The sequence below is a fragment of the Lolium perenne genome, chromosome 3, assembly GCF_019359855.2.
Source record: "Lolium perenne isolate Kyuss_39 chromosome 3, Kyuss_2.0, whole genome shotgun sequence".
Taxonomy (NCBI): Eukaryota; Viridiplantae; Streptophyta; class Magnoliopsida; order Poales; family Poaceae; genus Lolium; species Lolium perenne.
Window position 1 is genome coordinate 298,647,468 of NC_067246.2, and position 72,089 is coordinate 298,719,556.

The 72,089-nt window shown below is 42.3% G+C and overlaps 1 protein-coding gene and 1 long non-coding RNA gene across 2 annotated transcripts; one reads left to right on the forward strand and one right to left on the reverse strand.

The window, feature by feature from the left end:
* Positions 1–2,959: 2,959 nt before the first annotated feature.
* LOC127345024 (sister chromatid cohesion 1 protein 4) lies at positions 2,960–12,556 on the reverse strand. Its single transcript, XM_051371424.2, has 15 exons — positions 11,987–12,556; positions 9,678–9,936; positions 9,504–9,598; positions 9,368–9,417; positions 9,070–9,119; positions 7,751–8,646; positions 7,546–7,677; positions 6,544–7,467; positions 6,317–6,473; positions 5,574–5,710; positions 4,501–5,375; positions 4,299–4,332; positions 3,907–4,021; positions 3,687–3,816; positions 2,960–3,369 (listed from the first exon to the last, which is right to left on the reverse strand). Exons 1-15 carry the CDS (start codon positions 12,108–12,110, stop codon positions 3,271–3,273), a joined length of 4,077 nt encoding a protein of 1,358 aa, XP_051227384.1. The 5' UTR covers positions 12,111–12,556; the 3' UTR covers positions 2,960–3,270.
* Positions 12,557–47,300: 34,744 nt separating this feature from the next.
* Positions 47,301–50,707, forward strand: LOC139838617 (uncharacterized). Its single transcript, XR_011756173.1, has 2 exons — positions 47,301–47,839; positions 49,147–50,707. It is a non-coding gene; the product is annotated as an uncharacterized lncRNA (long non-coding RNA).
* Positions 50,708–72,089: the final 21,382 nt, after the last annotated feature.

The following is a 72,089-nucleotide window of genomic DNA, read 5'->3' on the forward strand; positions in this document are numbered from 1 at the left end:
AGCATTTGTGAAGGATCAAAGAAAATACCGTGGCACCTTGATGTAGCATCTACCCCTATTTATTATATTTGTTTACTTGTTTTATTGTTTGTTGTGTTTTAATTTGAAAACAATCCTCGCAAATATTTTTATTCATATGCTATATTTGATAAATGGTTATGTGTTAAAAAGAAGTATTTTAAATGTTTGGGGGCGGTGTTTGCGGGACGCGGCTGGGAAGTGACATCCTCCAAAGGCGGCACGAACAAAACACGTCCCCCAAACGCTCAATCCGGCGCGGTTTGGGGGACGCTTTGGGGGACGCGGCTGGAGATGCTCTAAGCTTACTGAAACTTCAACCTCAAGTTCATTGACATCAATGGGTCTCAACGTGTTATCATATAGAGCAAATTAACTGATATCAATCCTAAGTAGTACTACTTAGCATCAATGAACTTGCAGACACAAGAAACCAGGTGGAGATGCGGACAGAAAGTTTCACACGCAAAATCATCTAAAGCGTGGCCTATCAGTCAAGTTTCGACCATCCTATTCTTTTCATGATTGGTCCTACAGAATACATGAACCACATGATTAAGTTTCAATATTTTTAACTTCGTGTGTAACTTAATGGTCCTAATAGGGATGCACGAATCACAAAGTTATTTCAATGGTGAATGCTTGACCGATAGGACGTGGCACAGTTAGAACTGCATTTCCGCAAAATCATCACATAAAAGCTAACACAGCGGACAAGAGACGAGATGAGGAAGCAATTATACCGCGAGTTGATAATCAACCCGTGGTTGGATGGTTAGAAGGGCAGTGGCACCCACATGCCCACCAGAGTTGAAATAACAGATTTGGCACTTTGGTATCTCAATAAAAGGCCGAATATTCTTCAGTGGGAAGCGACATTCACGTTGACAAGGAGCCGCATGTGATGACTTCCTCAATCTCAAGACCCGCTGGAACAATTTATTGAACTCAGCCTCTCGAAAGTGCTCATTGAAAGTAGGTTGTGTGTATGTTTTTTAAGGGGTGAGTGTATGTACGTATGTATGAATGTCTACATCTACAACGTGTTTCGCAAAAAAAAAAAAAAAAAAAAAAAAAACTAGAGCAAGTAGCAGGATCTTCATCACGTCCATGTTGGTGACAGCGATCTACGACGACCTGATCTGATCTGATTGGCAAACTAAACGATCGACGTGTAGGTAACAGAAATAAGAATACAATGCGTGTGACTCGGAGAAATGGGGAAGCAAGCTATGGCACTGCTGGCCGCAGATGGATGATCCGTGGTCCACGGAGAGATTCGGACACGGAAACGCAAGCAGAGGCCCCAATAATGCAGGCAGGTGTCGCATGTCGGGGCTAGCGATCCCTGGCTTCCAACATGAAGATGAGAAAACGTCGTCTCGATCCTCCCAAGAGTCGGCTTATCCGAAACAGAAATTGGCCCTTCGATCCTCCCAAAAAACGGTCGCTACAGGTGTAGTATGTCCGTAGATCAGATGAGGATGGATGCGCCGACACGAGACGGTTGCAAAATGCCAACTGTTTCGGGGAGCCGCGCCGTGGTGTCCCCTTGATTATGCCGTGCTGTCATGAACATGGTTACATGGACGTCCTGCGACGGAACGCGCATGGCATGTACTCCGAGTCTCCGACCTGTGGATTCCGAGGCGTTTGTCGGTTACCATGGAAATGTGCATACAAGAGCTAGATGTTCTTTGTCTCAAATGGTTTCCGAACTTGGATCTCCAAAAACTTTTTGGCCCCCTGGTAGTCACATCATGTTAGATGACTTCACTCAAATGAAGGACACGCCATTTAGGTTGTGAAGTTTCTTCAAAATCTTTGCTAAAAGTGACTAAATCATTTAAATCTAGCCATACTAAATGGCCCCACCTACCATTTTTTTTACCTAGAGGATCCAAAAACATTCTTACAAGATCTAAGACCTTTACAAACTAGCCAACCTAAATGGCATAGCCTAACTGTTTTGGAACCAAAAACGACTAAATCATCTCAGTCTAGCCAGCATATCTAAACATATCATACTTTATTTAATCCATCAAGCATGGCCGTAGAAGTTTCAAAGTTTTTCAAAGGATCAGAAGTGATTTAAAGTTTGGCAAAGGGGCATTCAGATGAAAGGAATCAAAAGCGAGACGAGACGAGAGCATCTACGCTGGCAGTGGCAACTTGCACGGCCGACTCTACTACACTACACTACACATGTGGCCAATGAGATTAGTGAACCAACTACACTACTATTAGGAGCTGCTGATCGGAGACAAAAGGCACGGCAAGGCTACAGACATTCTCTAAAAGGCACTGGAACACGCCACCATGCGACTGTGAATCGGTAGCATAATCCAATTTCGATGCGCCCCGTCACTTCTTTCGATGTTGATGATTGGATCTTTGTTTATTTCCCGTGCTTCTCCGTCCACTGAGGGATTAGATGGAGCTTGTTGCCCGCACTGCACTGCACGTCGTCCTCCTGTCGATTTCCATCAGCCAATTTGGTTGTTATATTGTGTCTACATCGACCCTTTCTTTTATCCCAGGGTACAGCAAGTGAGAGCATCCACTTTTGCGTCACCGTATATATTAGCAACAAATAATATGGATCGGGAGAAGTATAACTTTTACTAATGTGAGTTATCAGTCACCAAACTTATATCACCGGAAACTTCTTTGACATGTGAATCCAATGAAATAATCTCTATGCCATATAATTCATTTTTTTGTGGTAAATTTATTGATTAAAGTTACACTGAAATATGAAGTGGCCTACTAGTATACAAAGAGTGTAGGTAGTAGAAATATTCAAGCCATATTCCATCAGGAGTGGATACATAGAATGATCAGGACACCAATTCAGTATTGAAACTTCCGGAAATTTTCAAAGCAGCTCCTCAGAGTTCAGATGTAAGCAGTTCCAAGGGACTGTTCCAAGAAACAGACAGGTAGTAACTTCCAGCTGATGCTACCACATTACACGATATTAAACTTTACATGGGCGCTACTAATCATATATGTACACTGGGTGACAAACATTGGAAAAGTACAACAACAACCAACAACAACATGGCCCTACTTTGACTCGGCTAGGCATGGATTAGTGCGGGAGGATACATACTACAGATAGGATGATAATAAATTAACAACAACAAACAAAAAATGGGGGTGTCACGCTCTGTATGTCGGCGGTGCTGTGACGCATATTGTGAGGTGTATGTATCAGTGCCACGCTACGCTAGGCAGGCGATCTTTGATCTAGAAATCTGTCTTCAGGAGCTTCGGTCCTGGCTTGACGTTGACAAAGTCGAAAGGGTTCGGTTGCTCCACTTGAATATAGTCCTTCGTTGACAGGACCTGTCAATGATGGAACAGAGCTCGTAAGTACTCATGGCCTGATGGGTATAGCTCAAACAGCGAAATTAGGCTCCGCGTATCTAATACAGCAGATGTTGTAGAACGAGATTGTTCCCAAGGCATAGTGCTAGAAGCATGTTCATGCAAGATATTGGCTGTAAATATCATATCCAGCGTAGATGTAACTCTAAAATGCAATCATGCCAACACGTGTTTAAAAAAAAAAATAGGTGAAATGCACTACAGCATCAGAAACATCAATCAAAATATAGTACGGAGTATAGATTAGGAACCATGAAGCAAAATAGGTGACATACCAAGGTCTCGAAGAACATCCTTGATGCTTCTTTCCGAGACTTTCCTCTTAATAGATGATCAATGGCAACATTCTTTCTCCCCAGACCAGAGTCTTCATCAAACAAAGTCTTGAGATATCTCGCAACACCCCTGCACAACAATAATAGCAACGCTGAGTAAAAAAAAATGAAAAGGTATGAAAGTTAACGCAAAAGGAAATAAAATTAAGTATATCTGTACCTGGTACGAGAAGACCAACCACTAAGTGCATCAAGAGACTGGAACTCATCAGGATTTGGCTCGTCATCAATTGCTGCCTCATCAAAGTCTCCATCATCATCATAATTGAGAAAATCTGAAACAATGAACAGTAGAACCATGATAAGACCTTACAAGATCTCTCACAAGGCAAGCACAACATAGTGAGCACATGATCAGAAAGAACTTGCTCTACTTAACATCAGTCAACAATATGGCTTTTAGAATTCCCATCCAGAAAATTAACGCGACCAGTGACAAGAGAAGAAGGGTGTCATAAAGGCACATGGGCATGTGCCTTTTCTAATACATCTACAAATGATCTTCAAATGTAAGGTATCTACGCCATCGTAAGGTTAAAGTTCAAGAATTACCTGTGTCGACATCATGAATTGCACTGCCAAAATCCTGTAATTTAAACAACATACCGATTATGATATGGCCTTAATGACAACAGGAAAAAAATGTGCATACAGTGGCATTGCAGGATGTGCCAGAAGTTGCCACTAGAAAACATGCTGCATTTAGCAGTTATAGAAAACAAAGCATTCGGTAAAAACTTCTACACGGACTTACACTGCATTCCTTGAGTGCAAAGTCATGGACCATGTTGTCCATGTCCACAAAGGATCCTGCGTTGTTTTCTTGCAAGCCAGAATTTTCTCCCATGGCAGACACAGCATTCTCATCCTCTGTTGGTTGAGGAAAAGCAGAGGCATTCTGAGCGAATTCCAGTCCAGTAATCTCAGAAGTGGGCATCTCCTTATCCTCAAAAACATTAATATCACTGTGAAGGATGTCCCTCTGTTCCCCGTTCAGATCGTCCACCGCTTGTGCACGAGCTGGGCTAGAACTATCCAAAACAACATCTGGAGCATCTGTTACCCTAGTTGCAGAATCATGGGTGGTGTCATCTAGCACAAAGAGAGGTGTATCAGCATTTGTATTCCTCTGCAAATCTGCTGAAATATCTTGACGACCATCCTTATCCACTATATCATCTTGAGCAGGGATGTTTGCATCAAAACTTGTTTCATTAACAAGTGGAGTTTCTTTCCCGTCACCAAACAAGGACTCGGTTACTTTTTCAATGTTGTTAACATGATCATCAGATGGCATTTGAAAAGCAAATGCAGCTGTACCATCAACTGCATCAGTTGCTTCTTGCGGTGTAGGATAAACTGCATCAGTTGCTTCTTGCGGCGTAGGATCAACTGCAGCAGTTGCTTCTTGCGGCATAGCATCTAATTGAGTTCCATCCGGTAGCACCATGTGAAGTTGGTGGTCAAGAGTTGCACTTTCCTTTGCACCAGAAATGCTAACATTATCGGTATCTACTGCAATAGTTTCAGGCATGTCTGGTTGCCCTTGTAGTTCAATGTTATGTAAGGTAGGGTGAGGAACAATGCCATAGGTCCGATACTGCAACTTGTTCAGATCCTTGCGCATACCTGATTGGGAAGCAAGACATCCATGAGCAAAGAATGAAACCATGGAATTAACACCAGTTGCACACCAACCACTAAATACTAATTCTAAGATGGTAAAATCATAGACTAACTAATTTCTACCTAATCTGCTTCCTACTTGAAATTAATCTTGACAAGAAAAGTGGATAAAGAAAATCAATGACAATTCAGATAACTTACAGGAAAATATAGGCTCGCGGAATATATCCTCCTCTAGTGAACCTTTCTCAATCATCCATATTTCAGAACGGGTACATGGAGCCTTTCTGCGGATACGCCTTATATCCTCAGTACTAATCAACTGCTGCCGTATAATACTGGACAAGGGAAGAGGGTCAATAAGTACACTCACAATAAGACATTGGACGAAATAGTCTGAGCTATTCAGTGAGTGTAAACTCTATGTACATATACAGTGGAACTATATGGAGGAACAGCGGTACAATACATAAGAGACAACAAAAGAACATTTAAAGATGCAATAGCACCGCAAGAACTAGAACATTTCTTACAAGACCCATAATCTAAAAGGCATGCCCACAAACAGCAGAATTATCACAATAATAAGCAACCTGAAAATTTTAAAGAATAGTCCATCCTATTTTCTTTAGAAGAATACAGTTACAAAATCTCTACAAACAAATTTATTGAAATGGATGTACAAGAACAAAATGCAGACAGTAAACACATTAAGAGTGGAACTGCGGACATTTTACTAGCAATGCTCTACTAGAGCTGATAAGATACGAATAAATTGAGGGATTATGATCCACAGCAAGATTAACGCATTCATTTCTGACCAGGAGGAAGTGACACGTAACAATTCAAGGACACACCGACACAGTGATGCATATTGATAGGATGAGAAATCACATGGTTCCCACAAATGTTCATTAGGGGCAGGAAACAAAGCATATACATACTCAGCATGTATGACCATGGCATCATCCATTTTCACTCTTCTCTTGGGTGTCATCCTTGGTGTCGTGGTCTTTGGTGTTAACCTTTGGCGTTTCAAAGATGATGCATTTGGCGGCAATGGTGTTGAATCAAGCCTCAATCCAGGGGTTCTTCTACCAACTAGCACAAAATAATGTAATTAGACAACACAAACAAACAATGCAAATTCTGTAGATTAAATTATCCATACCTAAAATGGATGCCAGTAAATCATCATCGTTAGGAACTGCATCAGCAGGTCTTTTACCATGTGGTGTGCTAGACAGATTTACAGTAGTCCTACTCTCTGGAGCTGGCAAGCTGTCCTCCAAGTGACGTTTTCTGCTGGTAAGGCTAGCTATTTTGTTACTTCCATCAGATTCTGTGATTCCTTTCTCTGCAGTAATCTGCCCGAACCCCAAGTCATTTGTCAGGTGGAACTGAGTATCTGGAGCTGACAACATTGTTTCACGTTCTGGGAAGAAATTTGAGGTCGACAAGGCATTTGGTCTATCACTATATGCCATGTATTGTGGTATTGTTCCAGCATTCTGTTGGAAAACCGTTCCAGCATTCTGTTGGAACATTGTTCCAGCGTTCTGTTGGCCAGCATTCTGCTGGAAAATTGTTCCAGCGTTCTGTTGGCCAGCATTCTGCTGGAAAATTGTTCCAGCATTCTGTTGGCCAGCATTCTGTTGGAAAATTGTTCCAGCGTACTGTTGGCTAGCATTCTGCTGGAAAATTGTTCCAGCGTTCTGTTGGCCAGCATTCTGCTGGAAAATTGTTCCAGTGTTCTGTTGGAAAAGTGTTCCAGTATTCTGTTGCAAAACTGTTCCAGCATTCTGTGGGAATAGTGTTCCTGCGTTCTGTGGGAATATTGTTCCAGGGCTTTGTTGGAACATTGCCGCGGGGTTCTGTTGGAACATTGTCGCAGGGTTCTGTTGGAATATTGTCCCAGCATTCTGATGGAATATCGGTCCAGCATTCTGATGGAATATTGGTCCAGCGTTCTGGTGGAATATTGGTCCATCGTTCTGTTGGAAATCTGCAACTGATATATTATTGCGTTCCATTTCTGGTGGTGCTCTTTGTGAGTTCTGTTCTATTGAATAATTAGAAGTCATCGTGTTGTATCCTGCCAAAAAAAGAAATACGAAATCAGATATTCGAAAAAAATGAGGCTCTGGAAACAAAACAGTAAAGCCAACTCTACCTTGCATGTTTACTGATCCCTCGTTAAAATGTGTTGGATTACCAGTCACGCGTGGCTCAGCAGAACCATTAGTGCATGGCTCTGAAGTATTTTGAACAAAGGGCACGCTTCCCATGGTTGGCATGTTATACCCTGCCAAAAAATGTATTACAAAATCAGATGATATCAGAACACTGAGACTTCGAAAAGAAAATAGCAACTTTACCTTGCACGTCCACTGATCCCTCATTGAAATGTGTTGGATTCCTTATCATGGATGGCTCAGTAGAACCATTAGCAAATGGCTCTGAGGTATTTTGAACAAAGGTAACGCCTTCCACGGTTGCTTTAGAAGTTAGTGTTTCACCTGATACAGCTATATCATCGGTATTTCGCACCAACTTATCCACGGTAGCCTCCAGGTTTGAGGTTTGTGGTACTGGCAGCAAATCCTTGGTTGAACAGTGTTGCCTCGGAGAATCCATCTCATGCACAGCACCAGAAGATTCAACTTGCACAGGCTTGGCCAATCCAAAATCAATCGTCTCAGCACCAACAGCATCATTAGCATTTGCTGCAGCTGACTGAAGAAATTCTGAGGGTGGAGCAGCAAAATTGACAGCCTTTGCAGCCTCTGACTGGAGAAATTCTGAGGGTGGAGCAGCCAAATTGTCAGCCTTTGCAGCCTCTGACTGGAGAAATTCTGAGGGTGGAGCAGCAAAATTGTCAGCCTTTGCAGTTTCCTCATTGCTTGAAGGTGAAGCTTTTCGTTGAGGGCTCAGTACAGGACTTTCATGCACTCTGGAAGGAACTGTTTCTTCCATTAATCCAGGTGTGGCTGGGGCTTGAGCACTTACAAACTCAGGTGACGCAGGTTCATCAAAAGGGTAGGGACTAGGTTGATAGTATGACGTTGATGGCCCTGCATCATCTTCATTATGCAATAGCATATTCAAATCAGGGGTCTGTACATTGTAACCAGTCCAGCTAGTAATATGCTTGCTGTGAGTAGAAGGTTCATCATCCATGTTGTTGCATCCTTCAGCCCCTTCATCTTTACTTGGGTTATCGTCAACATCCATATCAGTAAGATGAATTGATGACCGGCCTTGAATGATGATACTGGATGCACAAAAGGAAAGACACAAGCAATGTAAATATAGCATAATATGAGTAAAACGGCAAAATGCAAGACATTACAATTTCAAAAACGGCAAAATACCAAAGTAAGAAATGTTCTCATAGTATGAGTAGCAAATCAATGAATGCTGCAACTCAGCATGCAAACAGTCAAGATATATGCAAGGAAACCTGGACATATACCAGCAGAGGCTAGTAACTGATTCCTCCTATAGTACCAGTCAAGATTTAAAATATACAGTTAGAAATTGAAATCAAATATAAAACAGCCTGGAATGTAAAATCATTTCTACAAAATCACAAAACAAAAATGAACCCTTTGGACGAGAAAACAGATGCGGGAGACTGCAACCAGACAAGCAAATCCAATAACAAAGGGTTTGGAAGAGAAAGATGTGATTTTACCCATCATCAGACTCGAGTTGAATTGAGTGATCCTTCGTCAGCAGTAATTCCTGATATAAAAAATGGTAAAGCTGTAAAGAATAGAAGTTTAATGCTAATACTTTGTTGTTTGGACAATTCTTTTATTAAATTAAGACATAAGACGTGAGGAAACACCAAACAACAAGAATTATAGAGCATTCTTCGATCTTCGACATAAATAAACATTATCTTCAATGAATTAGCAAGTCTAACATGTAATGAACAAAAGATAGCCCAATGCAGCTGACGAATATAAGTTGAAATAAATTGTGATTACCTCCTCCAAATCTAAACCCATATGTGAAGAATTGCCATCACCAAATCTTTCTGCACATTTAGATATGCATAAATAATTATTAAGGGATGGGTTCATAATTTCAAAAGTAGAAGATGTGAACACGGAAAGGACCAACCATCTAAACCAAATTCGGATGTTGAATATGCTGTTCTCTCTGGGTTGTCTTGCAAGGTGATCTGTTCTTTTGCGCTTACATGATGATCAATGTCGCTGGAACATGATGGGAAGTCTTTAGAAGAATGAAGAGCACGTGTTTAAAAAACAAAATATCGCAAGAGTCATGGCTTACCCCTGAAATGCAGCCTCCGGTAATTCAAAATCATCAAGATGGAATGTCTCAGGGAGTGTTATAGAATGGTATGGAGCAGTTGATTCTTCAGGGGGGAGATCAACAGCAGTGGACCTAAAGGCTTGTTTTATCTTGAGCAAAGCTTCACTACAATCATGGAACAGGTAGTTGACCTTCCGAGAATAGATTCTGACCACGCCTACCATAAGATGGCTGGATAACCGCAGAGCAATTGGAACCTCGGGGAATATAATTGAATCTGCATGAATATTGATAATTAACACGCAGCTAAAAATGGAAGAGAACATGAAACAGAGAAATGAGAAATGCCAGGGTTAAATAACATTTCCATTAAGAAGTATATGAATGTCTGCCATATTGTTTCAGAGATGGGTGGTGGGTTTCCCTGTCCAACTGATTCATAGGCGTACAGCAAGAAACCAATAATAGAGCTCCATGTAGAGCTCTACATGGAACTACAAGAAATACGAATTCTGAGTGTCTAAAAATAAAGAGCTACATGTAGCTCGGTCTTCGTTTCGAGTTTCCCCCCTTCAAAACAGTACGTGCTAAGCATACAATGCTCTGGGTTTTTTTATTGCATGAGTCCATGGCTCCATGATGTGTGAAAACTTAACCCACCAAACTGTCAATTAACTAGAATTCTTAAATACATTTGAGAACTTTGTTTCCAAATATTTGAGACTCAAAATGAATGTTTTCACCAATGAAATGTCCAAGCTGATGAATTTGCTCACTGATTGCATACTAGTGCTTTTATAATCATCTGTGCCATTTCTTCCAAGGAAAAGTTAGTTAATTACAATGTCAAGGACTAAGAAAAGTAGAAGCTGCATAAGGCCGAAGGCACCTTTAAAGATGCTCTGGCACTTAACTCATGATATAGTAGAATACTTTTATTTAGAAAAAGATAAACTATCCACGCATAAATTCTTTCTTCCATCAGAGAAAACTAGACCTACCATTTTTGTTTTTAAAATACTAATCATTAACAGATAATTTTGTAATAATAATTGGCAATACACCTAGGCATAAAACTGTATGTGCACGCTAACAATCAGACTACAGCAACTCTCCAGATATATTCTGGGTTAAGAACTAGGAGAAGTACATGTGACTCGTTATTTGAAATTTTACTGCTACATGCCCCTAGAAAAATGTGTAGCGATGCTATGCATGTGAACACATGACAGACACGCAGCACACTAGGAGATGTAACGCAAATGCATGAAATGTAAAGACACCTGAAGAGCATCATCAGGTAATAATATCACATGCTACACTTAATCCAAGATTTGAGCTATGTTTATCTAAATTATTGCCACTAGAGCTATCAAAATCTTTGATAATTAAGCCAAGATTTAACATAGTATGATTACGTATAATATAAATAACAACACATCAACTTCAAAAAGTCCCCCTCTAATCCTCTGCTCATAAAGGATAATCATATACAGAAAACACTAAAACCATTCAAGGAGAAGTCTACCTAGAAAGGTGAATTATTATCCTTCATAGCACATAGACACTAGCCACAATCTAGCACCAGAGGAATCAGGAAGCTGCTAATATTCTCAGACTATAAGCTTGACCCACGATAGATTTACCAAGTCTAGCAGTATCTAGTTCTAAAAAATTCCTCCGTAACCTAGTTCTAGAAGAAAAAAAATCCAGCAGTAGCTGTAACTACAAGAAGCTAAGAACTTTTGTAACTGTTGGTGACCTAGTGGCTTATGAGGACCAAGGTGACATCTTTTCACCCCTGGAAATCAATGATCCACTAAAGGAAAGCTGTAAAGGCATGGCACTTTTATAAATACTAATTACATACATAAATGTCTTTGGACCGTTAAAGTTAACAAACAAACAACTCAAAAGGGTTGAAGAAGTTTATTCGGATAGTGCCACGAAGATAAATATCATGTTAATCCATAGTGGTGTTTTCCTTACTACAATCCTGATAATCCAGCAAATAAGCATATATAGCTTATTGGCAATACCCGATAACTGATTGCAGCTTGGCTAGAGCCGATTAGTAGCTAGCTAGCACAAATAACTCAAAAGCTAAGATTTTTACCAATCGGCTAGCAATAACTACGCAGTAAGCATGGGGTAACGCCATAAATAAGCTAAAGATAGAACCTTTTTAGTACCGACAGCTGCAGCAAGAATGAGCATTAACAAACAACAGTATCACTAAGGTCATGGCATGCGCAAAGTCAAAATTGCAAGAAAGCAAACCCTAGATCCGAAGTAGTAGTAGCTTGTAAAGCGGCAGAAGCACCCACCTACTGAGACGCCGATGTCGGTATCGGTGACCTGGTTCTTGCGCAGCTTGCGCTCCAAGTGCGCGGCGATCCATATGGTCCCGAGGGGGCCCTTCTTGGCCAAGATGAACTGCGAGTAGAACATCTCCGGCTCCCCGCCTCACGCGCGCGGCAGGAAACCCTAGCTTCAGCTCAGCTCAGCTCAGCTCCCCCACAGCGCGACCCCGAGCAAAGCTCAAGCCTTCACGGCATCCCCGCCGCCGGAAGTGCACAGCCTGGAAGGAGGAAAGGCAGGCGCAGCTTTCAAGCTCCCTCGAGGTTCTTCTCCGGCTCCAACCGCCCGGAACGCGAGGCGAACTGCAGCTCCGAGAGGCCGGAATGGAAACCCTAATCTGGAGGTGAGGGGAGGTGGTGCACGGGCGGGGAAACCCTGGAATTGGGTGGAATTGGGGGCCGGGAGCGCGGGAGGAGGTGGGGATCTGGCGATTCGGCGGGGGCGCGAGCGATTGAGGCGAGATTTCGAAGCGGGCGAGAGAAAAATGGAATCTTTGGGGAGCGAGCGAGCAGGGGGGAGAGTTGAACTTGACAGTGTGTGGACTCGCACTCGCAGAAGAGAGAGGAGGGCAGAAGCAAAAGTGCTACACGGTTCGCAGAAACGACCCTGGGAAATCTGTAAATTACGCTATGGCAGCCGTGCCGATAACCCGCGCGAGAATATCGTGAAAGGTGAAACACGCGACGCGCCAGGTGGAGAGTAGGAGGAGCACGAGTTCGCATCTAGCCTCGTCTCGTGCCGTGGAAGCAACTCAGGCTACCTGGTGTGTCAGTGACGGTCCTGCGTCAACGTCGGGCTGGCCAACTGTGCCAGCGTGGCACGTGGCAGTTTTTCTTGGGACGTTTTATGACCTCTCTGGATGGCAAGAATTTAGAATTGTGCGAATAGAATAAAAAAGGATTGGAACCACACTCATGGTGAATTCATACAGGATTTCGAAACCACTGGAATTTTTTCTGATATGTGTCTTCTTGCTGTGCATAAAAGTGGAAAATTATCTAGTGATACCACACCTCACATGATACCATGATACTATTTTACAAAATTTAGATAAAAATAATTTGAAACAAATTTGTGGGTGTTCACAAGGCATGTGTTTACATTCCCCATAATACTTATACCTAGATATGAAATACACAAAGAGAAAAAAAAGGATAAATTGCTATGTGAATAGTGTCATTTTTTACACTTGCAAATTTGAATTTTAAAGAGTGGTAACATGTTATCAAATAAGCTGTGGTATCACTAGGTATGCTCCTGCATACGAATCAAACATAGAATTTCACGGGATTGAGAAAACTCGGTAGGGAGATAATGCAAGTGCATTGAACTTCTTACTGGAAGAAAATGAAGAATAAAGAGCAGATTGTGGGCTCTCACCCCCCCCCCCCCCCCTCTCTCGCTCCAACCCCTTTGAGAGTCTCTCTGCCATCCCCAGCTCCTTCCCATATCTTCTCCGATGGCCTCGTCAGCCGGAGGGGATGGGGGAAGAATGTTGGTCCTCTATAGATAGTAGTACCTCGAGTCTAGGTCTAGGGTTTGGCTATATGTCACATCTCAACTTGGTGTAGGAGCGAGTTGTTGATGTCTCCGAGCGGCATGCAGTGGCGTTCGGTTCTATCCTGGCTTGTGGTGGCGGCGTGGAGTCGCTCGCTACCAGAGGGAACGGCGACGATAACTCCTCTTCAAATAAGCTCGACCAGGGTTCCTTGCAGATTTGCTAAATGTGCCAAGGGTTAGCCTCCTTCTTCTTCCTCGTGGTGGATGCGAGAAGGAGAAGGGCGCTCTTCCGTGCGGTTGTTGGTGGTCGGATCTGCGACATGGTAGAAGTTACGCTTCTCTTGGGAGATTCATTACGACAGCGTCTTCGTCGTATATCTGCAAAGTCAAAAGGCGACCTCGCCCACCTCGTGTTGGTGACAGTGATCTCTACCCAACGCCTTACAGACTTCTTCAGCCTACAGAGTTCATGCCGCTCGGCAGGCCCTCTAGCTTTGTTGCAGTTGGCTCCCGTCTCTCCGCTCCAAGTGATCTCGTCCCCGACGGCGTTGAGGTTGGCTGCCTCGAGCTTCACCACGGTGGAGATGGAGTTGGACCCGATTGCTTTTAAGTTTCAGGGTCTGATACAGAGTCAATTTGGACTAGAATTTTTTTGGAGCATTTTTATCGAAGGAGAAGATACCATGGGCTTGTAGAGCAGCTGAGGGAGCCATGAAGGCCAAGATGGCTCAGGTGGCGCGGTCATCATGTGGGACCATCCACCTGGTCCAACTTGGGCCTCGAGCGTCCGCAACCGTCCGTCTTCATCTTAGGATCTCCGACTTGACCTAAAATTGCCTATAAAAATACCCCCCAAGGCATTCTCGGAAGAGGAGGCGAAAACACATAAACAACCAAACATCGCCAGAACGTACGGAAACGTTGTCGGAGTCAGTCCCCGATTGCATCTCCAACCTCTCCAACATCATCATCACCGCCTCCAAGATGAGAAGGGAGTAGTCCACCCCCATACTATGGGTTGTGGAAGTACCTTGATCTATCTCTCCTGTGCTATTATTGTATTAGATCCATGTGACCTACCAAACATGATCATGAACATATTTATGCAATTTCTATGTGGTGGATCTCTATCATATGAGATGATATGTAAGATTGCATTCGTTATTGTGAGTTTGATGTATGAATAGATGTATATTACTATCTCGTTACTAATTACTTGTCTTGATCAAACTTGTATGCAAGGGTGTATGTGGGAGAACATGTGCATTACATGGAGTAACATGGTAGTGGTTATTGGCAGTGACAGAAATCTGACATCCGCTATGGTTTTTAACTTTCGTTTTGTTACCTCACTAGGGAGAAAGTAGATGCATGTGCCACAACCATCTAGTGACAACAGTAGATGATTCACGTTTGTTCGTGGTGGCATATTTGATATCTCAACATCATGTCAAAATTCTTAAATCTACACTCTTGTTTGTTGCATTAAATCTAGATAGCTTGGAGTTCTCCCTTTCTAGAGGTGTATAAGTAAAATATGTTGCGTCATCTTAATATTAGGATGTGATGCTCATGCTAATGCTAATCAAACTCTATATAAATATTAAATCACATATTTGACATTATGTAAGTTGTTTTATGTCCACCATAATTTATGAGAGAAGAGTCAAATGAAACTATGAACCCTGGTCCGCTTTTAATCATATAAGAAGCACATTTTACTTGCTTTTAAATTTTTTGCCATAATTAAATACGAAAATATAAAAACATTTATTGCTAGCAAATAATACCAAAAACCCACAAAGAACTTTCCTTTAATTGTTTTACTTTCTTAGTTTGCATTTACTTCCCTAGTTTATTTATTTATAGTTTTTATTATTAAGTTTATTTTTCTTACATGAAACCTTATGCTTGACAACCACATAGTAGAGTTGCGGACACAAGGCATTTGCTTTTGCTTTTCAAGTTGCTTGAAGACGGCGAGAAGAATAACTATAAGTGGTTCCCGAGAGTTCGATATAAAGCCCAAGTCACCCGCGTGGGAAAAGATGCTTCTACATCGCTTTGTACTAGAGTGCCAACGATTTGACACACACGTAGTTTGGTGTCATCAAGACTATTTCCTGGCGCTATTGCCGGGGAACTAAAGAAGTTCATTCACAAATCGTGCACTCTCCATCAAGCAAAGTTGATCCTACCATAAGGTTATTTTATGGTGCCATTCCTTGAAGATTGGTCAGTCACCCAAGTTTGGGTATGTTGCAAAAGAAATTGAGTTTTTCTTATCCTTAGATTTTAAAAGCATTCATTTTTGTCTTGTTCTTCATCTTTCTCGCTTTATTTGGATTTTCCTCTCGTTTTCCACTCCTCCTTGATTCTTTACTTTCAAGTATTGTTTTTAATTTTAAGTCACTTGTTCATCTCATTGCATTAGTGTCACGGTCCACTATTTTATTGTTGGTATATTATTTTCTACATGGTCTCAATTGTAAATGGAGGTATAATTTATACCTTAATAATGACTTCAGGTTCTACCTGTTCCTTTTTGTCATATAAGTTTGTCTTATTAATCATCCCCGTTTATTATATTTTAAAAAGGGAAAGTGATACGTCCAATTTGCATCACTATTTTTTATCATAATTTACTGTACTCATTGTTGTAGTTCATATTTAGAGGTAATACTTATGTCAGTCCCCTCTATTTTTGCATGTTTGATGATTATTGGAGAATTAACCACCGGAGCCAGGAATCTGCTGGAAAAATGACCGTCAAGGCACCATATTTCTGAAGACCAACAATTCCCAACAAAAATACAGAAAATCATATTTTTCAGATGATGGAGGAAGCCAGAAAGGGAGGCCGAGATGGGCCAGGAGGGCTCCAAACCACCCCTAGGCGCGGGCCCACCCCAGGCCGCACCTAGGCATGGTTTGGGCGCCCTGGCCCACTTCTGACGATCTGACGATGCCCCTGATGGGATTCGTAGCATAGAAAACAAAAAATTTCCTACCGCAAGAACGAAACACAAGCCAAGATCTAATCTAGAAGACGGTAGCAACGAGGGGATCACGATACTAACCCTTGAAGATTTCCAAAGCCTACGAGATTAGATCGTGTTGTTGCAGAAGATGATCACTTGCCGCTTTCAAAAGCGCGTAGAAGATCTTGACGGTGCCACAATCGGGCAGCACCTCCGTACTCGGTCACACGTACGGTGTTGATGAAGACGACGTCCTCCTCCCCGTTCCGGCGGGTAGAGGAAGTAATAGATCCTCCTCGGAATCCCGACAGCACGACGGCGTGGTGGCGGTTGTTGGGGGGATGACCCCCGGTATGCCAAAGGCATGCCAAACCGGACGGTTTAAGCTATCAAGATACCGGTTTAAAGTTTATTTCGGGCTGTGGACTTAAGCTTTTGGCTAGGTAAGTCTTTACCGGTATCTCCAGGAGGGGTATACCGGAATGAGCCAAGAAGATACCGAATTACCGGTAAGAGCTGCACTGTAGCACGTCGGCAAGACTGGTCAAAGATTCTCTCAAGAGCTAGAGGACAAGGATGAGCTAAGCAAAGTAGCTTTAAACGAAGCCCTGACGCCAAAGAGGAGGATGACGCTAAAATCATCCGGATGACGTCACTCCTCCTGATTAAAGAGATACCGGCGTCACCGGTGGCCAAAGAGGCTTTGTAAAGTAGTTTGTCTAGTCAAAGATGCCATTAGGGTTTCCTAGGGTTTCTTCCCCTGTAAGACACCCTCTCCCCTATATAAGGAGAGGGGGCACACCCCATCGCGGGCATATGCTATCTTGTATCCAGAAACCTGTAATCTCTTTTGATCAAGGAGTAGAAAGATCTGAAGGGGAAATAGTTCTAGTGTTCTTCTTCTTCTACCTCTGGCCAAAGCCTAGTTCATCTGGAAATCCATCCGGATATCAATCCCATATAACCAAAACCCTCCCCCGAATCCTCTAGCGCCCATTCGGCCCCAACTTAAGCCATCCTACGGCATCTGTCTGTTCACCACGACGACAGTTGGCGCCCACCGTGGGGCAAGAAGCGGCGCTTGCTGGAGTTCACATTCGGGCGGGCATCCTCACCATCGCTGGCGAGCGTGTCATCACTGCGTCCTCGGCATGGACTTCATCAACGACAACACAGGCTGCTTCGCCAATGGAGGTAAGTTCCCCAAGAACGATAGCGTCATCGAGTTCGGGAGCCTCCGCGTCTACTACGGCACCGTCCCTGCACGCCAGTGCCTCTCGCCGGTGCTGGTGGCGCTGGACCCTCCAAGATCTGCAGTTCGCAGCGGCCACGCCGCCGGCAGCGTCGAGGTGCTGGTGGTTGGCGCGGCTGACGCCGGCAAGGAGGTTGCGGCGGAAGGAGCTGGGCAGGCGAAGTCCACGCGCGCGGCCAAACAGCCGACCGAGCGCGACCAAGGAGCTGCAAGTGCATCTGCAGCGCCACCGGAGACTCCTCTCCAAGCGGCGATGAACATGCTGGCGACGCCCATCGCGCAGAACATCGACCCTGCTGCGGCACAAGCGGAGCTGGAGGCAACGCGCAAGAAGCTGCTCTCCGGGGGCGCGGACATCATCCGGGCGCAGCGCGAGCTGAACCTAACCCTACGTGAGTATAACGCTGCCCATGGCTTTGCTTCTGTTAGCGCTCAGGCTGTTAGGGTGCCGGAAAACCGGCTAAAGGCTCGCAATCTAGATCAGGATTAGCGTAAGGAAGTTCTTGCCGGCAAGAGTACCTCTGCGTCTTTGAGCATCGTAGAGAAACCTAAGTACAGTAGCCCGGATAAAACCATAAAAGCTGCAAGAGCTGCTGTAGAGCTGTGTGAGTCGCTTACCGGAGATGCTTTAGCAAAACAGCAGGATCGTGTTAGGGAGTTGCTTGACATGATTCAGGAACAAAATGTTGAGCTTGATAGAGCAAACAAAGCTGCGGCATCAAAATCTGTGCGTTCAACAAAGAATGCCGGAAGCAAGTCCCATGGGCAGGCATCGTCCCCCCATCCGGACAGAAGAAAAGAAAAAGAAATGAATGCGCAGCAGTTGACTGTGTACGATCTGGTTCTTGCCAGAAAGCAACAAGCCGGATGATGTCAAAGGGTGCTTCTATTCTTGTAGACAGTGTTGGGCCTCCAAGAGCAGAGGTTTGTAGAACAACAACAAGTTTCTCTTAAGTGGATCACCCAAGGTTTATCGAACTCAGGGAGGAAGAGGTCAAAGATATCCCTCTCAAGCAACCCTGCAATCACGATACAAGAAGTCTCTTGTCACGCCGGGCATAAATCCCGAATCCCGAATCCCGATCCCGAAATTCCTGAACCCGAACCCGTATAGCCCGAACCTGAAAATCCCGAAGACATTTTCGGGAGTTAAATCTGATTACCCGAATTTATTTCAGGAAATTTGGGTTCCAACACACAGAACCCGAACAACCCGAATATCCCGAAGTATTAAAAAGCCCAGTAAAAAATCCCCAAAACAACGAAGGCCCGGCCCAACTACTAAATTCCTAGGCAGCCCAACTACTAAATCCCTTGGTAACATATCCTAGCTCTGCCTCTGTTCGTGCCCAAACCAAGCACGAATCGCTTCCTCCCAAACCAAGCACGACTTGGCCGCCGCCGCCGCACACATCACATGACCGGCTGGTCGCAGGCCTACCCAGGCCGCTGCACCGCCGGCATCAAGCTGCACATGGCCGCGCCGCTCGCTCTCCCATGCTCCAGCGCGCTGCTGCGTCGCCCGCAACAGATCGGCGTCGCCTCCTTCTTCCCCAACGCGGCAGTAGCTGCGAGCTATGCAACGACGAGCCGAGCTCGCGGCGCCTCCCAGAGCGGGCGCCGCCGCCTATGCCTCCGAGCGCGAGGCCCCCTTATCTGCAGGCCGACGACCCGACGTATTTCTCTTCTCTGTGTAATTGTATTGTATTTGTATATCGGGCAATCCGGGATTTCCCGAACCCGATCCCGAATAGTCGGGTACCCGAATTTCCGGGTGTCAAAAAATGTAGACAAATTTCGGGTGCCATTTTTAGAAACCCGAATTAGACATTACCCGAATTACCCGTCCCGAAATTTCGGGAAATCCCGAACGCCCAGAGTGAGTCTCTTGTGTCCCCAACACACCTAATACACTTGTCAGATGTATAGGTGCACTAGTTCGGCGAAGAGATAGTGAAATACAAGTGGTATGAATGAATATGAGCAGTAGTAACGGCGCCAGAAAAGTGCTTGCTGGCGTGCAGTTGATGGTAGTAATATTTCAGGAAGTAAAGATGCAGTAAAATAGTAAACAAGCGATGATTGCAGTATTTGGAAACAAGGCATAGGGATCATACTTTCACTAGTGGACACTCTCAACATTGATCACATAAATAAATAAGTTCTCTTCCTTTGTGCTACATATACTCTTGTTTGATAATGAACACCATTCGTTGTGTAGGGCTACAAGAGCACCTCAATACCGGAGTTAACAAGCTCCACAACATTCGGCATTCATATTTAAGTAACCTTTAGAGCATAATAGATCTTTGCAATTTAAACCGAGTACTAACATAGCATACACACTATCACCTTTACACTATGAAGGGGGAATGAATCACATCAATACTATCATAGTAATAATTAACTCCATAACCTACAAGAGATTATGATCACAGCCTACGCCAAGAACTACACGATGCACACACTGTCACCATTACACCGTGAAGGAGGAATAGACTACTTTAATAACATCACAAGAGTAGCACATAGACTAATAGTGATACAAAGCTCATATGAATCTCAATCATGTAAGGCAGCTCATGAGATCATTGTATTGAAGTACATAGGAGAGAGATTAACCACATAGCTACCGGTACAGCCCTTAGCCTCGAGGGAGAACTACTCCCTCCACATGGGAGACAGCAGCGGTGATGAAGATGGCGGTGGTGTCGATGGAGATGCCTTCCGGGGGCACTTCCCCGTCCCGGTGGCGTGCCGGAACAGAGACTCCTGTCCCCCAGATCTTGGCTTCGCGATGGCGGCGGCTCTGGAAGGTTTCTCGTACCGTGGCTTTTTCGTATCGAAGATTTAGGTCAGGGAGCTTTAAATAGGCGAAGAGTCGGAGTCGGAAGGGCTACGGGGGACCCACACAATAGGGGGGGCGCCCCCCTCTCTGGCCGTGCCGCCATGTTGTGTGGGGGCCCTGGGCCTCCCCTCTGGTGCCTCTCCGGTGTTCTGGAAGCTTCGTGGAATTCTAAGATGCTGGGCGTTGATTTCGTCCAATTCCGAAAATATTTCCTTACTAGGATTTCTGAAACCAAAAACAGCAGAAAACAGGACTGGCACTTCGGCATCTCATCAATAGGTTAGTTCCGGAAAACGCATCAAAACGATATAAAGTGTGAACAAAACATGTAGGTATTGTCATAAAACTAGCATGGAACATAAGAAATTATAGATACGTTTGAGACGTATCAAGCATCCTCAAGCTTAGTTCCTACTCGCCCTTGAGTAGGTAAACGATAACAATGATAATTTCTTAAGTGACATGCTACCAACATGATCTTGATCAATACTATTGTAAAACATATGAGATGAATGAAGTGATTCAAAGCAATGGTAAAGATGATGACTAAACAACTGAATCATATAGCAAAGACTTTTCATGAATAGTACTTTCAAGACAAGCATCAATAAGACTTGCATAAGAGTTACTCATAAAGCAATAGATTCAAAGTAGAAGGCATTGAAGCAACACAAAGGATGATTAAGTTTCAACAATTGCTTTCAACTTGTAACATGTATATCTTATGGATAGTTGTCAACATAAAGCAATATAACAAGTGCAATAGGTAAACATGTAAGAATCAATGCACACAGTTGACACAAGTGTTTGCTTCTAAGATAGAAAGAAGTGGGTAAACTGACTCAACAATAAAGTAAAAGAATGGCCCTTCGCAGAGGGAAGCAGGGATTAAATCATGTGCTAGAGCTTTTTAAGTTTTGAAATCATATAGAGAGCATAAAAGTAAAGTTTTGAGAGGTGTTTGTTGTTGTCAACGAATGGTAGTGGGTACTCTAACTACCTTATCAACCAGACTTTCAAGAGCGGCTCCCGTGAAGGACGTTATCTCTACCAGCAAGGTAGATCATCCCTCTTCTCTTTTGTTAACACATGTATTTTAGTTTCATTATTTATGGATGACACTCCTCCCAACCTTTTGCTTTCACAAGCCATATATGGCTAACCGAATCCTCGGGTGCCTTCCAACATTCACATACCATGAAGGAGTGTCTATTTGCAAAATTAAGTTGCTTACTGATAGATCAGGGCAAAACATGTGAAGAGAATTATTAATGCAAGTTAATTAATTGGGGCTGAGAACCCCATTGCCAGCTCTTTTTACAAAATTATTGGATAAGCGGATATGCCACTAGTCCATTGGTGAAAGTCTGTCCGAAGTAAATGACAAGATCGAAAGATAAACACCACATACTTCCTCATGAGCTATAAAACATTGACACAAATAAGAGATAATAGCTTTTGAATTGTTTAAAGGTAGCACATGAAGTATTTGCTTGGAATGGCAGAGAAATACCATGTAGTAGGTAGGTATGGTGGACACAAATGGAATAGTTTTTGGCTCAAGGATTTGGATGCACGAGAAGAATTCCTCTCAATACAAGGCTAGGCTAGCAAGGTTGTTTGAAGCAAACTCAAGTATAAAACGGTGCAGCAAGACTTACATAAGAACATATTGCAAGCATTATAAGACTCTACACTGTCTTCCTTGTTGTTCAAACACCTTAACCAGAAAATATCTAGACTTAGAGAGACCAATCATGCAAACCAAATTTTAACAAGCTCTATGTAGTTCTTCATTAATGGGTACAAAGTACATGATGCAAGAGCTTAAACATGATCCATATGAGCACAACAACTGCCAAGTATCAAATTATTCAAGACATTATACCAATTACCACATGAAGCATTTTCTGTTTCCAACCAAATAGCAATTAACGAAACGGTTTTCAACTCCGCCATGAACATTAAAGATAGAACTAAGAACACCAGTGTTCATATGAAAAAGCGGAGCGTGTCTCTCTCCCACACAAGCATGAATTTATTCAGAGAATGAAAATAACAAAACGAAAATAAAAGCACACAGACGCTCCAAGTAAAATACATAAGATGTGACCAAATAAAAATATAGTTTCAAGAGAAGAAACCTGAGAAGTTATCGATGAAGAAGGGGATGCCTTGGGCATCCCCAAGCTTAGACGCTTGGGTCTTCTTGAAATATGCAGGGATGAACCACGGGGGCATCCCCAAGCTTAGACTTTTCACTCTTCTTGATCATAGTATATCATCCTCCTCTCTTGACCCTTGAAAACTTCCTCCACACCAAACTTAAAACAAACTCATTAGAGGGTTAGTGCATAATCAAAAATTCACATGTTCAGAGGTGACACAATCATTCTTAACACTTCTGGACATTGCCCAAAGCTACTGGAACTCAATGGAACAAAGAAATCCATCCAACACAGCAAAAGAGGCAATGCGAAATAAAAGGCAGAATCTGTCAAAACAGAACAGTCCGTAAAGACGAATTTTTTAGAGGCACTGGACTTGCTCAGATGAAAATGCTCAAATTGAATGAAAGTTGCGTACATATCTGAGGATCACGCACGTAAATTGGCAGATTTTTCTGAGTTACCTACAGAGAACCCTGCCCAAATTCGTGACAGACAGAAATCTGTTTCTGCGCAGTAATCCAAATCTAGTATGAACCTTGCTATCAAAGACTTTACTTGGCACAACAATGCAATAAAATAAAGATAAGGAGAGGTTGCTACAGTAGTAACAACTTCCAAGACTCAAATATAAAACAAAAGTATTGTAGCAAAATAAAAACATGGGTTATCTCCCAAGAAGTGCTTTCTTTAGAGCCATTAAGATGGGCTCAGCAGTTTTAATGATGCACTCCCAAGAAATAAGAGTTGAAACAAAAGAGAGCATCAAGAAGCAAATTCAAAACAAATTTAAGCCTAACCCACTTCCTATGAAAATGAATCTTGTAAATAAACAAGTCATGTAGGCATAATGCAAAAAGCATAGGAAGATAAAACAAGTGTAGCTTCAAGATTTTCAGCATATAGTTTTAGTAACATGAAAACTTCTAAAACCATATTTTCCTCTCTCATAATGATTTTCAGTAGCATCATGAACAAATTCAACAATATAACTATCAAATGAAACATTCTTATCATGAGCTATATGCATAAAATTATTACTCTCCACATAAGCATAATCAATTTTATTAGTTGTAGTGGGAGAAAATTCAACAAAGTAGCTATCATTATTATTCTCATCAAGTGTAGGAGGCATAGTATAATCATAATAAAATTTACTCTCCAAAGTAGGCGGCACCAAAAGACCGCTATCATTATAATCATCATATATGGGAGGCATATCATAATCAACATAAACTTTCTCCTCAATATCCGGAGGGCTAAAGAGATCATTTTCATCAAAACCGACCTCCCCAAGCTTAGAATTTTCTATATCATTAGCAACAATGGTGTTCAAAGCATTCATACTAATATCATTGCTACTAGCATGCAAATAAGGTTCCATAGGTTTTTTAATTTTCGCATTAAACCATTCATGTCTTGACTCAGGAAATAGTTTAAAAAGCTCACAGATGTTTTCCATTATGCCTTACTAGTGTAAAACAAGAAACAAAAAGATGCAATTGCAGGATCTAAAGGAAATAGCTTCGAACACTCACACACAACGGCAATAGAAAAGTACTTAGTTACCTGGGACCGGTGTATGAGTGCCTTTTACCTTTCCTCCCCGGCAACGGCGCCAGAAAAGTGCTTGATGTCTACGGGTGCTTCTATTCTTGTAGACAGTGTTGGGCCTCCAAGAGCAGAGGTTTGTAGAACAGCAGCAAGTTTCCCTTAAGTGGATCACCCAAGGTTTATCGAACTCAGGGAGGAAGAGGTCAAAGATATCCCTCTCAAGCAACCCTGCAATCACGATACAAGAAGTCTCTAGTGTCCTGATGTCTACGTTCCCCCTCCTTTCCTGTAGACAGTGTTGGGCCTCCAAGAGCAGAGGTTTGTAGAACAGCAGCAAGTTTTCCCTTAAGTGGATACCCAAGGTTTATCGAACTCAGGGAGGAAGAGGTCAAAGATATCCCTCTCATGCAACCCTGCAACCACAAAGCAAGAAGTCTCTTGTGTCCCCAACACACCAAATAGGTGCACTAGTTCAGCGAAGAGATAGTGAAATACAGGTGGTATGAATATATATGAGCAGTAGCAACGGTGCCAGAAAATAGCTTGCTGGCGTGTAGTAAACAAGCAGTAGTAACGTAGCAGTAGTAACACAGTAAAACAGTAAACAAGCAGTGATAGCAGTATTTAGGAACAAGGCCTAGGGATTACACTTTCACTAGTGGACACTCTCAATATTGATCACATAACAGAATAGATAAATGCATACTCTACACTTTTGTTGGATGATGAACACATTGCGTAGGATTACACGAACCCTCAATGCCGGAGTTAACAAGCTCCACAATTAATGTTCATATTTTAGTAACCTTATAGTGCAAGATAGATCAATATAACCAAATAGATCACATCAATACCATCATAGTAATAGTTAACTTCACAATCCACAAGAGATCATGATCATAGCCTACGACAAGAACCACATGGTGCACACACTAGTCACCTTTACACCAATGCAGGAGGAATAGAATACTTTAATAACATCACTAGAGTAGCACATAGATGAATTGTGATACAAAACTCATATGAATCTCAGTCATGTAAAGCAGCTCATGAGATTATTGTATTGAGGTACATGGGAGAGAGATGAACCACATAGCTACAGCGAAGCCCTCAGCCTCAGGGGTGGATTACTCCCTCCTCATGGGAGCAGCAGCGGTGATGAAGATGGCGGTGGAGATGGCAGCGGTGTCGATGGAGAAGCCTTCCGGGGGCACTTCCCCGCTCCGGCGGCGTGCCGGAACAGAGACTCCTGTCCCCCAGATCTTGGCCTCGCGATGGCGGCGGCTCTGGATGGTTTCTGTGGGTTTCGTCAATCGTGTCAGGGTTTTCGCGACGGAGGCTTTAAATAGGCGAAGAGGCGGCGCAGGAGGGCTGAAGGGGTGCCCACACCATATGGCGGCGCGGCCAGGGCCTGGGCCGCGCCGGCCTATGGTCTGGGGGCCCAGTGCCCCCCCTCTGGTCCTTCCCGGGTGTTCTGGATGCTTCCGGTGAAAATAGGAACTTGGGCGTTGATTTCGTCCGATTTCGAGAATATTTCGTTACTAGGATTTCTGAAACCAAAAACAGCAGAAAACAAAGAATCGGCCTCTCGGCATCTCGTCAATAGGTTAGTTAGAAAACGCATAAAAATGATATAAAGTGTGAACAAAACATGTTGGTATTGTCATAAAACAAGCATGGAACATCGGAAATTATAGATACGTTGGAGACGTATCAGCATCCCCAAGCTTAGTTCCTACTCGTCCTCGAGTAGGTAAACGATAAAAGATAATTTCTGAGGTGACATGCTACCAACATAATCTTAATCATACCATTGTAAAGCATATGAGATGAATGCAGCGATTCGAAACAATGTAAATGCAATGAGTAAACAATTGAATCATATAGCAAAGACTTTTCATGAATAGTACTTTCGAGACAAGCATCAATAAGTCTTGCATAAGAGTTACTCATAAAGCAATAAATTCATAGTAGAGACATTGAAGCAACACTATGGAAGATTAAGTTTCAGCGGTTGCTTTCAACTTGTAACATGTATATCTCATGGATAGTTGTCAATGCAGAGCAATATAACAAATGCAATAAGCAAGTATGTAAGAATCAATGCACAGTTCACACAAATGTTTGCTTCTTGAGGTAGAGAGAGATAGGTGAACTGACTCAACAATAAAAGTAAAAGAGTGGTCCTTCAAAGAGGAAAGCATCGATTGCTATATTTGTGCTAGAGCTTTTATTTTGAAAACATGAAACAATTTTGTCAACGGTAGTAATAAAGCATATGTATCATGTAAATTATATCTTACAAGTTGCAAGCCTCATGCATAGTATACTAATAGTGCCCGCACCTTGTCCTAATTAGCTTGGACTACCTGGATTATCACCGCAATACATATGCTTTAACCAAGTATCACAAAGGGGTACCTCTATGCCGCCTGTACAAAGGTCTAAGGAGAAAGCTCGCATTTGGATTTCTCGCTTTTGATTATTCTCAACTTAGACATCCATACCGGGACAACATAGACAACAGATAATGGACTCCTCTTTTAATGCTTTAAGCATTCAACAATAATTAATTCTTTTCTCATTAGAGATTTGAGGATGTTTGTCCAAAACTGAAACTTCCACCATGGATCATGGCTTTAGTTAGCGGCCCAATGTTCTTCTCTAACAATATGCATGCTCAAACCATTCAACTCAGTGTAGATCGCCCTTACTTCAGACAAGACGAACATGCATAGCAACTCACATGAAATTCAACAATGAAAAGTTGATGGCGTCCCCAGTAAACATGGTTATCGCACAACAAGCAACTTAATAAGAGATAAAGTGCATAATTACATATTCAATATCACAATAGTTTTTAAGCTATTTGTCCCATGAGCTATATATTGCAAAGGTGAATGATGGAATTTTAAAGGTAGCACTCAAGCAATTTACTTTGGAATGGCGGAAAATACCATGTAGTAGGTAGGTATGGTGGACACAAATGGCATAGTGTTGTTTGGCTCAGGATTTGGATGCATGAGAAGTATTCCCTCTCGATACAAGGTTTAGGCTAGCAAGGTTGTTTGAAGCAAACACAAGCACGAACTAGTACAGCAAAACTCACATAAAAGACATATTACAAGCATTATAAAACTATACATCGTCTTCCTTGTTGTTCAAACATCTTACTAGAAAATATCTAGACTCTAGAGAAACCACTCATGCAAACCAAATTTTAACAAGCTCTATGTATTTCTTCACTAATAGGTGCAAGGTATATGATGCAAGAGCTTAAACAAGAGCACAACAATTGCCAAGTATCAAGTTATTCAAGACATCATACCAATTACTACATGTAGCATTTTCCAATTCCAACCATATAATAATTAACGAAGCAGTTTCAACCTTCGCCATGAAAATTAAAAGCTAAGAACACATGTGTTCATACGAACCAGCGGAGCGTGTCTCTCTCCCACACAAGCATTTATTCAAACAAAAACAAAAACAAGAAACATACAGACGCTCCAAGTAAAGTGCATAAGATGTGACGGAATAAAAATATAGTTTCGGGGAGGAACACGATAATGTTGTCGATGAAGAAGGGGATGCCTTGGGCATCCCCAAGCTTAGACGCTTGAGTCTTCTTAGAATATGCAGGGGTGAACCACCGGGGCATCCCCAAGCTTAGAGCTTTCACTCTTCTTGATCATAGTATATCATCCTCCTCTCTTGACCCTTGAAAACTTCCTTCACACCAAACTTCTCATAAACTTCATTAGAGGGGTTAGTACATAATCAAAAACTCACATGTTCAGAGGTGACACAATCATTCTTAACACTTCTGGACATTGCTCAAAGCTACTGGAAGGTAATGGAACAAAGAAATCCACCCAACACAGCGAAAGAAGCAATGCGAAATAAAAGGCAGAATCTGTCAAAACAGAACAGTCCGTAAAGACGAATTTCTAATAAATACTTCCGTTGCTCAGATCAGAAAACTCAAAACTAATGAAAGTTGCGTACATATCTGAGGAACACGCACGTAAATTGGCATATTTTTCTTATTTTTCTACAGAGAAAACAGCCCAGATTCGTGACAGATAGAAATCTGTTTCTGCTCAGAAATCCAAATCTAGTATCAACCTTCGATTAGAGGCTTCACTTGGCACAACAAAACACAAAACTAAGATAAGGAGAGGTTGCTACAGTAGTAAACAACTTCCAAGACACAAAATAAAAACAAATTACTGTAGCAAAATAACACATGGGTTATCTCCCAAGAAGTTCTTTTCTTTATAGCCATTAAGATGGGCTCAGTAGTTTTAGTGATGCACTCGCAAGAAATAGTATTTGAAGCAAAAGAGAGCATCAAGAGGCAAATTCAAAACAAATTTAAGTCTAACATGCTTCCTATGCAAAGGAATCTTGTAAATAAACAAGTTCATGAAGAGCAAAGTAACAAGCATAGGAAGATAAAACAAGTGTAGCTTCAAAAATTTAAGCACATAGAGAGGCATTTTAGTAACATGAAAATTTCTACAACCATATTTTCCTCTCTCATAATAACTTTCAGTAGCAACATGAGCAAACTCAACAATATAACCATCACATAAAGCATTCTTATCATGAGTCTCATGCATAAAATTATTACTCTCCACATAGACATAATCAATTTTATTAGTACTAGTAGGAGCAAATTCAACAAAGTAGCTATCATTATTATTCTCATCAAGTGTTGGAGGCATAGTATAATCACAACAAAATTTACTCTCCATAGTAGGTGGCACCAAAAGACCAATATCATTATAATCATCATAAATAGGAGGCAAAGTATCATCAAAGAAAATTTTCTCCTCAATGCTTGGGGGACTAAAAAGATCATGCTCACCAAAGCCAGCTTCCCCAAGCTTAGAATTTTCCATAGCATTAGCAACAATAGTGTTCAAAGCATTCATATTAATAACATTCCCATTAGCATGCATATAAAGTTCCATGGGTTTTTTAATTCTCTCTTCAAACAATTCTAAATCAGGAAAAAGACTAAAAAGCTCACCAATTTTTTTGTTGTTTTCCATTATGCCTAACTAGTGTAAACAAGAAACAAAAAGATGCAATTGCAGGATCTAAAGGAAATAGCTTCGAGTACTTACAACGGCGAAAATAGCTTAGTAGCCAAGGTCCGGAGTGTGAGTACCTTTTACCTTTCCTCCCCGGCAACGGCGCCAGAAAATAGCTTGATGTCTACGTTCCCCCTCCTTTCCTGTAGACAGTGTTGGGCCTCCAAGAGCAGAGGTTTGTAGAACAGCAGCAAGTTTTCCCTTAAGTGGATACCCAAGGTTTATCGAACTCAGGGAGGAAGAGGTCAAAGATATCCCTCTCATGCAACCCTGCAACCACAAAGCAAGAAGTCTCTTGTGTCCCCAACACACCAAACAGGTGCACTAGTTCAGCGAAGAGATAGTGAAATACAGGTGGTATGAATATATATGAGCAGTAGCAACGGTGCCAGAAAATAGCTTGCTGGCGTGTAGTAAACAAGCAGTAGTAACGCAGCAGTAGTAACACAGTAAAACAGTAAACAAGCAGTGATAGCAGTATTTAGGAACAAGGCCTAGGGATTACACTTTCACTAGTGGACACTCTCAATATTGATCACATAACAGAATAGATAAATGCATACTCTACACTTTTGTTGGATGATGAACACATTGCGTAGGATTACACGAACCCTCAATGCCGGAGTTAACAAGCTCCACAATTAATGTTCATATTTTAGTAACCTTATAGTGCAAGATAGATCAATATAACCAAATAGATCACATCAATACCATCATAGTAATAGTTAACTTCACAATCCACAAGAGATCATGATCATAGCCTACGACAAGAACCACATGGTGCACACACTAGTCACCTTTACACCAATGCAGGAGGAATAGAATACTTTAATAACATCACTAGAGTAGCACATAGATGAATTGTGATACAAAACTCATATGAATCTCAGTCATGTAAAGCAGCTCATGAGATTATTGTATTGAGGTACATGGGAGAGAGATGAACCACATAGCTACAGCGAAGCCCTCAGCCTCAGGGGTGGATTACTCCCTCCTCATGGGAGCAGCAGCGGTGATGAAGATGGCGGTGGAGATGGCAGCGGTGTCGATGGAGAAGCCTTCCGGGGGCACTTCCCCGCTCCGGCGGCGTGCCGGAACAGAGACTCCTGTCCCCCAGATCTTGGCCTCGCGATGGCGGCGGCTCTGGATGGTTTCTGTGGGTTTCGTCAATCGTGTCAGGGTTTTCGCGACGGAGGCTTTAAATAGGCGAAGAGGCGGCGCAGGAGGGCTGAAGGGGTGCCCACACCATATGGTGGCGCGGCCAGGGCCTGGGCCGCGCCGGCCTATGGTCTGGGGGCCCAGTGCCCCCCCTCTGGTCCTTCCCGGGTGTTCTGGATGCTTCCGGTGAAAATAGGAACTTGGGCGTTGATTTCGTCCGATTTCGAGAATATTTCGTTGCTAGGATTTACGAAACCAAAACAGCAAAAAGACAAGCGGCCTCTCGGCATCTCGTCAATAGGTTAGTTCCGGAAAACGCATAAAAATGATATAAAGTGTGAACAAAACATGTTGGTATTGTCATAAAACAAGCATGGAACATCGAAAATTATAGATACGTTGGAGACGTATCAGTATCCCCAAGCTTAGTTCCTACTCGTCCTCGAGTAGGTAAACGATAAAAGATAATTTCTGAGGTGACATGCTACCAACATAATCTTAATCATACCATTGTAAAGCATATGAGATGAATGCAGCGATTCGAAACAATGTAAATGCAATGAGTAAACAATTGAATCATATAGCAAAGACTTTTCATGAATAGTACTTTCGAGACAAGCATCAATAAGTCTTGCATAAGAGTTACTCATAAAGCAATAAATTCATAGTAGAGACATTGAAGCAACACTATGGAAGATTAAGTTTCAGCGGTTGCTTTCAACTTGTAACATGTATATCTCATGGATAGTTGTCAATGCAGAGCAATATAACAAATGCAATAAGCAAGTATGTAAGAATCAATGCACAGTTCACACAAATGTTTGCTTCTTGAGGTAGAGAGAGATAGGTGAACTGACTCAACAATAAAAGTAAAAGAGTGGTCCTTCAAAGAGGAAAGCATCGATTGCTATATTTGTGCTAGAGCTTTTATTTTGAAAACATGAAACAATTTTGTCAACGGTAGTAATAAAGCATATGTATCATGTAAATTATATCTTACAAGTTGCAAGCCTCATGCATAGTATACTAATAGTGCCCGCACCTTGTCCTAATTAGCTTGGACTACCTGGATTATCACCGCAATACATATGCTTTAACCAAGTATCACAAAGGGGTACCTCTATGCCGCCTGTACAAAGGCCTATGGTCTGGGGGCCCAGTGCCCCCCCTCTGGTCCTTCCCGGGTGTTCTGGATGCTTCCGGTGAAAATAGGAACTTGGGCGTTGATTTCATCCGATTCCGAGAATATTTCGTTGCTAGGATTTCTGAAACCAAAAACAACAGAAAACAGCAACTGGCCTCTCGGCATCTCGTCAATAGGTTAGTTCCGGAAAACGCATAAAAATGATATAAAGTGTGAACAAAACATGTTGGTATTGTCATAAAACAAGCATGGAACATCGGAAATTATAGATACGTTGGAGACGTATCATGTCCCCAACACACCTAATACACTTGTCAGATGTATAGGTGCACTAGTTCGGCGAAGAGATAGTGAAATACAGGTGGTATGAATGAATATGAGCAGTAGTAACGGCGCCAGAAAAGTGCTTGCTGGCGTGCAGTTGATGGTAGTAATATTTCAGGAAGTAAAGATGCAGTAAAACAGTAAACAAGCGATGATTGCAGTATTTGGAAACAAGGCCTAGGGATCATACTTTCACTAGTGGACACTCTCAACATTGATCACATAAATAAAATAAGTTCTCTTCCTTTGTGCTACATATACTCTTGTTTGATAATGAACACCATTCGTTGTGTAGGGCTACAAGAGCACCTCAATGCCGGAGTTAACAAGCTCCACAACATTCGGCATTCATATTTAAGTAACCTTTAGAGCATAATAGATCTTTGCAATTTAAACCGAGTACTAACATAGCATACACACTATCACCTTTACACTATGAAGGGGTAATGAATCACATCAATACTATCATAGTAATAATTAACTCCATAATCTACAAGAGATTATGATCACAGCCTACGCCAAGAACTACACGATGCACACACTGTCACTGATACGTCTCCGACGTATCGATAATTTCTTATGTTCCATGCCACATTATTGATGTTATCTACATGTTTTATGCACACTTTATGTCATATTCGTGCATTTTCTGGAACTAACCTATTAACAAGATGCCGAAGTGCCGATTCTTTGTTTCTGCTGTTTTTGGTTTCAGAAATCCTAGTAAGGAAATATTCTCGGAATTGGATGAAATCAAAGCCCAGGGGCCTATTTTTCCACGAAGCTTCCAGAAGTCCGAAGACGAGACGAAGAGGGGCCACGGGGTGGCCAAACCCTAGGGCGGCGCGGCCCCACCCCTGGCCGCGCCGGCCTATGGTGTGGGCCCCCCGTGCCGCCTCTTGACTTGCCCTTCCGCCTAATTAAAGCCTCCGTGACGAAACCCCCAGTACCGAGAGCCACGATACGGAAAACCTTCCAGAGACGCCGCCAACGCCGATCCCATCTCGGGGGATCCAGGAGATCGCCTCCAGCACCCTGCCGGAGAGGGGAATCATCTCCCAGAGGACTCTACGCCGCCATGGTCGCCTCCGGTGTGATGTGTGAGTAGTCTACCCCTGGACTATGGGTCCATAGCAGTAGCTAGATGGTTGTCTTCTCCCCATTGTGCTATCATTGTCGGATCTTGTGAGCTGCCTAACATGATCAAGATCATCTATCTGTAATTCTATATGTTGCGTTTGTTGGGATCCGATGAATAGAGAATACTTGTTATGTTGATTATCAAAGTTATGTCTATGTGTTGTTTATGATCTTGCATGCTCTCCGTTACTCGTAGATGCTCTGGCCAAGTAGATGCTTGTAACTCCAAGAGGGAGTACTTATGCTCGATAGTGGGTTCATGCCTGCATTGACACCTGGGACAGTGACAGAAAGTTCTAAGGTTGTGTTGTGCTGTTGCCACTAGGGATAAAACATTGATGCTATGTCTAAGGATGTAGTTGTTGATTACATTACGCACCATACTTAATGCAATTGTCTGTTGCTTTGCAACTTAATACTGGAGGGGATTCGGATGATAACCTGAAGGTGGACTTTTTAGGCATAGATGCAGTTGGATGGCGGTCTATGTACTTTGTCGTAATGCCCAATTAAATCTCACTATACTCATCATGATATGTATGTGCATGGTCATGCTCTCTTTATTTGTCAATTGCCCAACTGTAATTTGTTCACCCAACATGCTGTTTGTCTTATGGGAGAGACACCTCTAGTGAACTGTGGACCCCGGTCCAATTCTCTTTACTGAAATACAATCTACTGCAATACTTGTTCTACTGTTTTCTGCAAACAATCATCTTCCACACAATACAGTTAATCCTTTGTTACAGCAAACCGGTGAGATTGACAACCTCACTGTTTCGTTGGGGCAAAGTACTTTGGTTGTGTTGTGCAGGTTCCACGTTGGCGCCGGAATCCCTGGTGTTGCGCCGCACTACATCCCGCCGCCATCAACCTTCAACGTGCTTCTTGACTCCTACTGGTTCGATAAACCTTGGTTTCTTACTGAGGGAAACTTGCTGCTGTACGCATCACACCTTCCACTTGGGGTTCCCAACGAGCGTGTGCTTTACGCGTCATCAAGCTAAATTTCTGGCGCCGTTGCCGGGGAGATCAAGGCACGCTGCAAGGGGAGTCTCCACTTCCCAATCTCTTTACTTTGTTTTTGTCTTGATTTATTTTATTTACTACTTTGTTTGCTGCACTAAATCAAAATACAAAAAATTAGTTGCTAGTTTTACTTTATTTGCTATCTTGTTCACTATATCAAAAACACAAAAAAATTAGTTTACTTGCATTTATTTATCTAGTTTGCTTTATTTACTGTTGCTAAAATGGCCAACGCTGAAAATACTAAGTTGTGTGACTTCACAACCACAAATAATAATGATTTCTTATGCACACCTATTGCTCCACCTGCTACTACAGCAGAATTCTTTGAAATTAAACACCTTTCTTGAATCTTGTTATGCGAGAGCAATTTTCTGGTGTTAGTTCTGATGATGCTGCTGCCCATCTTAATAATTTTGTTGAACTATGTGAAATGCAAAAATATAAAGATGTAGATGGTGATATTATTAAACTAAAATTGTTCCCTTTCTCATTAAGAGGAAGAGCTAAAGATTGGTTGCTATCTCTGCCTAAGAATAGTATTGATTCATGGACTAAATGCAAGGATGCTTTTATTGGTAGATATTATCCCCCTGCTAAAATTATATCTTTGAGGAGTAGCATAATGAATTTTAAACAATTAGATACTGAACATGTTGCTCAAGCTTGGGAAAGAATGAAATCTCTGGTTAAAAATTGCCCAACCCATGGACTGACTACTTGGATGATCATCCAAACCTTCTATGCAGGACTAAATTTTTCTTCACGGAATTTATTGGATTCAGCTGCTGGAGGTACCTTTATGTCCATCACTCTTGGTGAAGCAACAAAGCTTCTTGATAATATGATGATCAACTACTCTGAATGGCACACGGAAAGAGCTCCACAAGGTAAGAAGGTAAATTCTGTCGAAGAAACCTCTTCCTTGGGTGATAAGATTGATGCTATTATGTCTATGCTTGTGAATGATAGGACTAATATTGATCCTAATAATGTTCCATTAGCTTCATTGGTTGCACAAGAAGAACATGTTGATGTAAATTTCATTAAAAATAATAATTTCAACAACAATGCTTACCGGAACAATTCTAGTAACAACTATAGGCCATATCCTTATAATAGTGGCAACGGCTATGCTAATTCTTATGGGAATTCTTACAACGATAATAGGAGTTCACCCCTGGACTTGAAGCCATGCTTAAAGAATTTATTAGTACACAAACTGCTTTTAACAAATCTGTTGAAGAAAAGCTTGGGAAAATTGATATACTTGCTTCTAAAGTCGATAGTCTTGCTGCTTATGTTGATCTTTTGAAATCAAAAGTTTTGCCTAATGAGAATCATCATAATAAAATTGTTACTACAGCAAATGCCATTCAAGTTAGAATTAATGAGAATATAAGATTAATGGCTGAACTGCGTGCTAGGTGGGATAGAGAAGAAAATGAAAAACTAGCTAAAGAGAAGAATGTAGCTAAAGTTTGGACTATTACCACCACTAGTAATGCTAATGCTACACATGTTGCTGCACCTCCTACTAATAATAATAAAAGAATTGGTGTTAGCAATGTTTCCACTTCTAATGCAAAGCGCGAGAAACTGCTAAAGCTGCTAAAGCTGAACTGTCGTGATAAAGCTGCTGAAATTTTTTCCAACATTGGGGATGATGATCCCATTTCTTTAGATTATAATGGTTTGAATTTTGATGATTGCCACATCTCTGAAGTTATAAAGTTCTTGCAAAAACTTGCTAAAAGTCCTAATGCTAGTGCTATAAATTTGGCTTTCACGCATCATATTACAAATGCTCTCATAAAAGCTAGAGAAGAGAAACTAGAGCGTGAAGCCTCTATTCCTAAAAAGCTAGAGGATGGTTGGGAGCCCATCATTAAGATGAAGGTTAAAGATTTTGATTGTAATGCTTTATGTGATCTTGGTGCAAGTATTTCTGTTATGCCTAAGAAAATTTATAATATGCTTGACTTGCCACCGCTGAAAAATTGTTATTTGGATGTTAATCTTGCTGATCATGCTACAAAGGAACCTTTGGGGAAAGTTGATAATGTTCGCATTACCGTTAACAATAACCTTGTCCCCGTTGATTTTGTTGTCTTGGATATTGAATGCAATGCATCTTGTCCCATTATATTGGGAAGACCTTTTCTTCGAACTGTTGGTGCTATTATTGATATGAAGGAAGGTAATATAAAATATCAATTTCCTCTCAAGAAAGGTATGGAACACTTCCCTAGAAAGAGAATGAAGGTACCTTTTGATTCCATTATGAGAACAAATTATGATGTTGACACTTCGTCTCTTGATAATACTTGATACATACTTTCTGCGCCTAGCTGAAAGGCGTTAAAGAAAAGCGCTTATGGGAGACAACCCATGTTTTACCTACAGTACTTTGTTTTTATTTTGTGTCTTGGAAGTTGTTTACTACTGTAGCAACCTCTCCTTATCTTAGTTTTGTGTTTTGTTGTGCCAAGTTAAGCCGTTGATAGAAAAGTAAGTACTAGATTTGGATTACTGCACAGTTCCAGATTTCTTTGCTGTCACGAATCTGGGTCCACCTCCCTGTAGGTAGCTCAGAAAATTAAGCCAATTTACGTGCATGATCCTCAGATATGTACGCAACTTTCATTCAATTTGAGCATTTTCATCTGAGCAAGTCTGGTGCCATTTTAAAATTCGTCAATACGAACTGTTCTGTTTTGACAGATTCTGCCTTTTATTTCGCATTGCCTCTTTTGCTATGTTGGATGAATTTCTTTGATCCACTAATGTCCAATAGCATTATGCAATGTCCAGAAGTATTAAGAATGATTGTGTCACCTCTGAATATGTCAATTTATATTGTGCACTAACCCTCTAATGAGTTGTTTCGAGTTTGGTGTGGAGGAAGTTTTCAAGGATCAAGAGAGGAGTATGATGCAACATGATCAAGGAGAGTGAAAGCTCTAAGCTTGGGGATGCCCGGTGGTTCACCCCTGCATATATTAAGAAGACTCAAGCGTCTAAGCTTGGGGATGCCCAAGGCATCCCCTTCTTCATCGACAACATTATCAGGTTCCTCCCCTGAAACTATATTTTTATTCCATCACATCTTATGTGCTTTTCTTGGAGCGTCGGTTTGTTTTTGTTTTTTGTTTTGTTTGAATAAAATGGATCCTAGCATTCACTTTATGGGAGAGAGACACGCTCCGCTGTAGCATATGGACAAGTATGTCCTTGGTTTCTACTCATAGTATTCATGGCGAAGTTTCTCCTTCGTTAAATTGTTATATGGTTGGAATTGGAAAATGATACATGTAGTAATTGCTATAAATGTCTTGGGTAATGTGATACTTGGCAATTGTTGTGCTCATGATTAAGCTCTTGCATCATATGCTTTGCACCCATTAATGAAGAAATACATAGAGCATGCTAAAATTTGGTTTGCATATTTGGTTTCTCTAAGGTCTAGATAATTTCTAGTATTGAGTTTGAACAACAAGGAAGATGGTGTAGAGTCTTATAATGTTTTCAATATGTCTTTTATGTGAGTTTTGCTGCACCGGTTCATCCTTGTGTTTGTTTCAAATAAGCCTTGCTAGCTTAAACCTTGTATCGAGAGGGAATACTTCTCATGCATCCAAAATACTTGAGCCAACCACTATGCCATTTGTGTCCACCATACCTACCTACTACATGGTATTTTCCGCCATTCCAAAGTAAATTGCTTGAGTGCTACCTTTAAAATTCCATCATTCACCTTTGCAATATATAGCTCATGGGACAAATAGCTTAAAAACTATTGTGGTATTGAATATGTAATTATGCACTTTATCTCTTATTAAGTTGCTTGTTGTGCGATAACCATGTTTCTGGGACGCCATCAACTTTTCATTGTTGAATTTCATGTGAGTTGCTATGCATGTTCGTCTTGTCTGAAGTAAGGGCGATCTACACTGAGTTGAATGGTTTGAGCATGCATATTGTTAGAGAAGAACATTGGGCCGCTAACTAAAGCCATGATCCATGGTGGAAGTTTCAGTTTTGGACAAACATCCTCAAATCTCTAATGAGAAAAGAATTAATTGTTGCTGAATGCTTAAAGCATTAAAAGAGGAGTCCATTATCTGTTGTCTATGTTGTCCCGGTATGGATGTCTAAGTTGAGAATAATCAAAAGCGAGAAATCCAAATGCGAGCTTTCTCCTTAGACCTTTGTACAGGCGGCATAGAGGTACCCCTTTGTGATACTTGGTTAAAGCATATGTATTGCGGTGATAATCCAGGTAGTCCAAGCTAATTAGGACAAGGTGCGGGCACTATTGGTACACTATGCATGAGGCTTGCAACTTATAAGATATAATTTACATGATGCATATGCTTTATTACTACCGTTGACAAAATTGTTTCATGTTTTCAAAATCAAAGCTCTAGCACAAATATAGCAATCGATGCTTTTCCTCTATGGAGGACCATTCTTTTACTTTCAATGTTGAGTCAGTTCACCTATTTCTCTCCACCTCAAGAAGCAAACACTTGTGTGAACTGTGCATTGATTCCTACATACTTGCTTATTGCACTTATTATATTACTCTATGTTGACAATATCCATGAGATATACATGTTACAAGTTGAAACCAACCGCTGAAACTTAATCTTCTTTTGTATTGCTTCAATACCTTTACTTTGAATTATTGCTTTATGAGTTAACTCTTATGCAAGACTTATTGATGCTTGTCTTGAAGTGCTATTCATGAAAAGTCTTTGCTTTATGATTCACTTGTTTACTCATGTCATATACATTGTTTTGATCGCTGCATTCACTACATATGCTTTACAAATAGTATGATCAAGATTATGATGGCATGTCACTCCAGACATTATCTGTGTTATCGTTTTACCTGCTCGGGACGAGCAGAACTAAGCTTGGGGATGCTGATACGTCTCCGACGTATCGATAATTTCTTATGTTCCATGCCACATTATTGATGTTATCTACATGTTTTATGCACACTTTATGTCATATTCGTGCATTTTCTGGAACTAACCTATTAACAAGATGCCGAAGTGCCGATTCTTTGTTTTCTGCTGTTTTTGGTTTCAGAAATCCTAGTAAGGAAATATTCTCGGAATTGGACGAAATCAAAGCCCAGGGGCCTATTTTTCCACGAAGCTTCCAGAAGTCCGAAGACGAGACGAAGAGGGGCCACGAGGTGGCCAAACCCTAGGGCGGCGCGGCCCCACCCCTGGCCGCGCCGGCCTATGGTGTGGGCCCCCCGTGCCGCCTCTTGACTTGCCCTTCCGCCTACTTAAAGCCTCCGTGACGAAACCCCCAGGACCGAGAGCCACGATACGGAAAACCTTCCAGAGACGCCGCCAACGCCGATCCCATCTCGGGGGATCCAGGAGATCGCCTCCGGCACCCTGCCGGAGAGGGGAATCATCTCCCGGAGGACTCTACGCCGCCATGGTCGCCTCCGGTGTGATGTGTGAGTAGTCTACCCCTGGACTATGGGTCCATAGCAGTAGCTAGATGGTTGTCTTCTCCCCATTGTGCTATCATTGTCGGATCTTGTGAGCTGCCTAACATGATCAAGATCATCTATCTGTAATTCTATATGTTGCGTTTGTTGGGATCCGATGAATAGAGAATACTTGTTATGTTGATTATCAAAGTTATGTCTATGTGTTGTTTATGATCTTGCATGCTCTCCGTTACTCGTAGATGCTCTGGCCAAGTAGATGCTTGTAACTCCAAGAGGGAGTACTTATGCTCGATAGTGGGTTCATGCCTGCATTGACACAGGACGATGTGAGAAAGTTCTAAGGTTGTGTTGTCTGTTGCCACTAGGGATAAAACATTGATGCTATGTCTAAGGATGTAGTTGTTGATTACATTACGTACCATACTTAATGCAATTGTCTGTTGCTTTGCAACTTAATACTGGAGGGGGTTCGGATGATAACCTGAAGGTGGACTTTTTAGGCATAGATGCAGTTGGATGGCGGTCTATGTACTTTGTCGTAATGCCCAATTAAATCTCACTATACTCATCATGATATGTATGTGCATGGTCATGCTCTCTTTATTTGTCAATTGCCCAACTGTAATTTGTTCACCCAACATGCTTGTTTGTCTTATGGGAGAGACACCTCTAGTGAACTGTGGACCCCGGTCCAATTCTCTTTCTTGAAATACAATCTACTTGCAATACTTGTTCTCTCGTTTTACGCAAACAATCATCTTCCACACAATACGGTTAATCCTTTGTTACAGCAAGCCGGTGAGATTGACAACCTCACTGTTTCGTTGGGGCAAAGTACTTTGGTTGTGTTGTGCAGGTTCCACGTTGGCGCCGGAATCCCTGGTGTTGCGCCGCACTACATCCCGCCGCCATCAACCTTCAACGTGCTTCTTGACTCCTACTGGTTCGATAAACCTTGGTTTCTTACTGAGGGAAACTTGCTGCTGTACGCATCACACCTTCCACTTGGGGTTCCCAACGAGCGTGTGCTTTACGCGTCATCAGTCACCATTACACCGTGAAGGAGGAATAGACTACTTTAATAACATCACAAGAGTAGCACATAGACTAATAGTGATACAAAGCTCATATGAATCTCAATCATGTAAGGCAGCTCATGAGATCATTGTATTGAAGTACATAGGAGAGAGATTAACCACATAGCTACCGGTACAGCCCTTAGCCTCGAGGGAGAACTACTCCCTCCACATGGGAGACAGCAGCGGTGATGAAGATGGCGGTGGTGTCGATGGAGATGCCTTCCGGGGGCACTTCCCCGTCCCGGCGGCGTGCCGGAACAGAGACTCCTGTCCCCCAGATCTTGGCTTCGCGATGGCGGCGGCTCTGGAAGGTTTCTCGTACCGTGGCTTTTTCGTATCGAAGATTTAGGTCAGGGAGCTTTAAATAGGCGAAGAGTCGGAGTCGGAAGGGCTATGGGGGACCCACACAGTAGGGGGCGCGCCCCCCTCTCTGGCCGCGCTGCCATGTTGTGTGGAGGCCCTGGGCCTCCCCTCTGGTGCCTCTCCGGTGTTCTGGAAGCTTCGTGGAATTCTAAGATGTTGGGCGTTGATTTCGTCCAATTCCGAGAATATTTCCTTACTAGGATTTCTGAAACCAAAAACAGCAGAAAACAGGAACTGACACTTCGGCATCTCGTCAATAGGTTAGTTCCGGAAAACGCATCAAAACGATATAAAGTGTGAACAAAACATGTAGGTATTGTCATAAAACTAGCATGGAACATAAGAAATTATAGATACGTTTGAGACGTATCACCGGACAACACGATGCCGGTAGAAAAAACCAAGGGGCAGATCGAGGCTACGCCAGAAGAGGCTATGCCGGAAACAATCATGCCGGTAGATATGAAACCGGGTAAAATTATCGAGCTGCAAGGGCAGCGTATGTTGAAGAGGATATGCCTCCACAAGGTACCGGCAGGCAAGGGCCGCGGCACTGTAGGATAACGTTGCATAGAAAACAAAAATTTTCCTACGGCGAACACGCAATCCAAGCCAAGATGCAATCTAGAAGACGGTAGCAACGAGGGGGTATCGAGTCTCACCCTTGAAGAGATTCCAAAGCCTACAAGATGAGGCTCTTGTTGCTGCGGTAGACGATCACTTGCCGCTTGCAAAAGTGCGTAGAAGATCTTGATCACGATTGGTTCCGGCGCCACGAACGGGCAGCACCTCTGTACTCGGTCACACGTTCGGTTGTTGATGAAGACGACGTCCACCTCCCGTTCCAGCGGGCAGCGGAAGTAGTAGCTCCTCTTGAATCCGACAACACGATGGCGTGGTGTCGGTGGCGGTGAAGAAGTCCGGCGGAGCTTCGCTAAGCTACGCGGGCTATATGGAGGAGAGGGGGGCGGCTAGGGTTTGGGAGGGGGTGGCCGGCCACTTCAAGGGGGGCGGCCAGCTTGTGGTCTTGGGGTTGGCCGGCCTCCTCCCTTGGCCCCTCATTATATAGGTGGATCCCCAAGTGTTGGTGTCCAAGTCTTCGAATAAGACCCGAACCAAAAACCTTCCATAAGAGGGGGAAACCTAGCCCAACTAGGACTCCCACCAAAGGTGGGAGTTCCACCTCCCATGTGGGGGGGTTGGCCGGCCCCCTAAGGGGGAGTCCACTTGGGACTCCTCCCCCACTAGGGTTGGCCGGCCATGGAGGTGGAGTCCCATGTGGACTCCACCTTCCTTGGTGGTTTCTTCCGGACTTTTCTAGAACCTTCTAGAACCTTCCATAGAACCTTCCGCGACATTTTAATTCACATAAAATGACATCCTATATATGAATCTTATTCTCCGGACCATTCCGGAACTCCTCGTGATGTCCGGGATCTCATCCGGGACTCCGAACAAATATTCGAACTCCATTCCATATTCAAGTACTACCATTTCAACATCCAACTTTAAGTGTGTCACCCTACGGTTCGTGAACTATGCGGACATGGTTGAGTACTCACTCCGACCAATAACCAATAGCGGGATCTGGAGATCCATAATGGCTCCCACATATTCAACGATGACTTTAGTGATCGAATGAACCATTTACATATAATACCAATTCCCTTTGTCTCGCGATATTTTACTTGTCCGAGGTTTGATCTTCGGTATCACTCTATACCTTGTTCAACCTCGTCTCCGACAAGTACTCTTTACTCGTACCGTGGTATGTGGTCTCTTATGAACTCATTCATATGCTTGCAAGACATTAGACGACATTCCACCGAGAGGGCCCGGAGTATATCTATCCGTCATCGGGATGGACAAATCCCACTGTTGATCCATATGCCTCAACTCATACTTTCCGGATACTTAATCCCACCTTTATAGCCACCCATTTACGCAGTGGTGTTTGGTGTAATCAAAGTACCTTTCCGGTATAAGTGATTTACATGATCTCATGGTCATAAGGACTAGGTAACTATGTATCGAAAGCTTATAGCAAATAACTTAATGACGAGATCTTATGCTACGCTTAATTGGGTGTGTCCATTACATCATTCATATAATGACATAACCTTGTTATTAATAACATCCAATGTTCATGATTATGAAACTAATCATCCATTAATCAACAAGCTAGTTTAAGAGGCATACTAGGGACTTCTTGTTTGTCTACATATCACACATGTACTAATGTTTCGGTTAATACAATTATAGCATGATATATAAACATTTATCATAAACATAAAGATATAAATAATAACCACTTTATTATTGCCTCTAGGGCATATCTCCTTGATCTCCCACTTGCACTAGAGTCAATAATCTAGATTACATCGTAATATACCTAACACCCATGGCATTACGGTGTTGGTCATGCTTTGCCCTAGGGAGAGCTTTAGTCAACGGATCTGCTACATTCGGATCGGTGTGTACTTTGCAAATCTTTACTTCTCCATCTTCGATGTACTCGCGAATCGAGTGGTAACGCAGCTTGATATGCTTCACCTCTTGTGTGACCTTGGCTCTTGTGCATTGGCGATGGCACCCATGTTATCACGGTAAATGATTAATGGGTCCAATGCACTAGGAACCACACCGAGCTCTACAATGAACCTCTTCATCCATACCGCTTACGATGAAGCCTCTGAAGCCGCTATGTACTCGATTCTCGTTGAAGACTTCGCCACCGTGCACCGCTTCGAGCTTGCCCAGCTTGCTTTGCAGCACCATTCAATATAAACACGTACCTGCATTGTGACTTAGAGTCATCGGGATCGGTGTTCCAACTTGCATCGGTGTAACCGTTTACAACGAGCTCTTGGTCACCTCCATAACAAAGAAACATATCCTTAGTTCTTTTCAAGTACTTCAGGATATTCTTGACCGCTGTCCAGTGTTCCATTCTGGATCACTTTGATATCTGCTAGTCAAACTAACGGCATGTGCTATATCCGGTCTAGTACATAGCATGGCATACATGATAGATCCTATCGCCGAGGCATAGGGGATATTACTCATCCTTTCTCTTTCTCTTGCGTAGCCGGTCCTTGAGTCTTACTCAATACCTTGCACAGTAACATAGGTAAGAACCCTTTCTTACTTTCGTCCATTATAAACTTCTTTAGAATCTTGTCCAGATATGTACTCTGTGATAGCCCTATTAGGCGTCTTGATCTATCTCTATAAATCTTGATGCCTAATATATACGATGCTTCTCCAAGGTCTTTCATTGAAAAACTAGTATTCAACTAACCTTTAACATCGCTTAATAGTTCTATATCATTCCCGATCAATAATATGTCATCTACATATAATATCGGGAATGCTACAGAGCTCCCACTCACTTTCTTGTAAATACGAGGCCTCTCCATGACCTTTTGTATAAACCCGAAGTCTTTGATTACCTTATCAAAACGTCGGTTCCAACTTCTTGATGCTTGCTTCAGTCCATAGATTGAACGCTGAAGTTTGCATACTTTGTCAGCATTTTTAGGATCAACAAAACCTTTGGGTTGTACCATATACAACTCTTCCTCAATGTCTCCATTAAGGAACGCCGTTTTGACATCCATCTGCCAAATCTCATAATCGAAAAATGCAGCTATTGCTAACAAAATCCTCACAGATTTTAGCTTCGCTACGGTGAGAATGTCTCATCGTAGTCAACTCCTTGAATTTGTCGGAAACCCTTTGCGACAAGTCGAGCTTTATAGACGATAATATTACCATCGGCATCTGTTTTTCTTTTGAAGATCCATTTATTTTCGACAGCCTTTCGGCTATCGTAAGTCTACCAAAGTCCATACTTTGTTATCATACATGGATCCCATTTCGGATTTCATGGCTTCTTGCCATTTGTTGGAATCTGGGCTCATCATCGCTTCTTCATACGTCGCAGGGTCCTCATCATTGTTATCCACAATCATGACTTTTAGACAAGGATCATACCAATCAGGAGTGGCATGTTCCCTTGTCGATCTGCGAGGTTCAGTAGTTTCCTCGTTCGAAGTTTCATGATCATTATCATTAGCTTCCTCTGTTGCCGGTGTAGGCGGTACAGGTACAACTTCGATCGCGCTACTCGATCAACGAGTATAGATTCATCAATCTCATCGAGTTCTACTTTTCTTCCAGTCACTTCTTTAGTGAGAAATTCTTTCTCAAGAAAGGTTCCGTTCTTAGCAACAAAGATTTTGCCTTCGGATCTGTGATAGAAAGTGTACCCTATAGTTTCCTTAGGGTATCCTATGAAGACGCATTTCTCCGCTTTGGGTTCTAGCTTGTCCGGTTGTAACTTCTTTACATAGGCTTCGCAACCCCAAACTTTCAGGAACGACAGCTTAGGTTTCTTATTAAACCATAATTCATACGGTGTCGTTTCTACGGATTTTGATGGTGCTCTATTTAAAGTGAATGCGGCTGTCTCTAATGCATAACTCCAAAATGATAACGGCAAATCAGTAAGAGACATCATACTACGAACCATATCTAAGAGAGTTCGATTACGACGTTCGGACACACCATTTCGTTGAGGTGTTCCCGGCGGTGTCAATTGTGAAAGTATTCCGCATTTCTTTAAATGCATGCCAAACTCATAACTCAGATACTCACCTCCACGATCAAATCGTAGAAATTTAATCTTCTTGTTACGTTGATTTTCTACTTCACTTTGAAATTCCTTAAACTTCTCGAAAGTTTCGGATTTATGTTTCATGAAATAGATATACCCATATCTACTCAGATCATCTGTGAAGGTTAGAACATAACGATAACCACCGCGCGATGCTACGCTCATTGGCCCACATACATCGGTATGTATGATTTCCAATAAGTCAGTAGCTCGCTCCATCATACCAGAAAATGGAGTCTTTGTCATTTTACCCATTAGACATGCTTCGCATCTATCAAGTGACTCAAAGTCAAGTGATTCAAGTAATCCATCGGTATGGAGTTTCTTCATGCGTTTCACTCCAATATGACCAAGGCAGCAGTGCCACATATAAGTAGAATTATCATTCAATTTAATTCGCTTAGCATCAATGTTATGTATATGCGTATCACTACTATCGAGATCTAACAGAAATAAGCCATTCTTTTGTGGTGCTCGACCATAAAAGATACTATTCATAAAAATAGAACAACCATTATTCTCAGACTTGAATGAATAACCGTCTTGCATTAAACAAGATCCAGATATAATGTTCATGCTCAACGCGGGTACAAAATAACAATTATTTAGGCTTAAAACTAATCCCGAAGGTAGATGTAGAGGAAGTGTGCCGACAGCGATCACATCGACTTTGGATCCATTTCCAACGCGCATCGTCACTTCATCTTTCAGTAGTCTTCGTTTATTCTTTAGTTCCTGTTTTGAGTTACAGATATGAGCAACCGAACCGATCAAATACCCGGGTACTAGAACGAGAACCGGTGAGATAAACATCTATAACATGTATATCAGATATACCTTCTTTCTTCTTCTTGACAAGGCCGCTCTTCAGATCAGCCAGATACTTGGAGCAATTATGCTTCCAGTGTCCCTTCTCCTTGCAGTAATAGCACTCAGCATCAGGCTTAGGGCCGTTCTTAGGTTTCATAGGAGGCGTGGCAGCTTTCTTGCCACCCTTCTTGAATTTTCCCTTAGACTTGCCCTGTTTCTTGAAACTGGTGGTCTTGTTGACCATCAACACTTGGTGCTCTTTCTTGATCTCAATCTCTGCAGCTTTTAGCATGCCAAAGAGTTCAGGTAACTCCTTGTTCATGTTCTGCATATTTGTAACGGCCCCGGGTAGTACCCCTAATTAGATTTGTTTGTTATTTTCTTTTATGCATCGTCATGACATCATGCATCATATCATTCATGTTTTTCAACACAATAAAATTATTTTGTAAACCCTAGCTATTTTGTTTTTCCCTCTCATATGGTTTTATTAAACCTACCCCTTTCTTTTCATTTAATAAAACTCTAAAATAAAACTATATTTTGTTTTGCCAAACTTTTTCCTCCATCTCTTCTTTCTTTCTTTGATTCCTATCTTTCTCCCGTTTATTCTCCTCTGATTTTGCAAAATCCCAGCAAATAGAGAAAAAGGCCAGATGGCTTCCTTCCTATCCTTTTATTTTCCTTCCACTGGCATGGTTCAACCTCTGCTGTGGTTGTCGACTTTCTCAACAGGCAGGAGGTGTGACCTCCACCACCGCACCCACCTGCTCCCTCCTCAAGAAAATTCTCACCTGCTCCCCTCCTCTCTCCCTACCTTTTTCCTTCCAGATCGAGGCTCTCCAAGAACCCTAACCCCCCTTTCCTTCTCTTGTTCCGCCGCCACTACAACTCCCTCCGTTCTTCTCCTCTTCCACAGAAAGCAGAGAGACAGAGCAAAATTCAGATAAAATTCAGTTAAACATCGCCGGGAAATCCTCAAGCTCGTCGTCGCCTAGAGCCGCCGTTAGCCGCGCTGAGCACGTGGATGGAGCCACCGTGGTGTTCTTGTTCTCTACGCTGAAGGTCAGGAGCGGAGGCTGCTCCTGGATGACACCACGGACCTCGCCGTTGCCGTCCTCTTCTACACCGATGGTCACCGCTCGCCTCTACTTCCTCTTCATCGACTCCGCCGTCGCCGTGTCGTTCCGTCTTGGACTTACACCAGGTGAGCGCCACAACCTTTTCCCCTGCTATCCCGCTCGTTTGCATCCAGCAGTTGGCGTCGTGTTCGCGGCCGATGTCATGTTTACGGAACACGAGCCGCTCGTTCGTATCTTTTCCGTCCTCGCGTTTGGAGATGTTTCTGTTGGCCGCGATCTTGTTTCAAATCACCAGACGATGCTAGCCCAGATGACCCTGCTATTGGTTCAATTCCTACAGTTTCAGGATCAAATCCCAGTGAAGACACACACCCTTTTCTTTTTTCCTTTCGTTGCATCTGTTGATTTCGGTTAACACTGCTCTTTTTCGTCGATTAATCGTCCAGCAGCGCCCAGCCGTGCTGTGGTTTCGCTTTGTTCCCTTGCTGTAAATTGTTTGGTCATGAGTAGTTTGCCCGCTGTCTCCATACAACCAGCTGCACCACTTCTACACCTTTTTCAGCTAGATACACACGAGTATAACCAATCGCTCCACCTGCTAGCTTGGCTGCTTACGTAGCTAGCTATTCACCACGTAATTGATTCAGCTGCCTGCCTGCTTGCCTGGCTAACTATCTATCACGCATCTTTGTCTAGTCAAGTTTCTGTGACACCTCAGTTCAATAACAATCTTTCGTCAGCTCTAGTATCGAGCTGCTGGATCCAACTTCCCAGCAGAACCAGATCCAAATCCCAGGGACAGCAAAATGCCTCTCTTCCGTCGCTGCTCTGCAATTTCAAATAACACCTCGGTTAAAATTCAGTTGACGATTCCTGTAGAAATATCTGTCTTTGTTTCTGTATCTTTTCAAGCCAGCGAACTAGCTCCAGATCTGGGATCAAATATCAGCACCGGAGGATTAAATCCACCCTTCCTGCCTCCAATTATCTTTACTTTGCAAAACTTGTTTATCATATATATTTTGTTCTACAAATCCAATTGCTGCAAGCAATATGTCTACCTTTATCAGAGGAAGGCATAGATTAATAAATTGTCATCCATATACATGTTTGCATATTGCATCATGTAGAATTGTGTTAGTTTGTGCATATCACCTAATATATAAGGGCGGAGTATTTGGGAATTGCAATATATGGTTCCCCGCTCCGTTTAAATTTGAATTAGCTCACCATGCCATGTCTTGCCATGCTAATCAATATTTTAATTGCGCGGTAGGAAATTAACTCGAACTTAATAATTATGTGTCGGGATTTCAATTCCGCTTAAATTGGGTAAGTTGCATTGCACCATATTTGTCATGCCATGCATATCATCTTGAGCATGCTGATTCTTCTCCGTAGTTGTAAGATTTGCATCCGTTGTTTGTTGTAGCATTTGCTTCTTCCCGGATAGGATCACGAAGTGGTGTTGCGAGACATGATGAGTTGTTCGACAAGTTCTTCTGCAACTTTTCACAGGCGAGCCCTCTCTCTTCACCTATTATACACTCTCCCTCGCATTGCTATCCTTATGTTGCGCTTCTTTATCGAGTCACGTGTCCTATTCCACTTGTTTACCATAATAATCCTATATGTATCATTCCTTACCCATAGCCGTTGCTTGATGTTTGAGCCTTGCGAGTCGTAGGCGTGTTTAGGCTCTGTTGTTTATCTCGATCTGTTATCGGGATATGTTGGGTTATTGGGAGGTTATCACATGCTATATCAGTTGTTGGAGATACACATGCTTTATTTATTGTTAACAACTAAAATTGTAAGCAGAGGCATCTGTGAGCCCCTTTGCGAAAGCATCGGAACTTTGACTTGCTAATGTCCCCTAGGACCCGAGTTCTTGTTATCTGTTCCGAGATTGAGCGCTCTACCCATGCGTGGGGACGATTATTGGGACCCCCCCTCACCCATTACCTTTTCTCAAGTCAGTTGAAAAGGGGGCCACAACCTTGGTTTTATTTGGCGCATGCATGTTTATATACTGTTGCCTTCGGGTGTTTACTTCCTGTTGCCTTCGGGTGTTTATATTATGTACTGTACCCCGCGGAACGTTTAGCGAAGCGTGTGGTTTGCACGCCTAGCCGTTAACGCAAACCCTGAGTCCGCTTCGGAGTACGGCCGGACTTCGTTACGGGTAGCTTAGTCGGGTGGCCCCCCTAGACTTTCTTGTTGAACTGGGAACGGTCTTGTTGTGAGACATCCACCTGTCGTAAGTGGGTCGAGCATGCGTATGGTTACATTTGGGCAACCCCTGCAGGGTGTACATCTTATCGATAAGCCGTGTCCGCGGTTATGGACGACTTGGAATTGTATAGCTTGATCATAGAACAACTTACACCGTTATCTTGTTGCTAATAATCTGATAATAACTTGCGTAGTAATATAGCCTTACTACAACCGTTACCCAATAAAACTTGTCCACCGTTGAGTGCCTTTTACATTGCCTCTTCGCAATTGTTGGAGGGGATATGTGTAATCGGCTGGGTTATGTTTGTGTAGTATTTTTACCTGTCACCTTGTGCGCTCTCTTATCTTATCTGATTAGACGGATGTTGTAGCGTGTCTCTATTGGTTATAGTTTTGCTGCCGCTAAACCTACCATATAGCCCTCGGCGATATATATATTATACTCGCCCGGCGAGCATAGCCATTTCTAGTCTCGCTAAGTACGTGCCGGAGTTCGTTCCTTGGTACTTACTCTCGCCTTTTCCCCTTTCTCTTTTGCTTCCTCCCTCTTGTCGGCAACCGATGGCCCGACTTTGACAGGTACAAGATGACGACGTTAGCAAGGTTACCCTTCCGGCTTGGCCTGGGCAGGGTTATGGACGCCACTGATTATCTTCAGGACTCTTAGTCCAATTTGTATCTTGTCCGTAGTCGGACGTATTCGATCTTATGTATGATTTGGATCTTTGTATTGTATATTTGTATCTTGACTCGTAGGAGTCGTTGTTGTAATATATGTATCTTGTGGGCTCTATTGTAATCCTGTTGTAATGTTACCGCTCGTGTTAATTCCTCTGGCATCACGTGTGTGATTCGTCGCACATGTCGTGCCGGAGGGCGTCTCTGAATCGATATCGTGCGGATTTCGGCGGGATCGCTGGAATCCTCATGGTACCGGTTCCGGGGCATCACAATATTGTAGTTCATCACAAAGTTCTTGTAACTTGGTGGCAGTGATTGAAGGACACGATTAATCCCCAGTCTATTAGGAATCACAATTCCCAAGTCACTGAGTTTCTTCGCATGCCCGGTCATGGCGAGCATGTGCTCACTAACGGAGCTGCCTTCTTCCATCATACAGCTGAAGAAATGTTTCGATGCTTCATAGCATTCCATGGCCGCATGAGTCTCGAATATAGCTTTCAGCTCATTCATCAACTCATGAGGATCATGGTGCTCAAAACGTTTTTGAAGATCGGATTCCAGGCTGCACAGGATGGCACACTGAACTTGAGAGTACCGAGTTTTCCGAGTCGCGTAAACAGCTTTTACTTCATCGGTTTCATCTTCTGCAGGAGGGTCACCTAGCGGTGCATCAAGCACAAATTGCAGATTTCCGCCAGAGAGGAAGATCCTCACATGACGGAACCAGTCGGTGAAGTTGCTACCGTTGCTCTTAAGTTTCTCTTTCTCTAGGAACTGATTAAAATTGATTGGGGACGCCTGATACGTCTCCGACGTATCGATAATTTCTTATGTTCCATGCCACATTATTGATGTTATCTACATGTTTTATGCACACTTTATGTCATATTTGTGCATTTTCTGGAACTAACCTATTAACAAGATGCCGAAGTGCCGATTCTTGTTTTTCTGCTGTTTTTGGTTTCAGAAATCCTAGTAAGGAAATATTCTCGGAATTGGACGAAATCAAAGCCCGGGGGCCTATTTTTCCACGAAGCTTCCGTAAGTCCGAAGGAGAGACGAAGAGGGGCCACGGAGGGGCCACACCCTAGGGCGGCGCGGCCCCCTTGGCCGCGCGGCCACGTGGTGTGGGGCCCCGTGCCGCCTCTTGACCTGCCCTTCCGCCTACAAATAGCCTCCGTGACGAAACCCCCAGTACCGAGAGCCACGATACGGAAAACCTTCCAGAGACGCCGCCGCCGCCGATCCCATCTCGGGGGATCCAGGAGATCGCCTCCGGCACCCTGCCGGAGAGGGGAATCATCTCCCGGAGGACTCTACGCCGCCATGGTCGCCTCCGGTGTGATGTGTGAGTAGTCTACCCCTGGACTATGGGTCCATAGCAGTAGCTAGATGGTTGTCTTCTCCCCATTGTGCTATCATTGTCGGATCTTGTGAGCTGCCTAACATGATCAAGATCATCTATCTGTAATTCTATATGTTGCGTTTGTTGGGATCCGATGAATAGAGAATACTTGTTATGTTGATTATCAAAGTTATGCTTATGTGTTGTTTATGATCTTGCATGCTCTCCGTTACTAGTAGATGCTCTGGCCAAGTAGATGCTTGTAACTCCAAGAGGGAGTATTTATGCTCGATAGTGGGTTCATGCCTCGCATTGACACCGGGGACAAGGATGCAGAAAGTTCTAAGGTTGTGTTGTGCTGTTGCCACTAGGGATAAAACATTGATTCTATGTCTAAGGATATAGTTGTTGATTACATTACGCACCATACTTAATGCAATTGTCAGTTGCTTTGCAACTTAAGACTGGAGGGGGTTCGGATGATAACCTGAAGGTGGACTTTTTAGGCATAGATGCAGTTGGATGACGGTCTATGTACTTTGTCGTAATGCCCAATTAAATCTCACTATACTCATCATGATATGTATGTGCATTGTCATGCTCTCTTTATTTGTCAATTGCCCAACTGTAATTTGTTCACCCAACATCTTTGTTCGTCTTATGGGAGAGACACCTCTAGTGAACTGTGGACCCCGGTCCAATTCTCTTTCTTGAAATACAATCTCTTGCAATACTTGTTCTACTGTTTTACGCAAACAATCATCTTCCACACAATACGGTTAATCCTTTGTTACAGCAAGCCGGTGAGATTGACAACCTCACTGTTTCGTTGGGGCAAAGTACTTTGGTTGTGTTGTGCAGGTTCCACGTTGGCGCCGGAATCCCTGGTGTTGCGCCGCACTTCATCCCGCCGCCATCAACCTTCAACGTGCTTCTTGGCTCCTCCTGGTTCGATAAACCTTGGTTTCTTTCTGAGGAAAAACTTGCTGCTGTGCGCATCATACCTTCCTCTTGGGGTTGCCCAACGAACGTGTGAAATACACGCCATCAAGCACATTTTCTGGCGCCGTTGCCGGGGAGATCAAGACACGCTGCAAGGGGAGTCTCCACTTCTCAATCTCTTTACTTTGTTTTTGTCTTGCTTAGTTTTATTTACTATTTTGTTTGCTGCACTAAATCAAAATACAAAAAAATTAGTTGCTAGTTTTACTTTACTTGTTATCTTGTTTGCTATATCAAAAACACAAAAAAATTAGTTTACTTGCATTTACTTTATCTAGTTTGCTTTATTTACTGTTGCTAAAATGGCCAACCCTGAAAATACTAAGTTGTGTGACTTCACAACCACAAATAATAATGATTTCTTATGCACACCTATTGCTCCACCTGCTACTACAAAGAGAATTCTTTGAAATTAAACCTGCTTTCTTGAATCTTGTTATGCGAGAGCAATTTTACAGTGTTAGTTCTGATGATGCTGCTGCCCATCTTAATAATTTTGTTGAACTATGTGAAATGCAAAAATATAAAGATGTAGATGGTGATATTATTAAACTAAAATTGTTCCCTTTCTCATTAAGAGGAAGAGCTAAAGATTGGTTGCTATCTCTGCCTAAGAATAGTATTGATTCATGGACTAAATGCAAGGATGCTTTTATTGGTAGATATTATCCCCCTGCTAAAATTATATCTTTGAGGAGTAGCATAATGAATTTTAAACAATTAGATACTGAACATGTTGCTCAAGCTTGGGAAAGAATGAAATCTCTGGTTAAAAATTGCCCAACCCATGGACTGACTACTTGGATGATCATCCAAACCTTCTATGCAGGACTAAATTTTTCTTCACGGAATTTATTGGATTCAGCTGCTGGAGGTACCTTTATGTCCATCACTCTTGGTGAAGCAACAAAGCTTCTTGATAATATGATGATCAACTACTCTGAATGGCACACGGAAAGAGCTCCACAAGGTAAGAAGGTAAATTATGTCGAAGAAACCTCTTCCTTGGGTGATAAGATTGATGCTATTATGTCTATGCTTGTGAATGATAGGACTAATATTGATCCTAATAATGTTCCATTAGCTTCATTGGTTGTACAAGAAGAACATGTTGATGTAAATTTCATTAAAAATAATAATTTCAACAACAATGCTTACCGGAACAATTCTAGTAACAACTATAGGCCATATCCTTATAATAGTGGCAACGGCTATGCTAATTCTTATGGGAATTCTTACAACGATAATAGGAGTTCACCCCTGGACTTGAAGCCATGCTTAAAGAATTTATTAGTACACAAACTGCTTTTAACAAATCTGTTGAAGAAAAGCTTGGGAAAATTGATATACTTGCTTCTAAAGTCGATAGTCTTGCTGCTGATGTTGATCTTTTGAAATCAAAAGTTTTGCCTAATGAGAATCATCATAATAAAATTGTTACTACAGCAAATGCCATTCAAGTTAGAATTAATGAGAATATAAGATTAATGGCTGAACTGCGTGCTAGGTGGGATAGAGAAGAAAATGAAAAACTAGCTAAAGAGAAGAATGTAGCTAAAGTTTGGACTATTACCACCACTAGTAATGCTAATGCTACACATGTTGCTGCACCTCCTACTAATAATAATAAAAGAATTGGTGTTAGCAATGTTTCCACTTCTAATGCAAAGCGAGAAACCGCTCGAAAGCGCTAAAACTGCTGAAACTGCCTGTGATAAAGCTGCTGAAATTTTTTCCAACATTGGGGATGATGATCCCATTTCTTTAGATTATAATGGTTTGAATTTTGATGATTGCCACATCTCTGAAGTTATAAAGTTCTTGCAAAAACTTGCTAAAAGTCCTAATGCTAGTGCTATAAATTTGGCTTTCACGCATCATATTACAAATGCTCTCATAAAAGCTAGAGAAGAGAAACTAGAGCGTGAAGCCTCTATTCCTAAAAAGCTAGAGGATGGTTGGGAGCCCATCATTAAGATGAAGGTTAAAGATTTTGATTGTAATGCTTTATGTGATCTTGGTGCAAGTATTTCTGTTATGCCTAAGAAAATTTATAATATGCTTGACTTGCCACCGCTGAAAAATTGTTATTTGGATGTTAATCTTGCTGATCATGCTACAAAGGAACCTTTGGGGAAAGTTGATAATGTTCGCATTACCGTTAACAATAACCTTGTCCCCGTTGATTTTGTTGTCTTGGATATTGAATGCAATGCATCTTGTCCCATTATATTGGGAAGACCTTTTCTTCGAACTGTTGGTGCTATTATTGATATGAAGGAAGGTAATATAAAATATCAATTTCCTCTCAAGAAAGGTATGGAACACTTCCCTAGAAAGAGAATGAAGGTACCTTTTGATTCCATTATGAGAACAAATTATGATGTTGACACTTCGTCTCTTGATAATACTTGATACACACTTTCTGCGCCTAGCTGAAAGGCGTTAAAGAAAAGCGCTTATGGGAGACAACCCATGTTTTACCTACAGTACTTTGTTTTTATTTTGTGTCTTGGAAGTTGTTTACTACTGTAGCAACCTCTCCTTATATTAGTTTTGTGTTTTGTTGTGCCAAGTTAAGCCGTTGATAGAAAAGTAAGTACTAGATTTAGATTACTGCACAGTTCCAGATTTCTTTGCTGTCACGAATCTGGGTCCACCTCCCTGTAGGTAACTCAGAAAATTAAGCCAATTTACGTGCATGATCCTCAGATATGTACTCAACTTTCATTCAATTTGAGCATTTTCATCTGAGCAAGTCTGGTGCCATTTTAAAATTCGTCAATACGAACTGTTCTGTTTTGACAGATTCTGCCTTTTATTTCGCATTGCCTCTTTTGCTATGTTGGATGAATTTCTTTGATCCACTAATGTCCAATAGCATTATGCAATGTCCAGAAGTGTTAAGAATGATTGTGTCACCTCTGAATATGTCAATTTATATTGTGCACTAACCCTCTAATGAGTTGTTTCGAGTTTGGTGTGGAGGAAGTTTTCAAGGATCAAGAGAGGAGTATGATGCAACATGATCAAGGAGAGTGAAAGCTCTAAGCTTGGGGATGCCCCGGTGGTTCACCCCTGCATATATTAAGAAGACTCAAGCGTCTAAGCTTGGGGATGCCCAAGGCATCCCCTTCTTCATCGACAACATTATCAGGTTCCTCCCCTGAAACTATATTTTTATTCCATCACATCTTATGTGCTTTTCTTGGAGCGTCGGTTTGTTTTTGTTTTTTGTTTTGTTTGAATAAAATGGATCCTAGCATTCACTTTATGGGAGAGAGACACGCTCCGCTGTAGCATATGGACAAGTATGTCCTTGGTTTCTACTCATAGTATTCATGGCGAAGTTTCTCCTTCGTTAAATTGTTATATGGTTGGAATTGGAAAATGATACATGTAGTAATTGCTATAAATGTCTTGGGTAATGTGATACTTGGCAATTGTTGTGCTCATGATTAAGCTCTTGCATCATATGCTTTGCACCCATTAATGAAGAAATACATAGAGCATGCTAAAATTTGGTTTGCATATTTGGTTTCTCTAAGGTCTAGATAATTTCTAGTATTGAGTTTGAACAACAAGGAAGACGGTGTAGAGTCTTATAATGTTTTCAATATGTCTTTTATGTGAGTTTTGCTGCACCGGTTCATCCTTGTGTTTGTTTCAAATAAGCCTTGCTAGCCTAAACCTTGTATCGAGAGGGAATACTTCTCATGCATCCAAAATACTTGAGCCAACCACTATGCCATTTGTGTCCACCATACCTACCTATGCTACATGGTATTTTCCGCCATTCCAAAGTAAATTGCTTGAGTGCTACCTTTAAAATTCCATCATTCACCTTTGCAATATATAGCTCATGGGACAAATAGCTTAAAAACTATTGTGGTATTGAATATGTAATTATGCACTTTATCTCTTATTAAGTTGCTTGTTGTGCGATAACCATGTTCACTGGGGACGCCATCAACTATTCATTGTTGAATTTCATGTGAGTTGCTATGCATGTCCGTCTTGTCTGAAGTAAGAGAGATCTACCACCTTATGGTTAAGCATGCATATGTTAGAGAAGAACATTGGGCCGCTAACTAAAGCCATGATCCATGGTGGAAGTTTCAGTTTTGGACAACAATCCTCAAATCTCAAATGAGAAAATTATTAATTGTTGTTATATGCTTACGCATAAAAGAGGAGTCCATTATCTGTTGTCTATGTTGTCCCGGTATGGATGTCTAAGTTGAAGAATAATCAATAGCGAGAAATCCAATGCGAGCTTTCTCCTTAGACCTTTGTACAGGCGGCATAGAGGTACCCCTTTGTGACACTTGGTAAAAACAATGCATTGTGATGATCCGGTAGTCCAAGCTAATTAGGACAAGGTGCGGGCACTATTAGTACACTATGCATGAGGCTTGCAACTTATAAGATATAATTTACATGATGCATATGCTTTATTACTACCGTTGACAAAATTGTTTCATGTTTTCAAAATCAAAGCTCTAGCACAAATATAGCAATCGATGCTTTTCCTCTATGGAGGATCATTCTTTTACTTTCAATGTTGAGTCAGTTCACCTATTTCTCTCCACCTCAAGAAGCAAACACTTGTGTGAATTGTGCATTGATTCCTACATACTTGCTTATTGCACTTATTATATTACTCTATGTTGACAATATCCATGAGATATACATGTTACAAGTTGAAAGCAACCGCTGAAACTTAATCTTCTTTTGTGTTGCTTCAATGCCTTTACTTTGAATTATTGCTTTATGAGTTAACTCTTATGCAAGACTTAATTGATGCTTGTCTTGAAGTGCTATTCATGAAAAGTCTTTGCTTTATGATTCACTTGTTTACTCATGTCATATACATTGTTTTGATCGCTGCATTCACTACATATGCTTTACAAATAGTATGATCAAGGTTATGATGGCATGTCACTCCAGAAATTATCTGTGTTATCGTTTTACCTGCTCGGGACGAGCAGAACTAAGCTTGGGGATGCTGATACGTCTCCGACGTATCGATAATTTCTTATGTTCCATGCCACATTATTGATGTTATCTACATGTTTTATGCACACTTTATGTCATATTTGTGCATTTTCTGGAACTAACCTATTAACAAGATGCCGAAGTGCCGATTCTTTGTTTTCTTTGTTTTTGGTTTCAGAAATCCTAGTAAGGAAATATTCTCGGAATTGGACGAAATCAAAGCCCAGGGGCCTATTTTTCCACGAAGCTTCCAGAAGTCCGAAGGAGAGACGAAGAGGGGCCACGGAGGGGCCACACCCTAGGGCGGCGCGGCCCCCCCCCTTGGCCGCGCGGCCCTGTGGTGTGGGGCCCCCGTGCCGCCTCTTGACCTGCCCTTCCGCCTACAAATAGCCTTCGTGACGAAACCCCCAGTACCGAGAGCCACGATACGGAAAACCTTCCAGAGACGCCGCCGCCGCCGATCCCATCTCGGGGGATCCAGGAGATCGCCTCCGGCACCCTGCCGGAGAGGGGAATCATCTCCCGGAGGACTCTACGCCGCCATGGTCACCTCCGGTGTGATGTGTGAGTAGTCTACCCCTGGACTATGGGTCCATAGCAGTAGCTAGATGGTTGTCTTCTCCCCATTGTGCTATCATTGTCGGATCTTGTGAGCTGCCTAACATGATCAAGATCATCTATCTGTAATTCTATATGTTGCGTTTGTTGGGATCCGATGAATAGAGAATACTTGTTATGTTGATTATCAAAGTTATGCTTATGTGTTGTTTATGATCTTGCATGCTCTCCGTTACTAGTAGATGCTCTGGCCAAGTAGATGCTTGTAACTCCAAGAGGGAGTATTTATGCTCGATAGTGGGTTCATGCTCGCATTGACACACAGGACGATGTGAGAAAGTTCTAAGGTTGTGTTGTGCTGTTGCCACTAGGGATAAAACATTGATTCTATGTCTAAGGATATAGTTGTTGATTACATTACGCACCATACTTAATGCAATTGTCTGTTGCTTTGTAACTTAATACTGGAGGGGGTTCGGATGATAACCTGAAGGTGGACTTTTTAGGCATAGATGCAGTTGGATGACGGTCTATGTACTTTGTCGTAATGCCCAATTAAATCTCACTATACTCATCATGATATGTATGTGCATTGTCATGCTCTCTTTATTTGTCAATTGCCCAACTGTAATTTGTTCACCCAACATGCTGTTCGTCTTATGGGAGAGACACCTCTAGTGAACTGTGGACCCCGGTCCAATTCTCTTTACTGAAATACCATCTACTGCAATACTTGTACTACTGTTTTCTGCAAACAATCATCTTCCACACAATACGGTTAATCCTTTGTTACAGCAAGCCGGTGAGATTGACAACCTCACTGTTTCGTTGGGGCAAAGTACTTTGGTTGTGTTGTGCAGGTTCCACGTTGGCTCCGGAATCCCTGGTGTTGCGCCGCACTACATCCCGCCGCCATCAACCTTCAACGTGCTTCTTGGCTCCTCCTGGTTCGATAAACCTTGGTTTCTTTCTGAGGGAAAACTTGCTGCTGTGCGCATCATACCTTCCTCTTGGGGTTGCCTGATACGTCTCCGACGTATCGATAATTTCTTATGTTCCATGCCACATTATTGATGTTATCTACATGTTTTATGCACACTTTATGTCATATTCGTGCATTTTCTGGAACTAACCTATTAACAAGATGCCGAAGTGCCGATTCTTTGTTTCTGCTGTTTTTGGTTTCAGAAATCCTAGTAAGGAAATATTCTCGGAATTGGACGAAATCAAAGCCCAGGGGCCTATTTTTCCACGGAGCTTCCAGAAGTCCGAAGGAGAGACGAAGAGGGGCCACGAGGTGGCGACACCACGTGGCGGCGCGGCCCAGGGGGGGCCCGCGCCGCCCTATGGTGTGGCCCCCTCGTCTGGCCCCCGACTCTGCCCTTCCGCCTACAAATAGCCTCCGTGACGAAAACCCCGATGCACCGAGAACCACGATACGGAAAACCTTCCAGAGACGCCGCCGCCGCCGATCCCATCTCGGGGGATCCAGGAGATCGCCTCCGGCACCCTGCCGGAGAGGGGAATCATCTCCCGGAGGACTCTACGCCGCCATGGTCGCCTCCGGTGTGATGTGTGAGTAGTCTACCCCTGGACTATGGGTCCATAGCAGTAGCTAGATGGTTGTCTTCTCCCCATTGTGCTATCATTGTCGGATCTTGTGAGCTGCCTAACATGATCAAGATCATCTATCTGTAATTCTATATGTTGCGTTTGTTGGGATCCGATGAATAGAGAATACTTGTTATGTTGATTATCAAAGTTATGCTTATGTGTTGTTTATGATCTTGCATGCTCTCCGTTATTAGTAGATGCTCTGGCCAAGTAGATGCTTGTAACTCCAAGAGGGAGTACTTATGCTCGATAGTGGGTTCATGCCTGCATTGACACAGGACGGTGATGAAAGTTCTAAGGTTGTGTTGTGCTGTTGCCACTAGGGATAAAACATTGATGCTATGTCTAAGGATGTAGTTGTTGATTACATTACGCACCATACTTAATGCAATTGTCCTGTTGCTTGCAACTTAATACCGGAGGGGTTCGGATGATAACACGAAGGTGGACTTTTTAGGCATAGATGCGGTTGGATGGCGGTCTATGTACTTTGTCGTAATGCCCAATTAAATCTCACTATACTCATCATGATATGTATGTGCATTGTCATGCTCTCTTTATTTGTCAATTGCCCAACCGTAATTTGTTCACCCAACATGCTGTTCGTCTTATGGGAGAGACACCTCTAGTGAACTGTGGACCCCGGTCCAATTCTCTTTCTTGAAATACAATCTACTGCAATACTTGTTCTCTTGTTTTCTGCAAACAATCATCTTCCACACAATACGGTTAACTCTTTGTTACAGCAAGCCGGTGAGATTGACAACCTCACTGCTTTCGTTGGGGCAAAGTACTTTGGTTGTGTTGTGCAGGTTCCACGTTGGCGCCGAATCCCCGGTGTTGCGCCGCACTACATCTCGCCGCCATCAACCTTCAACGTGCTTCTTGGCTCCTCCTGGTTCGATAAACCTTGGTTTCTTTCTGAGGGAAAACTTGCTGCTGTGCGCATCATACCTTCCTCTTGGGGTTGCCCAACGAACGTGTGAAATACACGCCATCAAGCTCTTTTTCGGCGCCGTTGCCGGGAGATCAAGACACGCTGCAAGGGGAGCCTCCACTTCTCAATCTCTTTACTTTGTTTTTGTCTTGCTTAGTTTTATTTACTACTTTGTTTGCTGCACTAAATCAAAATACAAAAAAATTAGTTGCTAGTTTTACTTTACTTGCTATCTTGTTTGCTATATTGAAAACACAAAAAAATTAGTTTACTTGCATTTACTTTATCTAGTTTGCTTTATTTCTTGTTGCTAAAATGGCCAACGCTGAAAATACTAAGTTGTGTGACTTCACAACCACAAATAATAATGATTTCTTATGCACACCTATTGCTCCACCTGCTACTACAGCAGAATTCTTTGAAATTAAACCTGCTTTACTTAATCTTGTTATGAACAATCAATTTTCTGGTGTTAGTTCTGATGATGCTGCTGCCCATCTCAATAATTTTGTTGAACTATGTGAAATGCAAAAATATAAAGATGTAGATGGTGATATTATTAAACTAAAATTGTTCCCTTTCTCATTAAGAGGAAGAGCTAAAGATTGGTTGCTATCTCATCCTAAGAAAAGTATTGATTAATGGACTAAATGCAAGGATGCTTTTATTGGTAGATATTATCCCCCTGCTAAAATTATATCTTTGAGGAGTAGCATAATGAATTTTAAACAATTAGATACTGAACATGTTGCTCAAGCTTGGGAAAGAATGAAATCTCTGGTTAAAAATTGCCCAACCCATGGACTGACTACTTGGATGATCATCCAAACCTTCTATGCAGGACTAAATTTTTCTTCACGGAATTTATTGGATTCAGCTGCTGGAGGTACCTTTATGTCCATCACTCTTGGTGAAGCAACAAAGCTTCTTGATAATATGATGATCAACTACTCTGAATGGCACACGGAGAGAGCTCCACAAGGTAAGAAGGTAAATTCTGTCGAAGAAACCTCTTCCTTGAGTGATAAGATTGATGCTATTATGTCTATGCTTGTGAATGATAGGACTAATATTGATCCTAATAATGTTCCATTAGCTTCATTGGTTGCACAAGAAGAACATGTTGATGTAAACTTCATTAAAAATAATAATTTCAACAACAATGCTTACCTAACAATTCTAGTAACAACTATAGGCCATATCCTTATAATAATGGCAACGGCTATGGTAATTCTTATGGGAATTCTTACAACAATAATAGGAGTTCACCCTGGACTTGAAGCCATGCTTAAAGAATTTATTAGTACACAAACTGCTTTTAACAAATCTGTTGAAGAAAAGCTTGGGAAAATTGATATACTTGCTTCTAAAGTTGATAGTCTTGCTGCTGATGTTGATCTTTTGAAATCAAAAGTTTTGCCTAATGAGAATCATCATAATAAAATTACTACTACAGCAAATGCCATTCAAGTTAGAATTAATGAGAATATAAGATTAATGGCTGAACTGCGTGCTAGGTGGGATAGAGAAGAAAATGAAAAACTAGCTAAAGAGAAGAATATAGCTAAAGTTTGGACTATTACCACCACTAGTAATGCTAATGCTACACATGTTGCTGCACCTTCTACTCATACTAATAAAAGAATTGGTGTTAGCAATGTTTCCACTTCGAATGCAAAGCGCGAAAAATTGCCTGAAACTGCTAAAAACTCATTGAAATCCTTTGTGATAAAGTCGCTGAAATTTTTTCCAACATTGGGGATGATGATCCCATTGCTTTAGATTATAATGGTTTGAATTTTGATGATTGCCACATCTCTGAAGTTATAAAGTTCTTGCAAAAACTTGCTAAAAGTCCTAATGCTAGTGCTATAAATTTGGCTTTCACGCATCATATTACAAATGCTCTCATAAAAGCTAGAGAAGAGAAACTAGAGCGTGAAGCCTCTATTCCTAAAAAGCTAGAGGATGGTTGGGAGCCCATCATTAAGATGAAGGTTAAAGATTTTGATTGTAATGCTTTATGTGATCTTGGTGCAAGTATTTCTGTTATGCCTAAGAAAATTTATAATATGCTTGACTTGCCACCGCTGAAAAATTGTTATTTGGATGTTAATCTTGCTGATCATTCTACAAAGAAACCTTTGGGTAAAGTTGATAATGTTCGCATTACCGTTAACAATAACCTGGTTCCCGTTGATTTTGTTGTCTTGGATATTGAATGCAATGCATCTTGTCCCATTATATTGGGAAGACCTTTTCTTCGAATGTTGGTGCTACCATTGATATGAAGGAAGGTAATATAAAATATCAATTTCCTCTCAAGAAAGGTATGGAACACTTCCCTAGAAAGAAAATGAAGGTACCTTTTGATTCTATTATGAGAACAAATTATGATGTTGACACTTCATCTCTTGATAATACTTGATACACACTTTCTGCGCCTAGCTGAAAGGCGTTAAAGAAAAGCGCTTATGGGAGACAACCCATGTTTTTACCTACAGTACTTTGTTTTTATTTTGTGTCTTGGAAGTTGTTTACTACTGTAGCAACCTCTCCTTATCTTAGTTTTGTGTTTTGTTGTGCCAAGTTAAGCCGTTGATAGAAAAGTAAGTACTAGATTTGGATTACTGCACAGTTCCAGATTTCTTTGCTGTCACGAATCTGGGTCCACCTCCCTGTAGGTAGCTCAGAAAATTAAGCCAATTTACGTGCATGATCCTCAGATATGTATGCAACTTTCATTCAATTTGAGCATTTTCATCTGAGCAAGTCTGGTGCCATTTTAAAATTCGTCAATACGAACTGTTCTGTTTTGACAGATTCTGCCTTTTATTTCGCATTGCCTCTTTCGCTATGTTGGATGAATTTCTTTGATCCACTAATGTCCAGTAGCATTATGCAATGTCCAGAAGTGTTAAGAATGATTGTGTCACCTCTGAATATGTCAATTTATATTGTGCACTAACCCTCTAATGAGTTGTTTCGAGTTTGGTGTGGAGGAAGTTTTCAAGGATCAAGAGAGGAGTATGATGCAACATGATCAAGGAGAGTGAAAGCTCTAAGCTTGGGGATGCACCCGGTGGTTCACCCCTGCATATATCAAGAAGACTCAAGCGTCTAAGCTTGGGGATGCCCAAGGCATCCCCTTCTTCATCGACAACATTATCAGGTTCCTCCCTGAAACTATATTTTTATTCCATCACATCTTATGTGCTTTTTCTTGGAGCGTCGGTTTGTTTTTGTTTTTTGTTTTGTTTGAATAAAATGGATCCTAGCATTCACTTTATGGGAGAGATACACGCTCCGCTGTAGCATATGGACAAGTATGTCCTTGGTTTCTACTCATAGTATTCATGGCGAAGTTTCTCCTTCGTTAAATTGTTATATGGTTGGAATTGGAAAATGATACATGTAGTAATTGCTATAAATGTTTTGGGTAATGTGATACTTGGCAATTGTTGTGCTCATGATTAAGCTCTTGCATCATATGCTTTGCACCCATTAATGAAGAAATACATAGAGCATGCTAAAATTTGGTTTGCATATTTGGTTTCTCTAAGGTCTAGATAATTTCTAGTATTGAGTTTGAACAACAAGGAAGACGGTGTAGAGTCTTATAATGTTTTCAATATGTCTTTTATGTGAGTTTTGCTGCACCGGTTCATCCTTGTGTTTGTTTCAAATAAGCCTTGCTAGCCTAAACCTTGTATCGAGAGGGAATACTTCTCATGCATCCAAAATACTTGAGCCAACCACTATGCCATTTGTGTCCACCATACCTACCTATGCTACATGGTATTTTCCGCCATTCCAAAGTAAATTGCTTGAGTGCTACCTTTAAAATTCCATCATTCACCTTTGCAATATATAGCTCATGGGACAAATAGCTTAAAAACTATTGTGGTATTGAATATGTAATTATGCACTTTATCTCTTATTAAGTTGCTTGTTGTGCGATAACCATGTTTACCGGGGAACGCCATCAACTCATTGTTGAATTTCATGTGAGTTGCTATGCATGTTCGTCTTGTCTGAAGTAAGGGCGATCTACTCTGAGTTGAATGGTTTGAGCATGCATATTGTGAGAGAAGAACATTGGGCCGCTAACTAAAGCCATGTTCCATGGTGGAAGTTTCAGTTTTGGACAAACATCCTCAAATCTCTAATGAGAAAAGAATTAATTGTTGTTGAATGCTTAAAGCATTAAAAGAGGAGTCCATTATCCGTTGTCTATGTTGTCCCGGTATGGATGTCTAAGTTGAGAATAATCAAAAGCGAGAAATCCAATGCGAGCTTTCTCCTTAGACCTTTGTACAGGCGGCATAGAGGTACCCCTTTGTGATACTTGGTTAAAGCATATGTATTGCGGTGATAATCCGTAGTCCAAGCTAATTAGGACAAGGTGCGGGCACTATTAGTACACTATGCATGAGGCTTGCAACTTATAAGATATAATTTACATGATGCATATGCTTTATTACTACCGTTGACAAAATTGTTTCATGTTTTCAAAATCAAAGCTCTAGCACAAATATAGCAATCGATGCTTTTCCTCTATGAGGACCATTCTTTTACTTTCAATGTTGAGTCAGTTCACCTATTTCTCTCCACCTCAAGAAGCAAACACTTGTGTGAACTATGCATTGATTCCTACATACTTGCTTATTGCACTTATTATATTACTCTATGTTGACAATATCCATGAGATATACATGTTACAAGTTGAAAGCAACCGCTGAAACTTAATCTTCTTTTGTGTTGCTTCAATACCTTTACTTTGAATTATTGCTTTATGAGTTAACTCTTATGCAAGACTTATTGATGCTTGTCTTGAAGTGCTATTCATGAAAAGTCTTTGCTATATGATTCACTTGTTTACTCATGTCATACACATTGTTTTGATCGCTGCATTCACTACATATGCTTTACAAATAGTATGATCAAGATTATGATGGCATGTCACTCCGTAAATTATCTCGTGTTATCGTTTTACCTGCTCGGACGAGCAGAACTAAGCTTGGGGATGCTGATACGTCTCCGACGTATCGATAATTTCTTATGTTCCATGCCACATTATTGATGTTATCTACATGTTTTATGCACACTTTATGTCATATTCGTGCATTTTCTGGAACTAACCTATTAACAAGATGCCGAAGTGCCAGTTGCTGTTTTCTGCTGTTTTTGGTTTCAGAAATCCTAGTAAGGAAATATTCTCGGAATTGGACGAAATCAAAGCCCGGGGGCCTATTTTTCCACGGAGCTTCCAAGACCGAAGAACACACGAAGTGGGGCCACGAGGTGGCGACACCACGTGGCGGCGCGGCCCAGGGGGGCCCGCGCCGCCCTATGGTGTGGGGCCCCCGTGAGCCCCCCGACTCCGCCCTTCCGCCTACAAATAGCCTCCGTGACGAAACCCCGCATCGAGAACCACGATACGGAAAACCTTCCCGAGACGCCGCCGCCGCCGATCCCATCTCGGGGATCCAGAGATCGCCTCCGCACCTGCCGGAGAGGGGAATCATCTCCGGGAGGACTCTACGCCGCCATGGTCGCCTCCGGTGTGATGTGTGAGTAGTCTACCCCCGGACTATGGGTCCATAGCAGTAGCTAGATGGTTGTCTTCTCCCCATTGTGCTATCATTGTCGGATCTTGTGAGCTGCCTAACATGATCAAGATCATCTATCTGTAATTCTATATGTTGCGTTTGTTGGGATCCGATGAATAGAGAATACTTGTTATGTTGATTATCAAAGTTATGCTTATGTGTTGTTTATGATCTTGCATGCTCTCCGTTACTAGTAGATGCTCTGGCCAAGTAGATGCTTGTAACTCCAAGAGGGAGTACTTATGCTCGATAGTGGGTTCATGCCCGCATTGACACCGGGACAAGGATGAGAAAGTTCTAAGGTTGTGTTGTGCTTGTTGCCACTAGGGATAAAACATTGATGCTATGTCTAAGGATGTAGTTGTTGATTACATTACGCACCATACTTAATGCAATTGTCTGTTGCTTGCAACTTAATACTGGAGGGGGTTCGGATGATAACCTGAAGGTGGACTTTTTAGGCATAGATGCAGTTGGATGGCGGTCTATGTACTTTGTCGTAATGCCCAATTAAATCTCACTATACTCATCATGATATGTATGTGCATTGTCATGCTCTCTTTATTTGTCAATTGCCCAACTGTAATTTGTTCACCCAACATGCTGTTCGTCTTATGGGAGAGACACCTCTAGTGAACTGTGGACCCCGGTCCAATTCTCTTTACTGAAATACAATCTACTGCAATACTTGTTCTACTGTTTTCTGCAAACAATCATCTTCCACACAATACGGTTAACTCTTTGTTACAGCAAGCCGGTGAGATTGACAACCTCACTGTTTCGTTGGGGCAAAGTACTTTGGTTGTGTTGTGCAGGTTCCACGTTGGCTCCGGAATCCCTGGTGTTGCGCCGCACTACATCTCGCCGCCATCAACCTTCAACGTGCTTCTTGGCTCCTCCTGGTTCGATAAACCTTGGTTTCTTTCTGAGGGAAAACTTGCTGCTGTGCGCATCATACCTTCCTCTTGGGGTTGCCCAACGAACGTGTGAAATACACGCCATCATTGCCCAACGAACGTGTGAAATACACGCCATCAACGCCATCTCTACAACATATATTTGCAATAGTTTAGACTAAGTTTATGACAAATTGAGTTCAAATTTTAATTCAACATAATTAAAAATCTAGGTGAACTCCCACTCAAAACAATATCCCTCGCATTGTCTTAGTGATCACACGAACCAAATCCACCGCACCTAAACCCGATCATCACGAGAAAAGGTGTGACTTCAATGGCGAACACTCAAAGTGTTCATCATATCAACCATATGATTCATGCTCTACCTTTCGGTATCACGTGTTCCGAGACCATGTCTGTACATGCTAGGCTCGTCAAGGCCACCTTAGTATCCGCATGTGCAAAACTGTCTTGCACCCGTTGTATGCACTTGTTGATTCTATCACACCCGATCATCACGAGATGCTTCGAAACGACAAGTCTTGGCAACGGTGCTACTAAGGATGAACACTTTATTATCTTGAGATTTTAGTGAGGGATCATCTTATAATGCTACCGTCGCGATCTAAGCAAAATAAGATGCATAAAAAGGATTAACATCACATGCAGTTCATATGTGATATGATATGGCCCTTTTGTCTTTGCGCCTTTGATCTTCATCACCAAAGCACGGACATGATCTCCATCATCTTCGGGCATGATCTCCATCATCGTCGGCGTAGCGTCAAGGTCAATGACGCCGTCTTCATGATTGTCCTCCATGTAGCAACTATAACAACTACTTTGAAATACTACTCAACATGAAATTTAAAGACAACCATAAGGCTCCTGCCGGTTGCCACAATACAATAATGATCATCTCATACATATTCATCATCACATTATGGCCATATCACATCACCAAACCCTGCAAAAACAAGTTAGACGTCTCTAATTTGGTTTGCATATTTTACGTGGTTTAGGGTTTTCGAGAGAGATCTAATCTACCTACGAACATGAACCACAACGTTGATACTAATGTTTTCAATAGAAGAGTAAATTGAATCTTTACTATAGTAGGAGAGACAGACACCCGCAAAGCCTCTTATGCAATACAAGTTGCATGTCGAACGAGGAACAAGTCTCATGAACGCGGTCATGTAAAGTTAGTCCGAGCCGCTTCATCCCACTATGCCATAAAGATGCAAAGTACTCAAACTAAAGATAACAAGAGCATCAACGCCCACAAACCATTGTGTTCTACTCGTGCAACCATCTATGCATAGACACGGCTCTGATACCACTGTAGGATAACGTTGCATAGAAAACAAAAAATTTCCTACGGCGAACACGCAATCCAAGCCAAGATGCAATCTAGAAGACGGTAGCAACGAGGGGGTATCGAGTCTCACCCTTGAAGAGATTCCAAAGCCTACAAGATGAGGCTCTTGTTGCTGCGGTAGACGGTCACTTGCCGCTTGCAAAAGCGCGTAGAAGATCTTGATCACGATCGGTTCCGGCGCCACGAACGGGCAGCACCTCCGTACTCGGTCACACGTTCGGTTGTTGATGAAGACGACGTCCACCTCCCGTTCCAGCGGGCAGCGGAAGTAGTAGCTCCTCTTGAATCCGACAGCACGACGGCGTGGTGTCGGTGGCGGTGAAGAAGTCCGGCGGAGCTTCGCTAAGCTACGCGGGCTATATGGAGGAGAGGGGGGCGGCTAGGGTTTGGGAGGGGGTGGCCGGCCACTTCAAGGGGGGCGGCCAGCTTGTGGTCTTGGGGTTGGCCGGCCCCCTCCCTTGGCCCCTCATTATATAGGTGGATCCCCAAGTGTTGGTGTCCAAGTCTTCGAATAAGACCCGAACCAAAAACCTTCCATAAGAGGGGGAAACCTAGCCCAACTAGGACTCCCACCAAAGGTGGGAGTTCCACCTCCCATGTGGGGGGGTTGGCCGGCCCCCTAAGGGGGAGTCCACTTGGGACTCCTCCCCCACTAGGGTTGGCCGGCCATGGAGGTGGAGTCCCATGTGGACTCCACCTTCCTTGGTGGTTTCTTCCGGACTTTTCTAGAACCTTCTAGAACCTTCCATAGAACCTTCCGTGACATTTTAATTCACATAAAATGACATCCTATATATGAATCTTATTCTAGGACCATTCCTAACTCCTCGTGATGTCCGGGATCTCATCCGGGACTCCGAACAAATATTCGAACTCCATTCCATATTCAAGTACTACCATTTCAACATCCAACTTTAAGTGTGTCACCCTACGGTTCGTGAACTATGCGGACATGGTTGAGTACTCACTCCGACCAATAACCAATAGCGGGATCTGGAGATCCATAATGTCTCCCACATATTCAACGATGACTTTAGTGATCGAATGAACCATTTACATATAATACCAATTCCCTTTGTCTCGCGATATTTTACTTGTCCGAGGTTTGATCTTCGGTATCACTCTATACCTTGTTCAACCTCGTCTCCTGACAAGTACTCTTTACTCGTACCGTGGTATGTGGTCTCTTATGAACTCATTCATATGCTTGCAAGACATTAGACAACATTCCACCGAGAGGGCCCAGAGTATATCTATCCGTCATCGGGATGGACAAATCCCACTGTTGATCCATATGCCTCAACTCATACTTTCCGGATACTTAATCCCACCTTTATAGCCACCCATTTACGCAGTGGTGTTTGGTGTAATCAAAGTACCTTTCCGGTATAAGTGATTTACATGATCTCATGGTCATAAGGACTAGGTAACTATGTATCGAAAGCTTATAGCAAATAACTTAATGACGAGATCTTATGCTACGCTTAATTGGGTGTGTCCATTACATCATTCATATAATGACATAACCTTGTTATTAATAACATCCAATGTTCATGATTATGAAACTAATCATCCATTAATCAACAAGCTAGTTTAAGAGGCATACTAGGGACTTCTTGTTTGTCTACATATCACACATGTACTAATGTTTCGGTTAATACAATTATAGCATGATATATAAACATTTATCATAAACATAAAGATATAAATAATAACCACTTTATTATTGCCTCTAGGGCATATCTCCTTCAGGCACCGGAACGTTACGATGAAGCTGATTCAGCAACTGAGAGAGTTGCAGCCTACCGGAACCCGTTGGGAGAACGCGTAGGAGAAAGATGCTTAACAGACCGGGATGCGAGGCACCGTCTGGACAGAGTGTATTTATCTGAAATGATCGAGGCAGAAGGTCCTCCTGGTCCAAAGTGCTTTGGTCCACGGATCATGAAAGAGGAACCACCAGTTCGCAACTTCCAGTTGCCCCGTGACACAAAAACATATGATGGCACCACTGATACGTCTCCGACGTATCGATAATTTCTTATGTTCCATGCCACATTATTGATGTTATCTACATGTTTTATGCACACTTTATGTCATATTCGTGCATTTTCTGGAACTAACCTATTAACAAGATGCCGAAGTGCCGATTCTTTGTTTCTGTTTTTGGTTTCAGAAATCCTAGTAACGAAATATTCTCGGAATTGGACGAAATCAACGCCCAGGGTCCTATTTTGCCACGAAGCTTCCAGAAGACCGAAGAGGAGACGAAGTGGGGCCACGAGGTGGCGACACCATAGGGCGGCGTGGCCCAAGCCCTGGCCGCGCCGACCTAGGGTGTGGGCCCCTTGTGCCCCATCCTGACCTGCCCTTCCGCCTACTTAAAGCCTCCGTCGCGAAACCCCCAGTACCGAGAGCCACGATACGGAAAACCTTACTGAGACGCCGCCGCCGCCAATCCCATCTCGGGGGATTCTGGAGATCTCCTCCGGCACCCTGCCGGAGAGGGGAATCATCTCCCGGAGGATTCTACGCCGCCATGGTCGCCTCCGGAGTGATGTGTGAGTAGTCTACCCCTGGACTATGGGTCCATAGCAGTAGCTAGATGGTTGTCTTCTCCCCATTGTGCTTCATTGTCGGATCTTGTGAGCTGCCTAACATGATCAAGATCATCTATCTGTAATTCTATATGTTGCGTTTGTTGGGATCCGATGAATAGAGAATACTTGTTATGTTGATTATCAAAGTTATGTCTATGTGTTGTTTATGATCTTGCGTGCTCTCCGTTACTAGTAGATGCTCTGGCCAAGTAGATGCTTGTAACTCCAAGAGGGAGTATTTATGCTCGATAGTGGGTTCATGTCTCCGTGAATCTGGGGGAGTGACAGAAACCTCTAAGATTATGGATGTGCTGTTGCCACTAGGGATAAAACATTGGTGCTATGTTCAAGGATGTAGTCACTGATTACATTACGCGCAATACTTAATGCAATTGTCTGTTGTTACCAACTTAATACTGGAGGGGGTTCGGATGATAACCTGAAGGTGGACTTTTTAGGCATAGATGCATGCTGGATAGCGGTCTATGTACTTTGTCGTAATGCCCA

What these genes read in the sequence shown, in the direction of transcription:
- LOC127345024 (XM_051371424.2), bottom strand. Translation starts at nt 12,110, where the DNA reads ATGTTCTACTCGCAGTTCATCTTGGCCAAGAAGGGCCCCCTCGGGACC. An exon ending in ATCCGAATTTGGTTTAGATG is followed by an intron (nt 9,418 to 9,503) that starts GTTGGTCCTTTC and finishes CTAAATGTGCAG; the next exon opens with AAAGATTTGGTGATGGCAAT. An exon ending in TTTACTGGCATCCATTTTAG is followed by an intron (nt 6,474 to 6,543) that starts GTATGGATAATT and finishes ATTTTGTGCTAG; the next exon opens with TTGGTAGAAGAACCCCTGGA.